General features: G+C 38.6%; 2 protein-coding genes across 4 annotated transcripts in view; both read left to right on the top strand.

Moving 5' to 3' along the window:
- The window catches only part of ROR1 (receptor tyrosine kinase like orphan receptor 1), a 394945-nt gene extending 376365 nt beyond the window's left edge, over positions 1-18580 (top strand). For all 3 annotated transcript variants that reach the window (XM_007127921.4, XM_055084564.1, XM_055084563.1), the window contains one exon: positions 14599-18580. In XM_007127921.4, coding sequence (XP_007127983.2) covers positions 14599-16026 — 1428 coding nt within the window. In that variant the 3' untranslated portion in view covers positions 16027-18580. The remainder of the gene's footprint in view (positions 1-14598) is intronic.
- Positions 18581-28396: 9816 nt separating this feature from the next.
- UBE2U (ubiquitin conjugating enzyme E2 U) lies at positions 28397-66764 on the top strand. Its single transcript, XM_024119638.1, has 8 exons — positions 28397-28462; positions 30002-30083; positions 31086-31178; positions 41177-41274; positions 46066-46186; positions 52635-52683; positions 58872-58960; positions 66679-66764. The coding sequence occupies exons 1-8, from the start codon at positions 28397-28399 to the stop codon at positions 66762-66764; spliced, it is 684 nt and encodes a 227-aa protein (XP_023975406.1).
- Positions 66765-72089: the final 5325 nt, after the last annotated feature.

The following is a 72089-nucleotide window of genomic DNA, read 5'->3' as shown; positions in this document are numbered from 1 at the left end:
GCAAGGAACCCAGGGTCACTGGCCATTTCCTTAAATGGAACACACACCACATCTTGAGGCTGAAATACAACAGAGGCTTTCTCTCCGGAAAGCCAGCACCCCAATCCCAGGCCTCTTGGGAAAGAGATTTCATTTAAATAATTTAGGATTCTTGCATCCACAGAAGCCTGCCTTTTCTTTGTGTTCCAACTCCATAGGAACATTCATTCAACAAATATTTATCTTCTCTGTGGGTTAGTGACCATATTATTCTTTTGTCTCTCATAAAGAGGAGATGCATCACTTTTTATACAATTTTAGGAAAAAAATTGCCTTCACACTCAAATCAATCCTTTTACCCAATAAGTAAAGTAGCATAATTGGGCCTGACACATAGTCCTCATTTGATTTTATTTTGCTTTGCTGTTGAATTTTTTTTTTAATTTAAAAAGTCTTAAAATATTTTTCTATTGCAAAGTCGTACTCATTGGTAAGGTTTTGGGGTTTCTTAAATGCTAAAATAAATCATTTTTTAAGTATTCTGTTCCAAGCAAAACCACTGTTCTCTCTCTTTTTTAAAAAAAATTTATTTATTTTATTCATTTATTTTTGGCTGTGTTGGGTCTTCGTTGCTGCGCGCGGGCTTTCTCTAATTGTGGCGAGCAGGGGCTACTCTTCGTTGCGGTGCACGGGCTTCTCATCGCGGTGGCTTCTCTTGTTGCGGAGCATGGGCTCTAGGCACACGGGCTTCAGTAGTTGTGGCTCACGGGCTCTGGAGCTCAGGCTGAGTAGTTGTGGCGCATGGGCTTCGTCGCTCCGCGGCATATGGGAACTTCCTGGACCAGGGCTCGAACCCGTGTCCCCTGCATTGGCAGGCGGATTCTTAACCAGAGTTCACTCGGTGGCTTGCGGAATGGGTGGTGGTGGAAGTTTAACTCGTGATATCATGATATCGTAGCTGCTAGCTAGCCAACTTACATACATTACAGCGTGTTACGCAATAGCACGGTTAATCCTTATAAATGTAATAGGAGAAAATAGAAGGGTTAACATTATAGCACATTCATGTAGTCACACCTAGTTGACCATTTACATATCCCATGACTTCAAACTTCTAGTGCAATAGTCTTTGTTCTGTGAGAATCTTTCTCTGTCATTTCTGTTATTAAATTCTGAGAAGCCTTACAAATGCTAGAGCTCTGGGTGGGAGAGAGGGCCAGATCAGTTTGGTTCTAGTAGTCACTGTGCAGCAGCCACCATCCTGGGGAGGTGGGCTCCTCGTTGCTGTGGCAGGAATTATAGGAAGAATCATTTCCATTCAGAAAAATTACCTGTGTTGTAGGTCAGCCTCAATCTGCAATTCAATTCCATTCTAAGTGGAGGATTATTTTGCAACACATGATGTCCAACGGGCATGGTGTTTTGGATTTATGTTGTCTTTCAAATAAAGATCTCAGAGGGCTCTGTGGCACAAATAGAGAAAACTAATATATACTGAATGATACACATTATCAGGAACTATTCCAGGAGCTTTTACATTCATTATCTCATTTAACCCTCATACCTATTATATAAGGTAGGTATCATTACCACTCTCATACAACCAGGGTGACTGAGACTCCAAACCAGTTAAGTAACTTGCCTAAGGTCAAAGAGCTAGTAATTGGAAGAGATAAAATGTGCATAGAGATCTTTCAGCTCTAGGGAAAGCCCTTGAACTTGCCCATGCCATGATAACTTTTTCACAGGACAAATCATGCTGGGAAGGGGGTATGGGGGCGGGCAAATAATTAAATATGACACTCCATTTGTCAGTCTGGGCTAAACACTAACCACAGGATTCACCTGGCTCTGACAGACCTCCTGAAGAGGCCTGGATAACAGTTGTAAGCTTGAGTTACATAGCCCCAGTCCTGCCAGGGACATGTGAAATTTGGCCAGAGCAACAATAGTCCTCCATCCTCCATGGTCATGGAAACAAATGTAAAATATACGGGAATAAATTTTTCCTAAGACTTGGTGAAGCAAAACATTGTTTTCATCATTTCTGGACCGTTTCCGAAATGTGCCTTGCGAAATCTCCCGGTGTCAAGATTTCTCCAACACAAGGCTTAGAGTTTAGCCTTAAACAGCTCACATGCAATTCTGAATCAGACTAGAAGCAGGGATGGCTCAAGAGTATGTGACTGGGTTGAGGAGGGGAAAGGAAACAACAAAAACAAATGCTAACTCTTCTTTTTCTTACTCTCCTAAGAAATTTGGCTCCAATCAAATTTGACTTATTCAGCTGTTTGTTTTGGTTCTTACTGAGTGCCTTTCCTGGAAAAAGCACAAAGAACTTTGTAGACCTTAAAGAAAATTCCCAAATGTAAACAGTCAATCTCTAAAACTGCTTTGAGAGGTCACTGACACATAAATATTACACGTACCTATAAAATCTAAAAGGAAGGGACACACATAAGAAAGAAAGAGAAAAAAAACAAAACAAAAAAAGTCTTGGAAAAAAAAAACACCCTACCCGAGTAAAATCAAAAGGATATTTGGAGGTTGGGATGAAAAAGGAATGAAGGGTAGAAGCTGGTCTGCCCTGGCCTCATTCTTATTTATCCAAATGAATGTGCCCTTCAGGGTTTAAACTATCTCTGTCCATCTCTCTCCACTTGCTGAGCTGATTTTACCCACCGTCCCCGCCCCCTGCTGCCCCACCAACCCCAAGTGTTTGTATTAAGAAGAGGCTCCTCTGGGAGATTAGAAATCCATACCCTTCAGAGGTGACAATAGGCAGCTGCAGACAGACTGGCTGACGGGATCTGGCTTCGGTCCCCAGAGAGGTGAACGGTACAGTTGGAAGTTAAAACTTTTGAGGAGGCATGAGTCTCCTGATCTGTGGGGAAAGGAAGCCAGTGGACCAGACAGGCATCTTACGTCTGAGCCTTGAATAGTCAGGAAATGGAGATGCTCCCCCGGCTCCACCTCTAACTGCCCTGTGACCCTGAGTAGCCACTTAGCCTCTCTGTGTCTCAGTTTCCTCGACTGTTCAGAGAAAGAGGTCGACTGTGTTCATGCAAAGGACGGTTTGTTTATTTTTCTTTTATTTCGCTCAGCAAAAGATTTCAAGCCATTCCGTTGGATTAGTTAATCTCCTATCTTTTCCATCTTTAAAATCTTCTGACAGTACTCTGGTGATGCAGGAACGAAGTAGGGTTTTTCTGTCTTGCATTACAAATTTTACAATCTGAGTAGCGGGTTATTTTTTAAAGTACTATGGAAAATGAACCTTCTCCAAGAAGCCTGGAAACTCTAACTTGCCATCTCTCCGATTTTTTCCCTCTGCCTCCCCCCACCCACACACACAAGCTGTCACATGGGAAACACTGAGCAGTCTCGCCGAGGGAAGGAAGCTGTGGAGCTTGCTTCCTGGGGACTTAGAAGGGGAGCAGAGCCTCTCCGTCAAGCACAGGGTGAGCCAGTTCTGTCCTTCCCTATGTGACCCACCTGTGTGGGATTGAGACCCTCAAAGAGGTTAAGGGTGGAGGAATTTGAGAATGAGAGGCAGGAAACCTAAATAAGCCTTTGGGTCAAACTCCTGTAGCTCCTGGCTGATGTAAGGAAGATTGGGGGGAAAGCAAAATTGGCCTATAGCTTTCTGAAACTGGTGGCTGTATTTTATTTCTCAACTAACCCTCATCTCTTGCCCGCTTCTCTGTTTCTCCACTTCCAGGCTATTCCTCTCTCCTTTTCCTTTCCAGCCAAGGTGTTCAGCCACTGCTGAATGCAGACACTTAATTATGTTCCCTGGGCCTGTCCCTTTTGCTAGCAACATGCTTCCATCTAAAAATCCCTGCTGTGGTCGAGCCCACCCCTTTGAAATCCCTGTTCTTATCCACTGTCACTACACTTAGTGCTAAAACGTCTCAATAACTTTTCCACTCACTCCTTAAAGCCATTGTCTGCAAGGCTTCTGAGCTCATCATTCATCACCAGTGATGTAATTTAATCCGATGGCCTTTGCCAAGTCTTCATCCTCTTTAATTTCTCTGGAGCATTTGATATTCTTTTTTTTTTTTTTTAGAAGATGTTGGGGGTAGGAGTTTATTAATTTATTTATTTATTTTTGCTGTGTTGGGTCTTCGTTTCTGTGCGAGGGCTTTCTCTAGTTGTGGCAAGCGGGGGCCACTCTTCATCGCGGTGCGCGGGCCTCTCTCCGTCACGGCCTCTCCCGTTGCGGAGCACAGGCTCCAGATGCGCAGGCTCAGTAGTTGTGGCTCACGGGCCCAGTTGCCCCGCGGCAGGTGGGATCCTCCCAGACCAGGGCTCGAACACATGTCCCCTGCATTAGCAGGCAGATTCTCAACGACTGTGCCACCAGGGAAGCCCCGCATTTGTTATTCTTAATCACCATCTTGAAACACTTTTTCTCTTGGCTCTCCTACTATCTCCTCCTCTTTTCTTCACTAGCTCTTCTTCTTTTTAACTCCCCAAATGGGAGCCTCCTCTGATGTTTGTCAGCTCTCTTTCCTCTTTCTCTCTCTCATGCTGATTTCATCCTCTGGCATTGCTTTAGCTCCCACTGACATAATGATTCCCCAATCTGGAAGGACCAAATCTCAAGTTATAAAATTCTTCCTCCCAGTACATAGGAGTCCACAGTCTCTGGGCCTAAGTTACCTTTCCAGCCACATTTGTTCTTAGTTTATTTCTAAGAGGTAGTATAATATACTTCAAAGATCAAGGATTTAGGGCTTCCCTGGTGGCGCAGTGGTTGAGAGTCCGCCTGCCGATGCAGGGGACACGGGTTCGTGCCCCGGTCCGGGAAGATCCCACATGCCGCGGAGCGGCTAGGCCTGTGAGCCATGGCCGCTGAGCCTGCGCGTCCGGAGCCTGTGCTCCGCGACGGGAGAGGCCGCAACAGTGAGAGGCCCGCATACCGCAAAAAAAAAAAAAGATCAAGGATTTAGAGGCAGAGAGAAATGATTACAAATCTTGCCTCCATTGTTTACTGGCCGTGAGATCTTTGTTTTCTCATTTATAAAACAAGGATACAAATAGTACTTAAAAGAGATTTTTAAATGTATTTTTATTGCAGTATAATTCACACACATTACATTAGTTTCAGGTGTATAACATAATGATTCAATATTTCTATATAGTGCAAAATGATCACCACAATAAGCCTAGCTAACATCTGCCATCATACATCGTTACAAAATTTTTTTTCTTGTGATGAGAAGGTTTAAGATTTATTCTCTTAACAACTTTCAAATATACAATCAGCAGTATGAACTATATTGGCCATGCTGCACATCCCCATAACTTACTTATTTTATAACTGGAAGTTCGTACCTTTTGATTCCTTTACCTATTTTGCCCACCCCTTCCCTCCCCACTCTCCGCCACTAGCAGCCATCAATCTATTCTAAACGAGCTGTTTCTGACACTTCAAGATAGCGTGTCTGGCACCTCACAGGTCCTCAACAGCTAGAAGTTACTATTATTTTTTTGTTACAGTGATGATATGAACAATCACAAACCTTTTAAATCAACCACCAAGTGCTGTGTACAGGATACTGTGGGCTGGGGAGGAAGCTATAGGATTCAGCAGCCCACAGCATTAACTGGGGTGAGGACAAGGCAATTAGAGCAAAGATTATAGAGGTAGCTCTTTAGATAGCTCTGGTATTCCTGTGCCCATCCAGTGAGTATAAATCCTCTGCCCCATACCCTGTTCACACCCTGGATAAAATCCCTTAGGGCAGAGAGGGTCTGATAGTGAGGTCTGGGGGACTGTCCAGTACAGAGATCAGCTTAAAACTATGTCTTTAGAAGTTTAACTTCTAGGGAGAATGAGTATTATGAATGGATATTCTGAATAAGCTGAAGTACTTCACATGCATTCTCTCAATACAGTCTTTACAGTAACCCTCTGAAGTTGGTACTAATTTGAGCCTGATTTTGGGCAGTGAGAAAACTGAAGCTTGAGATTAAGAGTCTGCCCAAAGTCACACAGTTAGTGAGTGGCAGAGCCAAAACCCAAACCCAGGTCTGTCCAGGTCCAGAGCCCAAGCGTTTCCTATTTCAGCAGTCCCCAACCTTTTTGGCTCCAGGGACCGGTTTCGTGGAAGACAATTTTTCCACGAACGGGGAGCGGGGGATGGTTCAGACGTTAATGTGAGCGATCGGAAGAGGCAGATGAAGCTTCGCTCACTTGCCCACCGCTCACCTCCTGCTGTGCGGCCCCATTCCTAACAGGCCACGGACCAGTACCCGTCCGCAGCCTGGTGGTTGGGGACCCCTGCCCTATTTCACTCTACTGCCTTAATTTTCAGGCTGACTGAAACACACAAGCCCAAGTTATGAGCACATGGTAGCTCACGCTGACATTAAAATTACTGGCATCTGTTCTGCCTGTTTCTAGGCAGAATAGAACATCTCCTGTTGACATTATAAAGTAACTCCACCACAGAATCAATCCTGGTCACCACCAAACATTCAGACTAACTATCAGAAAGTTAACATTATAGAGAAAAGAACTGTTTCTGAAGTTAAATCACTTCCAGAGAAGTGCAGCTGAACTCTGAACAAATATGGCAAACTATTGGTTGGAACTCCCTCTAGAATTTGATTGCATAAACCAGAAGGCACTTAGTTCAGCTGTAGTCTTTGAAAATGTCCATAATCTCCCAAAATCAAATGGTTGTGGCCTTTAAGCTTTTAGAATGTAATCATTTCCATTTATGAGTGGAGTCAGTTGTTTCACAATTCTAACACTGTTTACCTAAGAACCAGTAAAACGCACAGGAAAGGAAAATAGGCTTTAGAGTCAAGCAGATTCCTGTCAGCAGCCAAGGCCAGATACTAAAAAAACCTCAATTTCACATACTCTCCAGGGCTCTTGTGCCCAACTCAGGTAAAGCCTGCTGTTGAATGGTTTTGTTCACTTATCCCAGTCAACTAATGGGAGCAACAAAGGATCAGCCAGAGTAAGGTCTAGGTCATCAGAGACCGGAGAGTGATTACACCTTGACATTCCACTTTTATACCAGTGGGCCTCATGCTTTTAAAATTGTGGAGCCCTCTGAGGATCAAATGAAAACTACCTCTTCTTCCCAGAAAAGTGCTTCATCTTTGGAGCCAGACACAGCTGGAGCTGAATCTTGACATCACTACCTAATAGTTGTGCTTCCATAGGCAAGCTTCTTAACCATTGAAGGCCTTAATTTCTTGATCCATAAAGTGGGGAAATCATAGTATGAATCTCACGGATTTGTGATGAGGGTTAAATGAGTTGATGCATTGAACACTGAGAGACCCCACAAGGGAGTGGAGTGTAGTCATGAGGAAGACAGACCCTGGAGTCTGAATTTACAACCTACTAGTAGTGGGATCACTTAACCACTGTTCCTCAGGTTCTCCATCTGTAAAATGGGGATAATAGTCACAGTGACCAATTTCATAACGTTATTGTGAGGATGAAAAGAATTAATATGTATAAAGCACTTATAGCCTAACACATAAACAGCCCCCCCTCCCCAAATCGTAGCCATTATTATGATCTCAGTGTCTGGTACATGGCAAGTATTCAATACATGGTAGTTATGACTAAGCTCAGATTACAAACGTCTAGGATAGGAGTTGTGTCCTCTCTCCTCATGGTTCTTAAATGGTTTCTCATATACTATTCTGTGTGTATACTCTTTGGTGCATAGTATATATAGTTTCAATTGACTGACTGAGGTAACCAGCTATGAAAATATATCCCACACAATTGGCTGCACATGAAAATATAATAAACTGATGACATGGCCTAAGCTATAACGTGATTTCTATTTCAAAACCTTGAATCTCTCTGACAGTAGCCATGCAGAATATAACCCAGTGAAATACCAGTCGATGGCTCTTACATTTTTCTCTAGCTGGCATTTCCAAAGCATCTTCCGAAGCAGAGTGTATAGTCTCTCGTTGCGGAGCACAGGCTCCGGACGCGCAGGCTCAGCGGCCATGGCTCACGGGCCCAGCCGCTCCGCGGCATGTGGGATCCTCCCAGACCGGGGCGCGAACCCGATTCCCCTGCATCGGCAGGCGGACGCGCAACCACTGCGCCACCAGGGAAGCCCCAGTCAGAATCATTTAATCAGGTTCTACAGACACACTGTGGTCATTCATCATGCCGGGAGCAGGGACCAGACACTCAGTAACTGTCTGATCCAGAAAGTTGTATTCTTTTCTTTTTTTTTTTTTTTGAAAGTCATATTCATTTATTCCAGTGGTTCTCTCATTTATTCCAGTCCCAGAGTATCCTCATCCCCTGGCAACTTGTCAGAACTGCAGAATCTGACTTACAGAATTAGAAACTCTAGGAGTGAGGCCTAGCAATCTGTGTTTTAACAGGCCCTCTGGAGGATTCCAGTGCCTGCTGTGGTGTAGACTCTGCTGATCAACTTGAGATTCAGAGAGTAAGTCCACAAGGAATACAGTTCTCAAAGAAAACTGTGCTTTCAAAGAGAAACAGACCTGGTCATGTCCTCCTATTACCCAGAATTACCCCCTAACTTCAGTAGGGCCTGCTTCATTATTCCTCTAACAGGGTGAGGACACATGTCACTGTGTGGGACCCACTCTTCTCCTACAGATGCTTGTATACAGCTAGAATCGGCAAATGTGTATAGCAAAAGAAATTTGTAGAAGGGCAGCAGTCTTGGGACATGAGGGATGGGAAAGGAACAAGTATAGGGGCTGCAAGGACTATAGGAGGAGGTCTGGGTCCATTGTAGGAACATGAACTTCAGTCCTTTTCCAGCACCTGCTGCTGGAGCCACCTTCCTGTCCAAGAGCACCACCCTGAGCTCTGGTTCCCTCCACCCTCATGTGGCTCTGCTTTTCTTCTGTGTGTCTACTTCAAATTGGACTCAAAAGTAGAGCCACCAGTCATGCCCTGTTCAGGTTAGAGGTGAAAAGTCACAGAGCGGGATCCGTGCTGCACGCCAATGTTGATAGCCATCACAGAATACTCATCTCATTTCCTGTGGTAATCCCTTAGGAAAAGTGAGCAGGAAATGGCAGCTTAGTCGCAAGCAGTGTCCTCCAGAGGAGTCATTTCAAGTGTATTATCACCTAAGGTGTAACTTCCCAGAGGTGGGAAGAGAGAAAGTCACTGAGTCTGTCCGCCTTATCCATCTGCCATCTACATAATTACAATTTTTAAAAACCACCCATGGTTCATTGCTTTCATACCTAAAGTTAATGGATCTAAAAGGGGCACACGTCTCTCACTCAGGGGAGAGAAGCCACCAACATCCGCCTTGCCTCTCTAGCAGCTGTTTAGACAGGACTGCAATACTCACATCGACTCACATCTAAGGACTCACATCTAAAATGTTCTCCCTTCATTTTCCTCCAGTGAAGAGCTCATTTAAACCTGAATACAGTTGTTCTTCAAAAATTTCTAGGGGAAGAAACACAATTGGATTTTAGAATGATGTATCAACTTCTACATCAACTTTGATTTTTCTCCCCCCCAAAAAATTATATAATTTTTTAAACCGCACTGAGGCAGATGTGTGTTTACTTTGAGAAGTAAAAATGTTAACATTTAAACTGAAAGCCTGTTTCAGTTTTAAGGTACTTAATTGCCTTACAGCATATAATAAACGGAGCCCATCTTGTCATTCAACTAATGGAGGGAGTGATAAAGAGATAGGAGCCCAGGACCCTATTCATTCCAGTTTTCCTTTGTACTTGGTTTACTTTGGCATCGTGCCTCATGTGTATTTTACACTTCTTTACATTTTGTACATCCCTGTATGACAAATACTTGTCAAACAAAAACTAAACAGATTTATAACCCCTTAACTTGAAATGAGCCAAAATTGAACTGCCAAATCTTTATGACTTCATTTTCTTTCATAGTTTTCCACTACATTGGTTCAAGCAGACAAACCCCACTTGAGGTCAAGCAGAGGTCATTTCACTTTCATTACCAAAATATAATTTACAATATGCCAGACCTAAACAAGTTTAGCCTAAAGGGTCTGTATAATGTAAACCATCTGTTCCTCAACAATACAGCTAATTTCCTGCCGTCACCGTACAGTCTACTGACTGCTTCTTTAAGGGTTTTTATGATTTTTTAACTAAGTCAGGATTTATGTAAAATTTGAAAATGAGTCTATAGTTAAGACTCATTTGTACCAAATAACTTGAACATTTAAAAACTTCAAATCACTGTGTAAATTGTTCCCCTGAAACCAAGCTCTGAGCAGTTTTTTTCTGGGTATTTCTATGCTGGCTGCTGCACAGGTGTTCCAAGGAAAGGTTTTGTGAAATTGGTCATTTTGGTTACTTGCCGTGCTTTTTTTCCAAAGCAAATCCCCAAATTTGGTTCTGACTAGCTCTAGTGAACTATTCCTTCCTTCTGTCAGCTGGAGATGATTTGGGATTCTATGCCGTCTGGCCCACCAGGCATTGGTGAGCTATGACAAGACACTCTTTGGGTCAAAACATACTTTTTCATGTGACTGAACAGAGAGAAAGAAGAACAATTATCATTCCACAGAGTGACCACACACTGAAGGCTGACCTCACAGCCCTGCAAGGTGTCAGGCCCCAGGCTGAGCCTCCAGAGACATGCTGTGTCCAACTGGGGTTGCTGGCCAGCCAGCTTCTCTGGTTTCAAACAGAAGGCCTTGTACACACAAGGGCAGCAATTTTGGCTCTCCTAAAAATTCTTGATACTCTTCTAAGCCTCTTTCTCCATCTGTAAAATGGCAGGAGTAAGAGCTCTTCTTCCAAAGGTGAATACCAGAGAACTAATTTTCTTACCTCAGTGTATGGGAATGCAGCCGGCTTTCTTAGCCGTGAAGCCCCAGGGGCCATGTCAGGCCAGCGCCAAGGTCCCATCCACCTCCTCTTCTCTTCCAGTCCCCACCAGTTTGGCCTGCTTGCTTCCTTTCCCATCTGCCACCATCCACTCTTCCACGCGGGTCTTTGCTGCATCCCCACCTTCCAGAATCCTCAGAGGAGCAGACCACAGGCCACTCAAATTCTTACCCACCCTCGGGTTCCAAAACAGAGTCTCTGTCATTTTTAAAGAATCTCTTTAAAAACCAGCAACTACAGGAGAACAGAGAAATATTAACAAGGAGAAATTTAAACATTCGTTTTTTAAACATAGAATTATAGATGACTTTCTGGAGCTATTTAAGGCTGTAAATGGATCTAAATCATTTGCGTTGACTCCACTTTCTGGATTACTTCCCTAAGAAGGATAATAAAATTGATTTAAAGAGCACTTATTAGGTGGAAATTACTTTCATACATTGTTGCGTTTAATCCCTACTGTAATTATGGAAGCTAGATATTATTTTATTTTATAGATATGGAAATAGAGGTTCAAAAAAGTTAAGAAACTCACCCAAGTTCAGCCACCTGATATATAGGACTTATCCCACGGGGTTGTTATAGTACATGAGTTAATATTTGTCAAGTGCTCAGAACAGTGTCTGGCGCATAGTAAGTGCTATATAAATATTAACTATTAATAATAGAAAGCGGCAGGTCCAAGATGCAAATTCAGATTCGTATGAGTCCAAAGGTTGCATGGTTTGAATTACCCCAAACTGCCTATGGGTTAGCTTCAGCAGGGCAAGGGGGAAGAGTCCTATCACCTCATTAGATCAGTCTAATATTCCTTGGGTTTAGTTCCTCATTTCCACTTTCCCTCAAAAGTAGTTTATTACTCAGTCCCTTACCCTTCTCTATCACCAAAAGCATGGGGGATCCTGTTTAGGTCAAAAAGTAATACCTACCATGCCATTCAAGGGACTTTCACATAAATTGGATTCATCTACATCATTAGGTAAAGTTCTGATGGAAATCCCTATCGTAATGTCGTGTGGGAAAAATTCACTTTGGATTACTCTGGCCACAAAAGCACAATCAATCTGAGGGCTGCAAGAGTTAAACAGTAGGCTTGGTTACTCTTTCCATCACCTACATTCTGTTCTCCCAGAGGAACTCCATAGCAACCACAGAATCCTGACCCTAGAAGCAGAAGGAAAAATAGTGAAGGAATTATGATTGCAGAATAAATTTCCTGGATTCAATCAGATAGAAAGATGGGTCATATGTTTTTAAATTATTCACTTTTTTGAACTGATAATATATTCACCTGGTTCATAAATTCAAAAGTATAAAAAAGCATAAAGTGAAAAATCTCCCACCTCTGCCCCCCTCCTCCTAGTTCCTACCTCCATATCCTCCCAATAACCACTGCTTTTTCTTGAGTATCCTTTCAGAGTTTCTTTATGCCTGTGGGAAGAAATATGAATATATTTATTCTTTTTCTCCTCCTCTTTCACACAAAAGCAGCATACAGCACTCACTGTTCTTTTGCTTTTTATTTTTAACTTAGTAGTAGGATTTGGGATATCAGTACATAGAAAGTGTCCTCATTTGTTCTTACAACTGTATAATATTCTTACAAATGTATAATATTCTTTTTACTAGCTCCACCACAATTAATTTAATCAGTTTCCACTAAGTAGACATTTAGGTTATTTCTAATCTATTACAAACAATACTATAATTAATAGGACTGTATTAATAAGCTTTAATTGACTAAATGTTTAAAGCAAGAAGTTGCCATTACTTTCAGCAGAAGTAACTTTACTATAAGACATTTAGAAATACAAACCCCATAAAATCTGCTTTAACAAATTAGTGAGACCTATAGATAGATGATAAGAAATATTATTTGCTTGGAGGAATTAATGTTTCAGAATTCTCAGTTCTATTTTATCCTCTTAAGTGGGTATTTTGCTGCAAGTTTATTTACACTTATAATTAGGTTAATGGGCATTTTGCCCTGCAAAAATTAGCCTAGAACAGAGCTAATCATAATGAATTCTAGATTAGTAGAGTTTGGGTTAGAGAAAATTTTTAGTTAATTTTCTAAACTGTTGATTTAAACTGTGTACAGAGAGCTCTGAATTCCATGTATTTGCAAAATTATCAGCTTCAATTGGGATACTCACAGCAGTACTTTTTTCTAAAAAATAAGGATTTAAAGTGCATTTAAAGGGATTATTTAAAAAATCAGTTTAGGTACAAATGCATTGCTTTTATGACTTTTGCCCTAACAAATTAGATTAAACGTCAGGATAGATTGGAGGTGAATTTCAAAAAATAGTAAAAACACATGACATAATAGATGTTTACTGTCAAGATCAAATGTCACAATTTAATATTTATTTTCATTGTGAGCTAGATGCTTTCTCCTGTCTGTTTCCAGGTCAATCAGTAAATAACCCGCTTGTAAAGCCATAGAGATAATCAGTTGGTGGTTCGAAAGGCAATAGCTCCCTTCAAAAACCTGAAATCTGGAGGTTTTTGAAGGGACCTGGAGGTCCAGTGGTTAAGACTTCGCGCTCCCAATGCAGGGGGCACGGATTCAATCCCTGGTCGGGGAACTAAGATACCGCATGCCACACTGTGCGGCCAAAAACAAAAAAAAAACTTGAAATCTGATTGAGAGGACAAAATATATTCATAAAAAGAGCAGCAATAGCAAGGTAATAATAGCTAAAAGTTAAATAGCCCTTACCATGTGCCAGACATCATACTGAACACTTGACAAATGTTAACTTACTAAAAGTTCACAAGGACCCTATGAGATAAGTACGATTATCATCCCATTTTATAGATGAGGGAATTGAAGCACAGAGTGGTTAAATATTGTACCCAGGGTCACACAGCTGGTAAGTGGAGAGGGCAGGATTCCAGTGTGAACTGTGGCTGCGGAGGTCAGCGTGTAGCCAGTCACCTCACTGCATCCTGCACGTAGTGGCATTCAGACGGTAAAGCCAGGGGGACTCCAGAGGAGGCAAAGACCAGAGTGGTCAGGGAGAGTTTCACAGCAAGGATTCGATAAGTAGAGAGAAGCACATTCCAAACCTCCCCACCTCTACTATGAGCACCTCAGAACAGTCTTTTGTTTTGGTTTCTCTGGCTTTTAGCTCAATATATACCTTAGAAATAGGAGAGCATTGGAAGAACAAAGGTATTAGGCAAGAACATGCATGACATTTGCATGTGGACAATGAGGAGACCTATTCAACTAAAGTGATGCCATCATGTAGAGGTGTAGCAAGGGTAAGACCAGATCACAAACACTCTTAAGTGCCAGGCTGAGGATTAAGGCTGTATCCTCAGCAGCAGTGCTTCTCACACTCTAACATTCACCAAAATCACCTGGGGTCTTGTTAAATGCACATCCTGATTCCGTAGGTCCGAGGTGGGTCCAAGAGTCTGCATTTGTAGTGAGCTTCAAGTGACGCTGATGTTGCTCTTCCCAAGACCACTCTTTGAGTAGCAAGATTCTGGGTAACAGCAGGAAACCATTGTTGGAGCAGGGGGTGTGGATGGAGGGATAGGGGAGTGATGGACAAAAATCTGCCTATGCCTAAGTTGCAGCCAACAATGCTAAAGACTTCTAGATGTACAATGTTGTAATTACTTTGATGTACAGAACCTTTCTCAATATGCCTCACCCCTCCTTTCAAATGCCAGGATGTCTTGCCTTAGAAAATGTTTTAAACCACACTTTTCCTTTCTTGCATACAGAGCAAGGCTAAAGAGCTGCCTCTTTCTGCTGTACGTTTTATGGAAGAATTGGGTGAATGTGCCTTTGGAAAGATCTATAAGGGCCATCTCTATCTCCCAGGCATGGACCATGCTCAGTTAGTTGCTATAAAGACCTTGAAAGACTATAACAACCCCCAGCAATGGACAGAATTTCAACAGGAAGCCTCCCTGATGGCCGAACTACACCACCCCAATATTGTCTGCCTTCTAGGGGCTGTCACTCAGGAACAACCTGTGTGTATGCTTTTTGAGTATATGAATCAGGGGGATCTCCACGAGTTCCTCATCATGCGGTCCCCACATTCAGATGTTGGCTGTAGCAGTGATGAAGATGGGACTGTAAAATCCAGCCTGGATCATGGAGATTTTCTACACATTGCAATTCAGATTGCAGCCGGCATGGAATACCTGTCTAGCCACTTCTTTGTCCATAAGGACCTTGCAGCTCGCAATATTTTAATTGGAGAACAACTTCACGTAAAGATTTCAGACCTTGGGCTTTCCAGAGAAATATACTCCGCTGATTACTACAGGGTGCAGAGTAAGTCTTTGCTGCCCATTCGCTGGATGCCCCCTGAGGCCATCATGTATGGCAAATTCTCTTCTGATTCAGATATCTGGTCTTTTGGGGTTGTCTTGTGGGAGATTTTCAGTTTTGGACTCCAGCCCTATTATGGATTTAGTAACCAGGAAGTGATCGAAATGGTGAGAAAACGACAGCTGTTACCATGCTCCGAAGACTGCCCCCCAAGAATGTACAGCCTCATGACAGAGTGTTGGAATGAGATTCCTTCCAGGAGACCAAGATTTAAAGATATTCATGTCCGGCTTCGGTCCTGGGAGGGACTCTCAAGTCATACCAGCTCTACTACTCCTTCCGGAGGAAATGCCACCACGCAGACAACCTCCCTTAGTGCCAGCCCAGTGAGTAATCTCAGTAACCCCAGATATCCCAATTACATGTTCCCGAGCCAGGGTATTACACCACAGGGCCAGATTGCTGGTTTCATCAGCCCACCAATACCTCAGAACCAGCGATTTATCCCCATCAATGGATACCCAATACCTCCTGGATATGCAGCGTTTCCAGCAGCCCACTATCAGCCAACAGGTCCTCCCAGAGTGATTCAGCACTGCCCACCTCCCAAGAGCCGGTCCCCGAGCAGTGCCAGTGGGTCGACTAGTACTGGTCATGTGACCAGCCTGCCTTCATCAGGATCAAATCAGGAAGCAAATATTCCCTTACTACCACACATGTCGATTCCAAATCATCCCGGTGGAATGGGTATCACCGTTTTTGGCAACAAATCTCAAAAACCCTACAAAATAGACTCAAAGCAACCATCTTTGCTAGGAGACTCCAACATTCATGGACACACCGAATCTATGATTTCTGCAGAACTGTAAAATGCACAACTTTTGTAAATGTGGTATACAGGAAAAACTAGAAAGTCGTAGAAAAGATTTATATTCAAATGTTTTTATTAAAGTAAGGTTCTCATTTAGCAGACATTGCAACAAGTATCTTCTGTGAAGTTTAACTGTGTCTTACCAACCAGGGCAAACACCAGCCAGAAAAAAAACATTGTGGGATTAACACTCCATCAGGGTGTAGGCCATCCCACTGGGATTGGTGCATCTGGTTTCAAGTACTGAAAACTGCAAACCAGTGAAGAGGAAACGAACCTTATGACTAAGTATCAAACCAAAAAGGAAAGTCAAACGGTGCTTTGTGTATTCACCTTTGGCTGCCATGACTGTTCTCTCCCCAAAATGTATATACCATAGCATTTGTCTACCTGCTGTCTTTTCTTCAGGACAGATGTTCAGGAATTATGTTGATTCAGTTTAGACTCTATGCATGTTTGTATGGAAGTGATGTTCAGAATCAGTGAGGAAACTTTAGGCCAGATTTAAAATCCCAGATGGAAACGAGCCATAAGTGTAAGTTTCCCTGAAGCCTTCTACACAGTGGGGCTTCTTTGGGAACGTGAAAAGTGTGCCTCTTTGTGAGTCTCCTCTGTTGATCATGAAGGCTTTTTCCACAGTGTGTTTACACAAGCCCCTGAAATAACATAGGGCATCAGATCATAACAAGGCTAGATGTGGATGTTGAAATTGACCGCTGGTTGATAGTTCACTGTGTTGCATTAGAAATGAGGCACCAAAGGCAGCACAGTCAGGAAAATGGCCCCTTGGCCTAGATCAGCAACCATGGGAAAGGAACAAGGGTTCCCATGGGGACAGCCTCACAGGAGCTTCCCTGGACCAATAACACTGACGAATAGAGGTGTGGCTACAGACCAGCCCATCCATGCTTGCATCCTCCTGCTTATGAGCTGTCTAAGGTATGGGGGTGCATATGATCAGTGGACTCTGGGGAAGGAGGAAACTCACTGACACCAATATCTAGTTAATTTAAAGTTTCTCTCACTTTTTTTTTTTTTCTGATCTGGAAATGTTCACAGATTTTATTCTAGCACCAAGAGTTACGACAATGTATTCATAGTGTTAGTTGGAATCCAAAGACTATGAATTCTATTTGCAAAATATTACAGTATTTTTAAAAAACAAGTACTGAGTTCTCACTTCAAAGATTACCATGAACTGAAATTTTTAAGCTGGTAACTAGAAGCAACATGATCATTTTTGCCTTAGTTAGAGGAAGGAAGGTATCAAATGTGCATCTCATGCCTTACCTGCTAGCCATCTTCTGCCAAGTTTAGAATTCTTATGGGTTTCAAGTTCTATATAGAAAGGAATGTTATGATTGATTTTTCTCTTGTTAAAAGAATAACTCATTCTAAGAGCAATGTCTCGAAGTCTCATTTTTTTATTTTACAGCTGAAGAGACTTATAAAGAGACTTACAGGATATAAAGTAATTCCTGGAAATGATATTTGATGAGGAGAATGTAAGAGACTTAGAAGCACATTGACATTTCAGTTTTGTAAAACAAAAAATTCAATTAGGATGAGAAATCAAAGCAATATGTTTACCAAAATGTGTTGCAATTTTCCCAAACACTGAATCTTCAGACAACAAATGTGGACTTATAGGTACTGTGAACACAAAGAATTGGCTATATTCAGATTTATTCAGAAATAAATTAAGACATATTTTTATGGCATAAATAAGCTGATTCCAGAAGTTACATTTCTTAACTTTAGGTAGAGGAGAATATTTGTATCCTTTTGTTGCTATGCAACTGTTTAATGATGAAGATTCAAACCACAGTTTTGTATATCATAGGACAATCAATTGTTTTCCAAGAATATTTATTATTTTAAGTAAACACAATTTCAGTGAACCTGAGTTTTTCTAGGAGTCCCTTAAAGGGAAAGTAGCATTCCATGAGCCAGTAAGATATCTACTCTGGAAAAACATTACTATGGGTAAAAAATAAATTCAAATTAGTTTTTTATAAAGAACTATAACATTTATTTTAAACATTTTATAATTACTGAAGTCATTAAGGTGAGCAAACTAAATTTCAAAACCACTTGTAATAATGTATTTTATAATAGCACTGTGATACTACATAACACAGTCCCTTTTGTATTAAAATAGTATTTTTTTCACAGACTGAAAAATATCTTTTGCTTTGTGGACAATGTTTTGTAAGATGACTTTATTTTCAGATCTTTTCTCTTTTTTGCACAAAACTATGTTTATGGTTTGTATCACAGAAGTGAAATATATCTGCATTTTTATATCTGGTCTGTTTCCTTGTTTCCTTTGTTTGTTTTTAACTCGATATAGATTTTCTTCAAATATATAATGGCAGTATTCAGATATCTCGCCCTATCATATCTTTCCTTATTTTCACTGCATGCATTTAATCACTGTATTACTTAATGTTTGATTTGTTATTATGGGCATTTCAAATAGACAAGCATGGAATTGTAATGACAAGAAGCTTATTTTATATTGAGGATATATGCATTTGTATTTCACACACCAGAGATGATATTAAACACTGATTATTTTATGCTGCTGTTTATTAAAAATGTTTACCATAAAATATTATTTCCTGAATATTGCTATCATGGAGGTATTTGGGAACTTTAATATTATCTCTCCTAATGTTTGACATTTCATAGAAAGAGGAATCATAATTCCTATTTACTGCTATTTCATTGAAATGATTATTTTTAAGTAAGCTTTTAAAATAGACTTGGACATTCTTTTGCTAGTGACCATAGGTGGAAGGCAGAATCCCAATGACTTTATGACCATATATCACCCACCTATATATGGCAAGATTCTAATTTTTAAAGTCAAAATAATATATTGAATAATTACTTGACAATCAAATGTAATGTGAAAATTGGTTTTTAAAGTTGCATCTTTTTCTGCCTTGATGTTTCCATGTGAACTTAGACATCAAAAATCATCTTAGAATTCTGAAGAAGAAAAAGCTGTGTACATCTTACGTTCAACTTAGACTCCAACCATATTGCTAAAATAAAGGAAATGTGGCCATTTAATTGTCACAGCTTATCTTTATGACCTTATTTGCCCAAAAGAAAGAGCTCCCCATCTGGCGATTAATACACACTGTCAAGGAAAATGAGTATCATTATGAAAGTTCAAAGAACTTGTCCATTTCTGCTATTTAATACAGAAGGGGATACAATAAAACCTTCAGGGCCTTATCCATCTGTTTTAGGTACAGCTCTTGTCACCGCCTCAGCGATCAAACTCAATAAAGCAATCACTTCACATGGCAGTGAGATCGGTGTCAGGCTGGGTTTCTCCCTCTCATTTGAATTCCTCAATCTTCCCTTCACTCCCATTTCCTTCTTATGTCTCCAGGCTCTTCCCCTCCCACCATCCCCAATTCCTTCAACTCTGTGATTGGGGCCTTACCCTTAATTCCTTAACCACCAACATCTGCAGGCTCACAGCACCGCCTCGGATAATACCTCCTACAAACCACTCAATACTGATTAAAGATGGGCTCTATTATCTACACACCTTCAAAGATGGTTACCTATCTCAGGGGTTCTCAAAGTGTGGTCCTCAGACCAGCAGATTTGGAACTTGTTAGACATGCAGATTCTCAGGCCTCACTTCAAAGTACTGAATCAGAAATTCTGGGGTGGGAATCCAGCAATAAGTGAGAATTACAGGCCAGCCTAAAGGCCTGGGGGTGGAAGGTGGGAGGATGGTCGTTTACATCCTCAGCAATGTGTATATAAACATTTAAGAACATTTCAGCCATTTTAATCCCCTTAAAGGTAGTCAAGTTTTACTTCATCAAAAATTCAACACTAAAAACTTTTGCATTAACCATTTGGCAATTGGTTATATTTTCTGTAGTTGTTCACTTGGATAGAAAAGTAACAGCACCTAGATTTGCCAAGAATACACTCCTTGTCTAGTTCACTCAAGACCACATTCTTGGAAGGTGACCAAAAGCTTTTTCTTTCATATGGACAAGCTCAAAAGAGTTGGTCTCTTAGTTCACCTTTTTGTTTCGACTCCTTGCATTGCTGATTAACACAACTGAAGGAACTCTCCTCTGCTTTGCAACTTGAGGTCAAGGATAGGCTAGTCTTTCTTGGGAGGGGGGAAGGCCCAGCTCCCAGTAAGCATCAAGCAGAAGCAGCTGCAGAGGCTGCCCGCCTCCCCTGAGCTTCCTGTGACAACCTGAGCCAGTTGGCTGTGTGCGGTCACCTGTGGCTGGTCCCACTGTGTTCCTTTGCCAGCTGCAGTCTGTCAGTCCCCACCGGCTGGCCTTGAGTGCTCCTCTGCCGCGCTGTGCTCCCTTCTGCTTCTGGAGGGCGGAAAGCTCTGGGGGAGGTACGAGAGGTGAAGCTCAGACTCTTAATTTATAGAGCATTTTTTTCAACCGAGAGTTCAAATGCTAAGGAGGAAATACTGTATTAGAAGAGCAGAGGCGACGAGGGAGCACACACGTAAGAGGAAAAGTTTTGCAGCTACAAGATGACTGCGCCTGAAGTTTGTTACCGTAAATGCCCAGAGTATTAGGAAGCTGTTAACTCAGAGGAAGGAGAGCCTCACACACAAACCATCAAAGCACCCAAGGGCAGCGTAATCCTCTGGGAAATTAGGCTGGGGAGGCCTCAAACCATAGAGACGTACAGGGAGAAGGTCTGCTTCCATATTTATGACTACTTGAATTCTAGGCACCTATGAATTGCTTATTCACACAAGGACTATGACATTTGCTGACCAGGCCCGACATGACACTGATCCTCACCCAAGTGACCAGGCTAGTGGCTATTCTTATCCAAAAATGGTTAAATTAGGAGAAGGACTCCGAAGATCAGATAGGGCGTTACTGTACTTACATGTACTTACACTTGTTAAAAGGTCAATATCTCAAGAGGTCAGCATGCTGAAATAAGGGGATATTCAATTTGCAGGAAAGTGGTTCTAAAGGTCAATCTTTGTGGACCTATGTTCTTGAATGTAAATTCAAAGACACACACGAAACTACAGAACTGGCTGCACAAAGACATAGATTAATGCTCAAGCTCTCCATGGCCGTAGAGGCACATGTAATCTGCATCAGAAATAGGTGGAGATCAGGCTCCATTCTATGACAGGTGTTCCTCAGCCATTGCAGCCCTTGGGCATTAGGGATGTAACTCCAGTTATCATTGGGGTCCATCCTAACACAGTTCCCTGAAAGGTTTCTTTTGAGTCTCTGCCCCTTAGAATCACTTGAAAGGAGCTGAAACTCCCCAATGGCATGATCTAGGTAGTTTACTAAGAGTCAACCTGATAAGACTAAAACTAAGGCAAAATGACAGTTTAGGACTGAATTGTACTTCCAGAGTTCACTCTGGAAATGGAGTGTATTAGTCGTATTGGTCAGCCTGGCTGCAGTAATAACTGCAAAATCTCAGCAGCTTGCCTTGCAGGAGCCAATGTTCATTTCTCACTCATGTCAGTCAGCAGAGGTGGGTCAGCTGCTGTAGCTGCTCCCAGGACCCTGCAGGACACACTGTTCTCGTGGCACAGGGAAAAGAGCAAGAGGCAGAACTGAAACAGTCACTCATAAAACTTGCACTCAGACATGCTGTATATCACATCCACCTCTCACGTTCTCTTGGTCAACACAAATTCTGAGGCCAAAGCTGACCGTAGGACATGGATGAATCTTGACCTACTGAGAGGCACTGCAAGCCACACCGTCACAGTCAGGGGCAAGTAAGTAGAACCTTCTTCCAGGGAAGGAGATGAATAGTTGGGAACAATAACACAATCCCCAGCCCAGCGGAAGCCCTGAGTACATAGAGTCAGTATAGCAAACCCAGGGCACCAGCGTCCTTCTCTCTTGTGTTTGTGGCTAATCACTAACTGGTGCTCTTCCCAGCTGAGCTCAGATTTAGCCTTAACAGTTTCAACATACTGCTCTAGATAACCTAATCAGTCAACAATAGCACCAGGAATGAAACTTATTAGCCAGCCCTACAATAGGGCAACAGTTGCCAAACCCGGTCATTATCACAATTGTCTGGGGAGATTTTAAAAATTCTAAGTTCTCAAGACCACCCCAGAATGTGCCATAAAAATGACCATAAAATCTATAAATTCCTCAGACATAGCATCCGACACTATATGTCCACCACGTGCCCCCCCTTCATGGATCCTGGATGAGGAGAATGGCGCAGGCACATGTACTTTTCAACTGCTCCTGCACCGTGATCCGGATGACCCTGAGTAAGTAAAGCAATCTCTACTTCCTCATCTGTAAAATGGTATAAATGTAGCATAGAGGTTGAGAGTAAAGGTTCTAATGTCAGGCTGCCTGGGTTTAAATCTCCCCTTCACCTTTTGGTAACCGTGTGAATTTACACAAGTTACTGAACTGCTGTTTCTTCATCTGAAAATGTATCCACTTCATAGAATTGAAACTAAGTAATGTAAATGAGTTGCAGAGAAGAGTGCCTGACACAAAAGTCCTCAAAAACATAGTATATACAGTTTTATCAGTTTTCTCTAATACCTGTCTTTCAGAGTTGATATAAGCATTTAATGAGAACATATACAAGTATATGAGAAGTATCTGGCACGTAGGAGGTGCTCAAAAAGGGACAATGTTGCTATCATTATTCAATGTGTTTTAAACAATTTTTATAAAGCGATACATTATTTTCTAATGTGGTAAAATATTTAGAGCACAAATATCCTACTTAATTATTCATGCACATGCCATAACGTAGAACACTCCATACTGGTGCCAGTGAAGTGGGAGTGGGCTTAACCCATGAATGTTTCATCATCTCCCTTCAAACCACCCCTAATAAACACACACTAAGTAAAAACAGCTTCAAGACACATCGCTAAGCTCTCCGTAAACCATATGTCATCCCTTACACCCCCTCCAAGCTGATTGCCACCTCAAAGCTTCTCCCATGTTGAAATTCTGGAACTCCCCGGGGGGCAACTGAGAGCGCTATGCAAAGGTATATTAAAACCTTGGTCCGCCTTTGTAGATATATATGTGAAAGAAGCCTAGAATAATTATATCCTTTAATCAGTCCCCTGCCCCCAACACGCACACACACACACACACACACACACACACACACACACACACACCAGTCACAGTCATACTTAGATATTATGAAATGCAGTATCTCTCAGTGATTGGTGTTCCCATGTTGGGAACAGAGTGAAAGGAGACATGATTCTCCTAAAACACTTCAGTGCAAGTAAAGTACTCAAGCAGGCACTGCATTCCTTCATCACAGGCATCGCTAAAATCCTCTCCTGATGTCATTCTGGGCATGATGTTTCAGAACTATGATTACGAGGTCTGGGCACCAGCCTGCCATGAAAAACAAATAGACACAAACCTTTAAACACCAACTCCAAAAACAAACAGCTGTTACCAAATTGTCTATACAACTCCCACCCTAAAAAGGTTCTTGAAGCCCAAGCTAGGATAGCCAGTGGTGCCAGTTTACCAGGGATTATGCCAGTTTTAGCCCTGAAAGTCCTTTTTCCTATGAATTCCCCCAGTCCCAGGCAAACCTGGACTCTGGGTCGCCCTAGCTAAAGCAAAGAAGGTGAAATAAAAACCAGCATGTATTGATTTTGAGTCCCCCTCTGTTAGGTAGACACAAATATAGATATAAATAGTGATCAAGGGGCCCCTACATCTCAGGTACCTGACAGGGAGAGACCAAATTCGTTTACAGCTAACACAATTCTGAAATTTGGGGGAGCCTGCAACTTCAACTTCACAAAGGGGAACCAAGTGTTTCTTTGAGCCTAGACTTTTCTAAGCTAAAATAAAATTTTTAAATGAGAAATTTCAGGAATTCAAGTCACTGAACTATGCTGCCTACCTCTTTCTTTCTGTTTGATCTTTGAAGATTAGCATTCAGTATTTTTCATGACATTTATATTGAGGAAGGAATATAAGATTATTAAAAGCAGAGAAACTCAATATTGGGAACACACATCAAAAGGTCTTCAAGACAAAGAAGGGATCATATGATTTGAAACCAGAGTTACTAGAAGCATGTGTGCTGCACTTCATTTTCTAGTTAACAGTGTAACGTACGTCAAAATATGATTTAAAACGCTTCTCACAGCTGAGCTGACATTTGGCGATCCTCAGCCTTCTTTTGCTCTTGAGGATGGGGGTTCAAATCCAAATGAGGTTAACACTTTGTACTGGTACATATTCCTGGTGGATGAGAAAAACAGTCTTTTAGTTTAAGTAAAACGAAAACATCTGTTCCACTCCTGAGGGAAAGAATTGTTTTTAAAAAGAGGGGGAGGGGATTCTTGGTTGTTAAAGCTGGAGATGGCCTCAGTAACTTTGCAAGTGTTTAATAAAATAGACTGTCAGGTGCCTTGCTCACCAAGGATGATGAAAACTTGTGCATGAACCTTGGTTCACTTCATTTTTCAGGATGTCATACCCATGTTATCCCCTAACCCTGTCTAAAGCCATATGTTAATGTCTATCAACTGGTCTCCAGTTCTTTCCACACTAAATCAGGTAAATCCAGCTCAGTAAGTGACTGACCTTGTGCCACAAAGCTTGTCTTGGTCAGTAGCTGTGCACTCTGGGTAAGAAGTAGTATAAATTAGCTATTGCTGCATAACAAAATACCACAGACTTAATATCGTAAAACAATACCATTTATTAGCCCACAACTCTCTAGGTCAGATCTTGGTATGGCACGACTGAATTGTCTGCTCAGGGTCTCACAACTATTGGCCAGGTTATGTTCTAATTTGAAGTTCAGGTCCTCTTCCAAGCTCATGTGTTTGTCCCACAATTCAGTTGCTATGGTTGTAGGACTGGGGCCCCGATTCTCTTGCTGGCTGTCAGCCAGCAGCCACTCTCAGCTCCTAGAGGCTGCCCAAATTCCTTGCCTCCTGGCCCCTTCCATTTTCAAAAGTGTCAACAGAGAATCTCCCTCACGTGGAATCCCTCTCATGCTTTCAATTACTCGCCTTAGGAAGAGCCCAGTCCCATTTAAGGGCTCACCAGATTAGGTCAGGCTCACCCAGGATAATCTCCCTTTCTTAAAGTCAACTATGCCACGTAAGTCAACTTAATCACAGGAGAAAAATCTATCATATTCACAGTCCTGAGGATTATGCAGGGGGTGGAGCTCTTGGAGGTCATCTTAGAATTCTTCCTACCATAAGAAATATAATGCAATATTTCTCTTTTCAATCCTTTGTACTGTAGTGCATAGTTTCTTAAGCTTTTTACATCACAGGCTATTATTAAAATTAATTAATTCCATGGCCCCTGTTCTACCAAAAAAAAAAGTCTATATGCACACATATACACATAGATATACAGACACATACAAAGTTGTCCACAATTTCAGCCACCCTAACCACACCCTGAGAAGTCAATCCACATTAAAAACTCTGTAAATGGAGGCAGAATAAGCTGGAGAGATGAAGGGGATTCCTTGAAGTATTTTAAGCAGAGAATTACATGATCACATGTTTAGTTTAAAGAATTACTGTCAAGTTTTATGACAGGAAAGTGTGGAGACAGGGAATATAGTTTAAAGATGTTCTGTATTCTAGCAAGAGATCGCAAGGCTGTGCGCTTGGGCACTGGTGGTAAGGTGTGAGAAGAAGCTAGAAAAGCAGCAGGTCTTGGTAAGTGATTAAATGTAAGTCATGAGGAAGAGGAGGAGTCAGAGCAAACTTCAAGTTTCCAGCTTGAGAAACTGGGTAAAACAAACAGGATAGAAGGCTGCTTGAGGGGATGGAAGGTAATGAGTTTATTTTTGGATATTTTGAGTTTGAAATGTCCTTGAGACAGCCTGGTGAGAACCAGGCAGCTGGGTATACTAGTCTGAAGTCCCAAGGAGAGGGCAAGGCTAGCAATAGATTTGAGGGGTCGTAGGAGAATATACCAGCTTGATTTTCACTGCACTAAAGTACCATATGTATACCAATTTCTAAAACTTCAGAACAAAGAATGCTTTATCTTTCTCTCTCACTTTAACATAATTTTTCCTAGAGTAAAATTTTACACAGAAAACAAAGGAGTCTGCATTTATTATCACAGTTTTCCCCTATCAGAGTAGAAGGAAGGACCACAGGGCCACCACAGTATCATCAAGAAACCTAGTTAATATCCCCAAATTGGGTCCATTACTTTCTCACAGAAGCAGCCCTTTCTTCACTTTCACCATACATTGCCAGTCCTACATAAATCCAAGTGAAAATCTGATGGCATCTGAAGGAGAGCCACCCAAAATTCAATCTCAGGTCCTAGCTGATATTTTAATAGAAAAAAATCCTTTGTATTCAGTTCTATGAAACACAGAATCAAATCATTTTATTGTGCCAAATGTCAGTAAAGTTAAGATGTTGTTGGGAATTTCTAAGCTACCCTACCTGGACATGAAATTGAGCATGGGAGCCTTCTAAATGGTCTCCTGCACAATCCATTCTCCACAAGGCAGCCAGAGTAACTTTGTAAATGTAAAGCAGAGCATGACACTCTCATGCTTAAAGCCATTCAAAGATTCCCATTTCTATTCAAATAAAACCCAAACTTCGCACCGTGTAGGGCTCCATCCTAATTACATCTCCGCCATGTTCTCTCAGGCCCTCCCGGGTTCCCTTTTGAAGCCTAGCTTTTTCCTGACTGAGAACTACTGTGTTTTCCTCTTCCCAGAACTCTTTGCCCTCAACATTTCTTATAGCTGGCTCCTTCTCATCTTATCTTTCATGTATCACCTCAAAGTCCACTCCTGACCAAGGCCTTCCCTGACCACCATTTCTAAGTCTTAATTACCTACTCTCTATCACATTACTGTTTTATTGTCTATATACACTTGTGATCTGAAATTATGATTTTTGTTTTGTACATTTGTTTTGGTTTTGTATATTTACTTACTGAATACTGGAACCAAAAGGGCAGTCACTTCATCTTTATTGTTCCATAGCACATGAGAAGTGCTAAATAAATATTTGTGGAATGAATGAACTAATTGAACTGATGTCCTGTTTCCATAAAATTAGTAAATAGATAGTAAGAAAAAAAAAAGCACTCGGAGCAAGGATGCCAGTTTCTGTAGTTGACACCGTCAGATTAAAGCCTTTAAGTAGCTCACAGTGGGCTGGAGAATGCAATGGGCAATTGTGATACAGCCTGATAAATACTAACAGGGTCCTCTAGGATCACAAGAAATGAGCCTAATCTTGTCTTAGGGGATTCCATAAGGAATCATAGGCAAAGGTAAATCTGAACGATGAGTGAAGGAAAAATGTGGGGAGGAAGGATGGAAGGAACGTGGTAAATGTCTAGACAGAAGGGACAGCAGGTGCAAAACTCTCCGGCAAGAGATGGGAATCTGAGAAATTTTAAGAAGTTCCCTGTTGTGGAGCATTCTCCCAGAGTAACTGTAAGATTCGATGACACAATAAGGTATGCGAACATATCGTGAACGCTAACGTGCCATATAAGTTATTATAAATAAGCGCAGACCTGCACTACTGGTCACTTATTACCTGATGGTTTCTGATAGTCAAATAAAAAGAAAAGATTATTTCGGAGGTCTTCGAGTGAAGGTTTCTCTGACTTACGGACTTAAATGCTAGATCCTCTGACTTCACCCCTCCTCCCCCGCCACCCCAACTGGGTAGAGTCCAAAGTTGGTGGACCTCGCTGGCGCACGGGGCGCGGGGGTGGAGGGGGCCTCAACAACGGCTCTCATTGGCCTTTCAAACTGAACCTGTTGGACGATTGGCTGAGGAGGTTTCCAGAGGCCGCCCCACGTCGCTGATTGGATGAGGAGCGGCGAAGTTCCCACCTCCTTCACTCTAGTCCCCCTCGGTCCAGTTGCTTGGCAACCGATTGGCATCCTCCGGCCGAGCAGGCACCCAGTTACTTACACCTGTGAAGCGGAGACAACAACCGGCTACGACTGCCCTACGCTTACGCCTCTCACGCCCACTTCACGCACAAGCAACACGGGAGGTCCCAGAAGCTCATCCAAGTTTGCCTTCAGATGGGCTGTGGGCTGGCCCTGCAGTGACACACCGCAGTTGAGAAAGTGCTCAAGTCTTCCTTCTGAAGTCCTCCTTCAGAAGAGTCAGAGGAGAAAAAAAGTCACTGTTATATGTCCAACTTAGAGCCACTTATCTTGGGAGCACACAGCGTTCTGAGGCTCGGTCGAGAAAGCAAGTAACTTATGTCAGTTAACTAGGTGAGGGAAGGTGACCCATAACCTCAGACACCTGCCTCAGAGCGAACCCTAGAAGTGCGGGGACAAGTGCCAGACTCTGCTGCCTTATCATGTACAGCAGAGCCTACATCTTGCTGCAAAGAGAATTCCAAGAGTTGAAGAAAAACAATTATGAGGTGAGTACTGGAGACCTGGAGGGTGTGTTTCATTGGAGTACCAATTTTTAAAAGCAGTTTAAACTGTGTTTATTATATAAGGCATAATTTAGTTAAACATAATTTGCCACTACAGACTTGTTTAATGAACCTATTTCAGTATAATAATCTACTTCATAATAATAACAACTATTTGTACTTTATAATAATAGTTAACAGTATTGAGCACACTATTCTGAGTAATTTATGGGCATTTAAGCCCTGAATATCAGCGTCTATCAGGTAGTAAGTGACTAGTAGGTCCAGGGTTGCACTCATTAATTACAATAGTATAAAATAAGTTCGTAGTGTTTTGTTTTACCTACCAGAAACCTAAGCCTCAGAAAGGGTCAGTAAATATTTGGCCGCAGGATTCCCTCAGGGTTTTCTACTACTTCCTGTCTAGTGCACTTTTTGCCAACTTCTGCCACATATAACACAGAAGCGCCTTTCCCTTATAATTTTAACACAGAGGAAGGCTTTGCCCCGAATGCCACCAATGTGGTTTCAGTGTTCATAGGCTGTTCGGTGGTTGCCATAGGCTGTTTCATCACATACAATATGGAGAATTTAAAAATGGAAGGGGCGAGGGTGTACTTAGAAAGAATAGAAAGCCGTACATAGAAAGAGGGTGTAGCATGCTTACCAACAGCTGCATAGGGTGTAGTTCAATGGCATTGCTCTGTTTCCACTCGTGCCATAGAAGTATTGCCTTAACAGGAGATGTCGGGAACAATTATTGAGTTCAACAACAAACACCCGAGAGGTATGAAAGTAACATCTGATGTTGTTTCTGCTCCACCTGAATTTTGTGGCTTTCTGTTGAAAGAAAATCTGTTGAAGGGATTTTAGGTAGTTTTTTAGGATTTTAAGAAGAAGTGTTAGGTAAATATAGATAATGTAGATAATAGAGATGTAATGGTTATCCAGACTAGCACTTAACACACCTAATAACTATGTGGTTGCTCAGAAGTATTTATTGACTATATTTAAGTGTATTCCTCAGCATAACCAATAACCTTATTCTATGAAATACATTTTGTCCCTCCATTGGAATAATACCTCAAGTGTAGGAAAATTTTATTTTTATATATGAGCATAATTTTAGAGTTGTGTTTTTCTTAATGAAAATTTTCTTACTTCATGCCTTATATAGCATCCATATGGTTTTTAAAATCTTTGAAGAAATGCAAGCTTTCCAACTATTTCTTTCATTTTGAATTTGAGTCTTAAATTGTCTTTTGTCTTACATAAGCCACACATTCTAGTCTTGACCTTACTGTCCCACTTGTGATTTGCACACTACTGATTTATTTAAAATTTGCTATTGCATGTGTTTTCTGGAATCTATCTTAACTTCTCTGTAGTAAGGCGATATATAACACCTTCCCAAAATCAAAAAAAAAATTATCAGAAAAAGAAAACGTAGAGCTTTTGGAATTCATTGTAATCTAATGTCTGATTTTCCAAGCTGCAATAAATATTTAATCTTTTTTCTGCTTTAATTTTTCTTAATTAAAGGGTATTACTGGCTTTCCTGTAAGTGAAGATATGATGCAATGGGAAGTTGATATTGAAGGTCTACAGAATACAGTTTGGCATGGTTTGTGCTTTCAAAACCAATTTACTTTTTAAAAGTCTTTGTATTATTAGCCTATTTTCTTTAAGGTTACATTGTATAAATTTTCTAGAATTCCTAAAGTATTTACATGTTATTTTTTCATTATATGGCTTAATTTTTTGCCATTTGTCAACATGGATGGAAATTTCAGGTTTGAATTTTTCTTTATGCCCAATCTTAATGTTATCATGTTTTTAAGAAACACACACAGGAAAGCATATCAATTGAGAATATCATCTAACAGTCTTCCATGAAATCAGAGACTAGCTAACAAAATGCCTGTTGGCAGAAAAATCCTGCAATTATGTCTCATTTTTTTCCTCTATGATTTTCCCACAAATTTCCATAAATCAAATTCTCAAGCAAACTAGGCCACTATAAGCTTTAATGACCACGCACTCTTACAGTTGCGGATTAACAAGATATATTTGTTTAGTGAGGTCGGGGAGAAAAACATGTAAGTGGATAATTACAATAAAATATAACATGTTCTATTATGGATTTTGAATGGAATTCCGAGGAGGCAGTGATTAGTTAATTTTGCCTTGGAGAGTCAGGAACGGCTTCCCAAGGAAGTGACACTTGAGTTGGGTCCTAAGGAATGTGTGAGAATTCATCAGGTTTAGAATCAGAAGGAAATCCAGGCAGAGTAAACAGCCTGAGATGAGGTGACAAGAGAGAGTTCTGGAGCAGTGAGTTCAGTAAAGATGAGATACACAGTGAGGGGGCCGGGTGTTAGGGGGACAGGGTCAGTGGGTAGAAAGGACTGGTGGGAATGTGGCTGAAAACATGGAATTAGACTGTGAGGAGTCTATTACACCATCTAGACGAGTCTAGGCATCCTATAATCCAATTTACTTATTAAAATAATAAAACTCTAGGGACCTTGGGGAGGCTAAACTGTAGGAATAAACTTCAGTGTTAGGTTACAGTTAATCATTTCAACATGACACTTTAGTAAAAATGTTTCTTTTTGTATCACAGGATCATTCTTCCAACTGAGAATAAATTTTACATTGGAGTATAATTTTGTCCCTCCGGTTGTGAAATTTAGAACAATTCCTTTTCATCCAAATGGTAAGGAACAAATGAAATTTTTATCATCATGGGTTCTGTCCCCATTAACCTTGTTCTTTTTTTTTTTTTTTTTTTTTTTTTTTTGCGGTACGTGGGCCTCTCACTGTTGTGGCCTCTCCCGTTGCGGAGCACAGGCTCCGGACGCACAGGCTCAGCGGCCATGGCTCACGGGCCCAGCCACTCCGCGGCATGTGGGATCTTCCCGGACCGGGGCACGAACCCGCATCCCCTGCATCGGCAGGCGGACTCTCAACCACTGCGCCACCAGGGAAGCCCTAACCTTGTTCTTTGTTAGTGTTTAATAATGTTTCTTTTTAATCACTTTGTTACGATTATAAAAGTAAGCATGCTTATTGGGGAAAATATTAAAAGGCAGAAAAAATTATCACCTGAATCCTAATTCAGAGAGATACTATTCTCTATATTTAACCAAATTTATTTCCTTCTTCTATGTATGCATTTTATCTGCATAGTCGAGTTATTACACAAAGTTTTATATATTTTTACTTAAAATGACATAATACATTTATTTCTGCAGTGTTAAACATTCTTCAAAATATAATTTTTAATGACTGAATGATAAACTTAATTCCTGTATTGTTCAATATTTTAGTTGGATGTAATTTTTTAATATAAAAATAATGCACGGACAAATTAACATTTTAGAAAGAAATAAGTTAGATTGCTACTTCAAGTCATATGAGAAGTAAATTCTTGATTGATGACAAATGCAAAAAATTTTAATGCTAAAAAGAAAATCTAATAGAACTTTTATGGGTGTGGTGAGGAAGGCTTTTCTAAAAACAACAAATCCTAGAAACCATGAGAAAAGCATGACATTAAACTACATAAACTTTTTAAGACTTCTCTATAGCTAATGACATTATAAACAGAGATAAAAATACACTGACTTTTGCAAACTGAGGGAAAATATTTGCAATGCATAAGATAGAATATTTATAATATGTAAAGACCACTTGTGGATCAATAAGAAAAAACAGAAAGCAACAGAAAAATGGGCAAAGGTTATAAACAAGCACTTTTTTTTTTAGTGTAGTTTTTTTTTGTATTGAAGTATAGTTGATTTACAATGTTGTGTTAGTTTCAGGTGTACCGTAAAATGATTCTGTTATATATGTAGTCTTTTTCAGATTCTTTTCCCTTATGTTATTACAAAATATCGAGTATAGTTCTCTGCACTATATGGTAGGTCCTTGTTAGTTATCTGTTTTATATACAGTAGTATATGTATATGTTAATCCCAAATGCCTCATTTGTCCCTCCCCCTGCTTTCCCTTTTGGTAACTGTAGGTTTGTTTTCTATGTCTATAGGTCTATTTCTGTTTTGAATATAAGTTCATTTGTACCATTTTTTTTAAGGTTCCACATATAAGTGATATCATATGATATTTGTCTTTCTCTGTCTTGCTTACTTCACTTAGTATGATAATCTCTAGGTCCATCCATGTTGCTGCAAATGGCATTATTTCATTCTTTTTTAATGGCTGAGTAGTATTCTGTTGTATATGTATGCAACATCTTCTTTATCCATTCATCTCTTGATGGACATTTAGGTTACTTCCGTGTCTTGGCTGTTGTAAATAGTGCTGCAATGAACATTGGGGTGCATGTATCTTTTTGAATTATAGTTTTCTCTGGGTAGATGCCCAGGAGTGGGATTACAGGATCATATGGTAGCTCTATTTTTAGTTTTTTAAGGAAGCAACATATATTTCTCCATAGTTGCTGTACCAATGTACATTCCTAACAACAGTGTAGGAGGGTTCCTTTTTCTCCACACCTTCTCCAGCATTTATTGTTTGTACATTTTTTCATGCTGGTCATTCTGACTGGTGTGAGGTGATACCTCAACATAGCTTTGATTTGCATTTCTCTAATACTTAGCAATGTGGAGCAGTTTTCATGTGCGTGTTGGCCATATATAAGTCTTCTTTGGAGAACTGTCTATTTAGATCTCATGCCCATTTTTTGATTGGGTTGTTTGTTTTTTTGATGTTGAACTGTAGAGCTGTTTGTATACTTTTACGATTAATCCCTTTTTGCTCACATCATTTGCAAAATTTTCTCCCATTCTGTAGGTTCTCTTTTTGTTTTGCTTATGGTTTCCTTTGCTGTGCAAAAGCCTTTAAGTTTAATTAGGTCCCATTTGTTTATTTTTGTTTTTATTTCCATTACTCTAGAAGACAGATCCAAAAAGATAGTGCTGCGATTTATGTCAAAGAGTATTCTGCCTATGTTTTCCTCTAGGAGTTTTACAGTATCCAGTTTTACATTAGGTCTTTAATCCATTTTGACTTTATTTTTGTGTATGGTGTTAGAGAGTGTTCTAATTTGATTCTTTTACATGTAGCTGTCCAGTTTTCCAAGCACCACTTATTGAAGAGACTATCTTTTCTCCATTGTATATTCTTGACTCCTTTGTCATAGATCAATTGACCATATGTGTGTGGGTTTATTTCTGGGCTTTCTATCTTGTTCCACTGATCTGTATTTCTGTTTTTGTGCCAGTCTGATACTGTTTTGATGATTGTAGCTTTGTAGTATAGTCTGAAGTCAGGGAGCCTGATTCCTCCACCTCTGTTTTTCTTTCTCAAGATTGCTTTGGCTATTTTGGGTCTCTTGTGTTTCCATACAAATTTAAAAATTTTTTGTTCTAGTTCTGTGAAAAATGCCGTTAGTAATTCGATAGGGATTGCATTAAATCGGTAGACGGCCTTAGGTAGTATAGTCATTTTGACAGTATTGATTCTTCCAGTCCAAGCACACCTCTGTTTGTGTCATCTTCAATTTCTTTCATCAGCGTCTTAGAGTTTTCAGAGCACAGGTCTTTTGCCTCCTTAGGTAGTTTTATTCCTAGGTATTTTATCCTTTTTGATGTGATGGTAAATGGGATTATTTCCTTAGTTTCTCTCTGATATTTCATTGTTAGTGAATAGAAATGCAACATATTTCTGTGTATACATTTTGTGTCCTGCAACTTTACTGAATTCATTGATGAGCTCTAGTAGTTTTCTGGTAGTGTCTTTAGGATTTTTTATGTATAGCATCATGTCATCTGCAAATAGTGACAGTTTACTTCTTCTCTTCCAATCTGTATTCCTTTTATTTCTTTTTCTTCTCTGATTGTCATGGCTAGAACTTCCAAAACTATGTTGACTAAAAGTGGTGAGAGTGGACATCCTTGTCTTGTTCCTGATCTTAGAGGAAATGCTTTCAGCTTTTCACCACTGAGTATGATGTTAGCTGTGGGTTTGTTATATATGGCCATTATGTTGAGGTAGGTTCCCTCTGTGCCCACTTTATGCAGAGTTTTTATCATAATTCGATGTTGAATTTTATCAAAAGCTTTTTCTGCATCTATTGATATGATTATATGGTTTTTATTCTTCAATTTGTTGATGTGGTGTATCACACTGAATGATTTGTGGTTATTGAAAAATCCTTGCATCCCTGGGATAAATCCCACTTGATCTGGTGTATGATCTTTTTAATGTATTGTTGGATTCAGTTTGCCAGTGTTTTGTTAAGGGTTTTTGCGTCTAGGTTCATCAGTGATATTGGCCTGTAATTTTCTTTTTTTGTGAAATCTTTGCCTGGTTTTGGTGTCACAGTGATGGTGGCCTCATAGAATGAGTTTGGAAGTGTTCCTTCCTCTGCAATTTTTGGAATAGTTTCAAAAGGAAAGGTGTTAACTCTTCTGCAAGTGTTTAATAGACTTTGCCTGTGAAGCCATCTGGTCCTGGACTTTTGTTTGTTGGGAGTTTTTAAGTCACAGTTTCAATTTCAGTACTTGTAATTGGTCTGTTAATATTTTCTGTTTCTTCCTGGTTCAATCTTGGGAGATTGTACCTTTGTAAGATTTTTTCGTTTCTTCTAAGTTGTCCATTTTATTGGCATATTGTTGCTTGTAGTAGTCTCTTATGGTCCTTTGTATTGCTGTGGTGTCGGTTGTAACTTCTCATTTTTCATTTCTGATTTTATTGATTTGGGCCCTCTCCCTTTTTTGTTGATGATTCTGACTAAGGGTTTATCCATTTTGTTTATGTTTTCAAAGAACCAGATTTTAGTTTCATTGATCTTTTCTATTGTTTTCTTAGTTACTATTCCATTTATTTCTGCTCTGATCTTTATGATTTCTTTCCTTCTGCTAAATTCCGGTTTTGTTTGTTCTTCTTTCTTTAGTTGCTTTAGGTGTAAGGTTAGGTTGTTTATTTGAGATTTTTCTTGTTTCCTGAGCTCAAGTTGTATCACTGTAAATTTCCCTCTTAGAACTGTTTTTGCTACATTCCATAGGTTTTGGATCATTGTGTTTTCATTTTCATTTGTTTCTAGGTACCTTTTTGATTTTCTCTTTGAATTTTTCAGTGATCCATTGGTTGTTTAGTAGAATACTGTTTAGCCTCCACATGTTTATGTTTTTTTGAAGTTATTTGCTTGTAGTTAATTTTTAATCTCATAGTCTTGTGGTCGAAAAAGATGCTTGACATGATTTCAGTTTTCTTAAGTTTACCGAAACTTGCTTTGTGCCCAGCAAGTGATCTATCCTGGAGATAGTTCCATTTGTACTTGAAAAGACTGTGTATTCTGCTGCTTTCAGATGGAATGCTCTATAAATATCAATTAAGTCCATCCGGTCTAATGTGTCATTTAAGACCTGTGTTTCCTTATTGATTTTCTATCTGGGTGATCTGTCCATTTGTAAGTGGGGTGTTAAGCTCTCCCACTATTATTTTGTTACTGTCAAGTTCTCCTTTTATGTCTGTTAACATTTGCCTTATATATTGAGGTGCTCCTGTGTTGGATGCATATATATACATTCAATTGTTATATCTTCTTCTTGGATTGTTCCTTTGGTCATTATGTACTGTCCTTCTTTGCCTCTTATAACAGTCTTTATTTTAAAGTCTATTTTGTCTGATATAAGTATTGCAACTCCAGCTTTCTTTTGATTTCCATTTGCATGGAATACCTTTTTCCATCCCCTCATTTTCAGTCTGTATGAGTCTCTAGATCTGAAGTGAATCTCTTATAGACAGCATATATTTGAGTCTTGTTTTTGTACCCATTCAGCCAGTCTGTGTCTTTTAGCTGGAGCATTTAATCCTTTTACATTTAAGGTAATTATCAGTATGTATGTTTTTATTGTCATTTTGTTAATTGTTTTGCATTTGTTTTTATAGGTCTTCTTTCTTCCTTTCCTCTTTTTTTAAAATATTTTATTGAAGTATAGTTGATTTAAATGTTGTGTTAATTTCTGCTGTACAGCAAAGTTATTCAGTTATGCATTTATATATTCTTTTGCTTACTGTTTTCTATTATGGTTTATCACAGGATATTGAATATAGTTCCCAGTGCTATACAATAGGTCCTTGTTCTTTATTTTCTTTCGTCTTTTGTTCTCTTCCCTTGTGATTTGATTATCTTTAGTGTTATGTTTGGTTATCTTATTTTGTGTGTATATATATATATATATATATATATATATAATGGATTTCTGGTTTGTGGTTCCATGACATTTCAATATAGCATTCTATACATATACATGATTATTTTAAGTTGCTGATCTCCTAATTTCAAATGCATTTCAAATATCTTGCATTTGTACTCTTCTTCTCTCATGATTACTAGTTTAGATATCATATTTGTGTGTGGATGATTTCCTATCTTTACTGTATGTTTGCCTTTACATGTGAGCTTTCCCATTTTGTAATTTTCTTGTTTCTAGTTGTGGGCTTTTCTTTTCCACCTAGAGAAGTTTCTTTAGGATTTGTTTTAAACCTGGTTTGGTGGTACTGAATTCTTTTAGCTTTTGCTTGTCTCTAAAGCTTTTGATTTCTCAGTCAAATCTGAACAAGAGCCTTGCTGGGTAGAGTATTCTTCATTGTAGGTTTTACCCTTTCATCACTTTAAATATATTGTGCCACTCCCTTCTGGCCTGCAGAGTTTCTGCTGAAAAGTCAGCTCATAACCTTATGGGGATTCCCTTGTTGCTTTTAATATTTTCTCTTTATTTTTAATTTTGGTCAGTTTGATTACTATGTGTCTTGGTGTATTTCTCCTTGAGTTAATCCTGTATGGGCCTCTGCACTTCCTGGACTTGGGTGCTGTTTCCTTTCCCATATTAGGGACGTTTTCAGTTGTTATCTCTTCAAATATTTTCTCAGTCCCTTATTCTCTCTCTTCTTCTGGGACCCCTATAATGCAAATGTTGGTGCATTTGACATTGTCCTAGAGGTCTCTTAAACTGTCCTCATTTCTTTTCATTGTTTTTTCTTTATTCTCTTCTGCGGCAGTGATTTCCACCAGTCTGTCTTCCAGCTCACTTATCTGTTCTTCTGCCTCATTTATTCTGCTATTGACTCCTTCTAGTGTATTTTCCATTTCAGTTATTGTATTCTTCAATACAATATTGTATTCTTCTTGGTTGTTCTTTATATTTTCTAATTCTTTGTTAACACCTTCCTGTAACTTCTCACACTGTGCATCCATTCTTTTCCTGAGCTCTCTTCCTGAGCTCGTCTTTGTGATCATTACTCTGAACTCTTCCTTGTGTAGATTGCCTATCTCCATGTCACTTAATTCTTCTTCTGGGGTTTTACCTTTTGCTTTCATCTGGAACCTCTTCCTCTGCTGTTCATTTTGTCTAAATTTCTATTTCTATTTTTATGTATGTGGAAGGTTGGTTATGTTTCTCGACCTTGTAGAAGTGGCCCTCTGTAAGGGATGTCCTTTGTGTCCCAGAAGTACACTCCCCTCTTGTCTTCCAAGGGCCAGGGACCAGCTGGTCTCAGGGTAGTTTCTGACTTGCATTTGTGGACTTAGTGCCGCAGGCTGCCGGATCATTGTTTTCTTGTTTCTGGTGTCCACCCCCTGGTGGGTGAGGCTGTTGATGGACACTTGGATTGCTTCTGTATCTTGGCTATTGTAAATAGTGCTGCTGTGAATATTGAGGTGCATGTATCTTTTTGAATTATTGTTTTCATTTTTTCTGGATATATACCCAGGAGTAGAATTGCTGGATCATATGGTAGCTCTGTTTTTAGTTTTGTGACGAACCTTCATACTGTTTTCCATAGTGGCTGTACCAATTTACATTCCCACCAACAGTGTATAAGTGTTCCCTTTTCTCCACATCCTTGCCAACGTTTGTGATTTGTAGACTTGATGATAACCATTCTGACAGATGTGAGGTGATATCTTGTTGTTTTCATTTGCATTTCTCTAATAATTAGTGATTTGAACATCTTTTCATGTGCCTGTTAGCCATTTGTATGTCTTCTTTGAAAAGATGTCTATTCAGGTCTTCTGCCCATTTTTTGATTGGTTTGTTTGTTTTTGATATTGAACCGTGTGAACTGTTTGTATATTGTAGGTATTAACCCCTTGTTGGTAGCATCATTTGCAAATATTTTCTCTGATTCTGTAGATTGTCTTTTCATTTTGTCAGTGGTTTCCTTTGCTATGCAAAAGCTTTTAAGTTTAATTAGGTCCCATTTGTTTATTTTTGCTCTTATTTCTTTTGCCTTAGGAGACCGATCCAAGAAAATATTGCTATAATTTATTTCAAAGAGTATTCCACCTATGTTCTCTTCTAGGAGTTTTATGGTTTCTGGTCTTACATTTAGCTCTTTAAACCATCTTGAATTTAATTTGTATATGGTGTGAGGGAATGTTCTAATCTCATTGTTTTGCATGTGGCTACCCAGTTTTCCCAACACCACTTGTTGAAGAAACTGTCTTTTCTCCATTGTATATTCTTGCCTCCTTTGTTGTAGATGAATTGACCATAGTGCACGGATTTATTTTGGGGCTCTCTGTTCTGTTCCATTGATTTATGTGTCTGTTTTTGTGTCAGTACCATGATATTTTGATTACTGTAGCTTTCTAGTATAGTCTAAAGTCTGGGAGGGTTATACTTCCAGCTTTGTTCTTTTTTCTCAAGATTGCTTTTTGGCTCCATATGAATTTTAGGATTATTTGTTCTAGTTCTGTGAAAAATGTCCAGGGTATTTTGATAGGGATTGCATTAAATCTGTACATTGCTTTGGGTAGTATGGCCATTTTAACAATATTAATTCTTCCAATCCAAGGGCATGGGATATTGTTCCATTTCTTTGAATCGTCTTCATTTTCCTTCATCAGTGTTTCATAGTTTTCAGGGTATTAGTCCTTCACCTCTTTGGTTAAATTTATTTCTAGGGGTTTTTCTTGCTGCTATTTTAAATGGGTTTTTTTTTTCTTTTTTACTTTCTCTTTCTGATATTTCATCATCAGTGTATAGAAATGCAATAGATTTCTGTATATTAATCTTTTATCCTGCAACCTTGCCAAATTCATTTACTAGTTCTAACAGTTTTGGGGTGGAGACTTTAGGGATCTGTATAAAGAATATGCTTAATATTCTTATTAATATTTAATTAATAAAGATTTTGTTTCCAGTAACAATGTTGGAAATAAGGAAAAGAGAAATAACTCCAATGTCCATTAATATAGGAATTTTTAAGTAAAATATCTTACAGCTATATACATTGCTTTTAAACATAGCAAGGAAGATATATGAAGACTTTACCCTTTGGTCATTCTTACACCCTAGAATCTTCACTACCTGGCATATTGTTAGTGCTCAAATATTTTTTGAATAAACATGTCCAGAAATATGTTGACAATTTGCTATTAAATGAAAAAAATACTTTGAAGAATAAAATGTAAAGTATAATTCTATTTAATAAAAAAACCCAAAAACTACACACACACACACACACACACACACACACACACACACACACACGTGTGTGTGTGTGTGTGTGTGTGTGTGTGTGTGTGTGTATGTGTATTTTTTTCCAAATACTGACTTAGTTAATTAACTGTGTTAGGGCATAGGCCAACCTTTCATATATCTTTCCAATTTATATATTGATATAATGGAACAAAGCTGGCAGGGAGGTTTTGCCATCCCCAATGTGTGGGTTCCATTTCTGGACCTAAGACATTTACTCTGTCACTATTTCCAGCCAGTGGTAAAGGGAGAGAAAAAGAGAAGAGGGCAGAGCAGCTTCCTTAAGAAAATATGATCCAGAAGGTGCACACTTTACTTCTGCCGATGTCTCATGATTAAGACTTAGTCACACGGCCACATCTTGTTAGAGGAAAGGCTGGGAAAATGTGGGCAACTATGTATTCATCTAAAACCGCATGGGGGAATGGGGATGGGGCAGGCATCAAGTTTCTTATTATAGAGAGAAGAAATGGAGGAAAGGAAGAGCAAATACTGGAGGACCATGAAGAGTGTGCACAAAACTTTTTATACCATCATCTTTTCTTTCACCATTGAGTCATAATTTCACTTGTAACTTACAACAGTTTTAATACCAGCTAGGATTTGTTTCTAAATTCTTTTATCGCATTGTTCACTCAAATCTTGTGTCCATTGCGCCATTACTATTATTGTAGTTTACAATACAATGTACCAAATCAAACATCCCTCTTTTCACCTTTTCAAAATTTTCTTCCCAGGTCTTACCTTTTTATTGCAAGATTTTTCTATTGGAATATAAATGTTTTTCTTATTCCTTTACAAAAATTATTTATACATTAATAAAAGTAATATTAATAATGATAGCTATCATTTTTTGAGGATCCACTCTGTGCCAGGTACTCTATTAAGGGCTTTATTTTTAAATTTCTTTTCAGTGAAAGTAGGTACTTCAATCATATCCCCATTTCATATACTAAGGAAGTGAGACCTAGAGAGGTAAAGTTAATTGCTCAACGTCACACAGCTGATAAGTGGAGGGGTCAACTGTCAAATCTGTGTGTCTGACACCAAAGTCCATGCTCTAACAGCTGCTCTGTATTAAAGTGTCTGTCACATTCAATGCAAATAATTTTCCTGCTTTGTCATTTGCTTTCTAACTTTGCTATGACCTGTTGATGTTCATAAGTTTTAAATAATAATTTTATGTATTATTTTAATACAGTAGACCCACATACTGGCCGTCCCTGTATAGATTTTTTGGACAACACTCATAAGTGGAATAGAAGCTATACATTGAGCAGCATCTTACTTACCCTCCAGGTAAGAACAGATTAATATAAAGCTGTCTTTAATACTTTTAATTACCCCAATTACTCAAAGTATGACGAATAAAATGTACAATGCATAGTTAAATGTTTAAAGGATTTGAGTAAGCTTATATAAATCAATAACATTTCTACATCAAGACTGTAAAGTGGAACTTGAATTATAAAAACTATTATTTTTAAAGTGAAATCGATAGATTAGGCCCTTCCCAACCAAAGAATTTGTATTTTATAAAAGAAGAAAAGAACTGTTTGGATGGTTTCAACTCTGGAAATACAGTCTTAGGTTTGCTTTTGGCTCCTAACTTCACTTTATAATGTTGAACAGGCCTTTTGGATCTTTCCACATTCATGAACCTTGCCTTCCTCCGAGAGGTGAATCAAGTGACTACAACGTAAAAATGTTCAGCTTTATCCTTTGTTTCTGACAGTACTAGAGACCTGCTTTTATAAGCTTTCATATCAAACCCAGTGAACAATTAAACCAGGAATTTCCTCCTCTCCTCAGTAGATGCCTGTTTCTAGAATGCACCCTTCACCTCCTAGATCCATGGTCTTTAGAAGCATGCCTCAGTGTTGTGTTATTCCCGACCCTCAAAGAGCCTCCCTTCTCATCCTGAAATGCTAAGACAAATGATTTGAGTGGCACTTGCTTTGACCACTTACATCTGGCTCAGTGAAATTCTATCCACTAGATTCTGTCCACGATATTCTATCTATTTATCATTGATAATATATGGAGATAAACTATTAAATTTTGATCATCTGGAATACCTGGAGAGTAAAGTATTCTGGCTTAATTGAATTTTCTCTGTAACATAGAATTATAACACAAATTTCATCTCTCCCATTTCTTGTTTTTGAAAATAAAATAAAACTAATCATTAACTTTCTGTCTAGTCATCTTAGTATGCTGAGTAAAATTTAATATTTTTAAAAATTCAATGTTCAATTTATTTATTCATTCATTCTACAAATATATGTTGAGCATATATAGCAGTGCCAGGCCATGTTCTGGGAGAGAGAATGGAGCAAAAACTTTGAGGAAGTAAGTGAGCATGTTGTGCAGAGATTTGTGGTTATCTTTTGGATTCCTTCAAACTGAGTCATCCTATCTCTTCCATCTAAATAGGATTGACCTTAAAAATAGTAAAAATGAATGTTCTCAGGAATGTAATGAGTGAGGGCAAACCAGAATGAAATGGTGAAAATTTTTAATAGCAGAATAATTCAGTAAAAGGTACATTGGGAGCTGTAAGTTTAGATAGCTTGGCTTCACATCTTGGTTCTGCCACTTAATACCTTTGCACTGTTGGACAAGTTTCTTCACTTCTCATTGCCTCAGTTTCTTCATCAGTAAAATGGGTCTGTTAGTAGGTACCTCATATAACTTGTGAGGACTAAATGAATAAATACATGTAAAGTACTTAGAACCATGAGTTGTCCAAAATAAGAATTCAATAAAATGTAGTTAATATTTTGATTGTTCTTAGTTTTAACCTGTAATACAAAATGACAACAAAGTGTTGCCAAATATATCATGGAAAGCCAATAGATTACACAGTTGTTTTTATTTTTCAAATAGATTTATGAAACAAATATGCCCACATTAGAGAAGATCTTTAAGATAGTGGAAAGGAAAAGAAAATCACTGGTAATCATAAAGAAAATTCCTTACCCTATTGTTATTAGCATTTTCTTCTAATTTTGTCTCCTGTGTTTCAGTTTTAAATCTTCAGTTCCACATTTCCTGCAGGGTCAAGCCCAAATTCTGTTGCCTGACAAATGATGATCTACCTCTCACACCTCGGCTTTAACTCTCCCAAACACACTGTGGGATCCCGCTCCTATTGATTTCTTTCTTTTTTTTTTTTTTTTTCCACTCACAGTGCTTGGTTCAATTCAGGTTAAAAAGCACTTATAGAGTCCTAAACTCTAAAGTTACAAACCCAAGTCAGTCTTGCACTTTAAAAAGTGCTCAGTCCAGTTCCCCATCTGACTAGCAACCCATTGTATTCCCTCTTTCTCAGTCTGTTCAGCAAGCAGCTGCTCACATTGTTAAGAGTCGGGTCAAAAGAGCCCTCCTCTGCAATGCCTTTCCTGATTTCCTTTCCTAGGTGAAATTGATGGCTTTGGTTTTGGGGGGAAGGAGGTTTTCTTTGCAAAGTGGTACCCTAAGCAAATCTCTGTGAGAGCACTATAATGCTCTAATGCATATACTGTTTCCTTATCTGTCTACCCCTATTGGACTGTAATCTCCCTGAGGTCAGGAAACAAGTCTAATTTGTGTGATAGGTACTAAGTAACATGATTGAAGCAACAAATCTGAATTTTTACATCGTTACCATGATGGTATATATGTTCAAATTATATAGCCTATTTCTTTTTCACTTAACATTTTATCTCAAGTAATTTCCAGATTGCTACAATTAATATTTTAATGGCTATTTAATAGTACTTTGAAGGTCAGTGCTGCCCAATAGAACTTTCCGTGCTTACGGAAATGTTCAATATCTGTGCTGTCCGATATAGTAGCCTCTAGTCTCATGTTCTACTGAGCACTTGAAATGTGGCTACTGTAACTGAGGAACTGAGTTTTTCATTTTATTTAAGTAATTTAAATTTAGATTACTTTCTGACTACTACCTTTTGAACAACAGGTGAGACATTTATAATTATCACATTGTTATACAAGGGGGTGGTACTTGAAATGGTGTTTAAAATATTTTAAAGTCTAAATATGCTAATCATCTCCTCCTAAAATTTTTATAATCTTGATTTCTTTGAAAACTTGTACTTCCATGTACAATGCAAAAGTAAGTACCAACACTCATCCACAGAAGAAATTCCAAGTTCATGGGCTATAACTAATTGGATATTACAAAATGTACCCACTGGTACAGTTGTTTATTGATGCTTCGGATTTTTGTATTTATCCTCCAGATGGCTTTTTATATTATTTCATACTATCACATGGTGACTTTAAAAGTTGGACTGTTATTTTATTTTTTTACTATTTTAGCAAGGTGTCTGGTTTGTATATTTTAATTATTCCTTACATTCTAGTTCTTAAAAAATCATTAAATATACTTAATAGCTTGTGTATATATTATATGAAAAGGTCTTAGGCACAGTGGTCAATGCAAAGACTATTGAATAAACTTTACCAGATGTGCCTCTCTGAGTAAGATTATCTCTCCAGCCAAAGAGCAAAAGCTTGCTCTTGAAGAAAAGTTTCACCTGCTTCCCACCCACTTTGAAAGATATAGTGCAATCCTATTTAAGCAATTATAATATTCTGGAAAATATAGCCCAATGTGTTTTCCAAATAGGGAAAAAAAAAAAAAACAGCAGAAAATTCTTGTTGGTTTTGAAATATCAGATGTCAGATTACTGCTTTTATTAGTGAAAGATTGCCATCATTTCCATGACTCTTAAGCCACCGTAATCCACACTGACCTGTATCTACACTTAAGACATTCTGGTAGTTATTCTTTTGGCTATATTTTATTATCTAATTTGTATGTTATAATGTAAGATTCAACATACTGAATTATTGAATAAATTTTTCAAATTTGGGCTAATATTAATTTTGAGATGCCAGATAAACAAGATCATGGTCTAGCAGAACTATTAAGTTTTGGTTACTACTGGTCACCTATTTTGTCCAGATGTGCAAATACTATTGTAGGCAGAATTTTGAAGATGTCCTCCAAGACTCCCATTCTCTGTTACTCAATCAAACACTAATCTCTAGGTGTGAAGGAACTTTGCAGATGGAACTATGGTTACTAATCAGCTCACCTTAAAATAGAAAGGTTATTCCTGAAATATGCAGGGGGCCCAAAGTAATCACATGAGCTCTTAACAACAGAAAAGGAAGACAGAAGAGTCACTCAGAGAAATGCAGTAAAGACGGAGAAAGGATATGACAGGAGGGGAGCAAACATCAGAAGGATTTTTCACACCTTTGCCTCTGACACGTAGGGGTCCAAGTGTAAGGACTGGCGAGAGACATCTCAGGGTTGAGGGTAGCCCCCGGTTAATCACCAGGAAAGAAACGGGAAACTCAGTCCTACAAATACTGAATTCAGGACCTGAATTCAGCTAACAGACAGCCTGAATGAGTTGGGAGGCATGTTCTTCCCAGAGCCTCTGGTAAGAGCCCAGCCAACCGACGACTTGATTTCAGTCTTGTTCAGTCTGGAAAAGAAAAAACAGCCCAATCAACCCCGACTTCCTACTTGTAGAAATGTGAGATAATAAATTTGTGTTGATTTAGTTGCTAAATTTGTGGTAATTTGTTATAGCAGCCATAGAAAACTACTACAGATACCAAGTTAAGCGTTCAGTGATCTGGAGGGATATTGAATTGCATGCAAGTTTTTAATACATGTGTTTGTTTATTCACGATCTAAATATGATCTCATGTTAAAATGTAATGTATTTTTTAATAGAAATGTTTCAATGTTTTCTAATGTTTACTTCCCTTTACACAAAAAATCAATTTAAATTTATGTGACAGGAAGAAATAGGTTACAGGAAGGAACTTGTAACTTGCTTTGGTCCTAATGTTTGGCTCATGAATGTACAGTGTAAAACCAAGATAGATCAAGTGTTTCTTGAGAGTAGGGACCATGTCTCTTTTGTCTTTGTCTCTATCTCCAGGTGGATATATTGTAGGCATTTAATGAACGCTTCTTGAATGTTGTATGTATTGGTTTGTCTTTTTGCTCTAAGAAAAAAGTTACTTTAAAAACTCTATGTTCTATATGTTTTCCTATAGGTTATGCTTTCTAATCCAGTGCTAGAAAATCCAGTGAATTTGGAAGCAGCCCATATACTGATTAAAGATGAAACTCTGTACAGGCAAATAATTCTAAGACTTTTCCACCAGCCATTACAATGTAAGAAGTGCCTACTTATTGTTATTTGCCAGTTATTAATTATTTATAGCAAGTAAATGATCTAGCAAGTAACTTGTATATGGCAATATTTTCTGTATCCATTTTCAGTAATGAAATCATACTAAGATCTCTCCTACTGTACCTCTTTTTCAAATCCATCAGTGTGATCCCTTTTTTTTTCCTAATTGAAGAATAGTTGATTTACAATGTTGTGTTAGTTTCAGGTGTACAGCAAAGTGATTCAGTTATACACACATATACATCTATTTTATATATCTATTTTTTCAGATTCTTTTCCCTTGTAGGTTATTACAAAATATTGAGTAGAGTTCCCTGTGCTATACAGTAGGTCCTTGTTGTCTATTTTATATATAGTAGTGTGTACATGTTAATCCCAAACTCCTAATTTACCCCCGCCCGCCCCCTTTCCCCTTTGGTAACCATAAGTTTGTTTTCTATGTCTGTGAAAAAAAAAGGTCTCCACTACAGTGCTGCAAGAATCAGCTTTCATATACATTTAATATATTAACAAAGAGGTCTGGAAAATGCAAAGGGGAAATTATCCCATTTTTGGATAACACAAAAGTGGAACAGATATTTACTTGTATACATGAGAAACTCAAGAGGCAGGTAATTGTATCATATCCGTAGGCATTAATTTTAGGCTACAGCAATATCCTCAGTGCCCAGGTAGCAGTCTCTGGCTATAGTATTGAATAAAAATTTGTAGATTGAATGAATGAAAAAATACACATAAATTTAGATCCTGATTTTACTTCATAGTTTACAAAATGCTTTCACATACATTTATTCATCTGATCCTTAGCCTCTTCCCCTGAGGCAGCTGAGGATCAGTGATGAAGGGATTAGCCCAAGGCCACACAGAGCAAGCTGCAGGGCCAGAGATCCACCCTGGGCATTCCCCCTGACCCTGGGGCCTCCAATTTAATGAGGTGAACATAAAGTCATTCATTTGGGATCAAAGAATTAAAATTTCCAAGTACAGAAGAGAAGAGACCTGACTTCATAGCAGACCTTTAGTCTATGAAAAATTCTTGGGAAGCTATTTGAACACAAGCTTAATGTGAAAAGCAAGTGCCCTTCTACCAAGCATGTGCAAAATGATAACTTGCCCGACTCTGGTTTGGTGGGCCCTTCTCTGGAATACCAGCCTTTTCCTTGGCATGTTGACAAGATTGCACAAACTCTGAGTTCAAACCCGATTGGTGGGGACTTCCCTAGTGGCACAGTGGTTAAGAATCCACCAGCCAATTCAGGGGACCTGGGTTCGATCCCTGGTCCGGGAAGATCCCACATGCGGCAGAGCAACTAAGCCCGTGCGCCACAACTACTGAGCCTGCGCTCTAGAGCCCGCGAGCCACAACTACTGAGCCCACGTGCCACAACTACTGAAGCCCACACTCCTAGAGCCCATGCTCCACAACAAGAGAAGCCACCGCAATGAGAAGCCCATGCACCGCAACAAAGAATAAGCCCCTGCTCACCACAACTAGAGGAACCCCATGTGCAGCAGTGAAGACCCAACACAGCCAAAAAAATAAAAAAAACACAATTGCTGGAAGTCCTGATGACCTTCCCATGTCCTGCAAGCCTCTTCTCCTTGTGGCCTGGACCCTGACTCCCTTACTTATAGTTTGGGTGCTCACACATACCAGACTGCCTGGGACAGTCCTGGTATAATTATTTCCCTTTCATTCTGTGTTCCAGTTTGGACAATAAATTATATAGTCAGTTGGGGTAACTGATCTTTTCTAGAAGCAAATGCCACTGTAGTTGCAGCATCACTAAGGTAAAGTCCATCGAGGTCCCAGCTGACCAAACATGAGAAAGGATTTTCCAACAAATCAAGTCGCTTAAGAATGGGCAAGGCCACATTGGCAGGTGGTAAACACCCTATCACTAAAGGTGTGCTTTCATAACTAGGGTTCATTTGGCAGAGCTTAATGACCTGTTCAGGGATGTTGTCAAAGAACTTTTTGCCCAGTGTTGGGAGTTGGACAAGGGGATCTTTCAAGTGCCTTCCAAGTTATACTTCAATCTGTTTATGAAAACTTGGAGGTCTGGGAGGAGACAGTGCATAACAACTGTTTTGCCTCCTAAATTCTGAGTATTGCTACTTCCTAATTTGTTACAAAGGGATTTCATGTACCCTCTTAACTGCAATTTTACTTTCCAAGTTTTCAGTTACTTGTGATCAACCATGGTCTGAAAGCATTAAGTGGAAAATTCCAGAAATAAACAATTCACGAGTTTTACGTTGTGCACCATTCTGTGTAGTGTGGTAGAATCTCTTGCCATCCAGCTTCATCCTGCCCGGCATGTGAATCATCTCTTTGTCCAGCATCTCCTGCTTGTTAGTCACTTAGTAGCCATCTGGGTTATCAAATAAACTGTCTGATATCTGAAGTATTGCAGTGCTTATGTTCAAGTGACCCTTATCTTACTTAATCATGACCCCAAAGCACAAGAGTGGTGCCACTTGGCCATTCAGATACGCCAATGAGAAGCCACAAGTTCTTCCTTTAAGTGAAAAGGTGAAAGTTCTCAACTAAATAAGGAAAGAAAAAAATCATATCTGAGGTTGTAAGAATGAATCTTCTATCCATGAAACTGTGAAGGAAGAAAAAGAAATCTGTGCTAGTTTTGCTTTTGTACCTCAAACTGCAAAAGATATGGCCACAATGCATAAGAGCTTAGTTAAGATGGAAAAGGCATTGAATTTGTACAAGATATTTTGAGAAAGAGACCACATTCCCATAACTTTTATGACAGTATGTTGTTAAAATTGTTCTATTTTATTATTAGTTATTGTTGTTAATCTCTTAGCTGTGCCTAAGTTACAAATTAAACTTCATCATAGGTATGTACGTATAGGAAAAAAAACATAGTATATATAGGGTTTGGTACTCTATGTGGTTTTAGGCACCGACTGGGAGGCTGGGGGAACTACTGTAAACTCATACATCTTTTCTTATTTCCAGTTTGTCCTAGTGAATTTTTATTTCTATATGGCTATATGGTCAAATTATATTATTTTCTGTTTATCATGTTTGTTTTGATTTTTAAAACATAGGGTTCACATGATTTTAAAAGCTTTGGTTGAAAGAAAATACAAGACTATAAAAATAATGAAACTGAATAATGGTAGCCAAGCCTAAGATAATAATTTTTCTCTTAGCCATGTGTATATTCCTATAGCTTTTGTTAAAGGAGAATCATTCTACTAAGTTTCAGATTCTTACATAAATAAAACTATAATATAATTACTGACAGATATTATGACAGTCAAAATACAAGAATAGAGAAGAATTATAAAAATGTTAGGGAGATTATACAACTAATTCACATTAGGTACTTTAAAAAAAACCCTGATGATTGTGCAAATCCATCCCATCCTGCTTGCAATTAGGGAGATGTTGTGTTAAGCATTTGATTCTTCTTCAATTTAAGTTCTCAATTTGTTCACTTTTTTTTTTTAAGTTCTCTTAACAATAGAACAATTTTAGAGGAACTTGTTTCTACAATTGAAGCAGGTGATGTCTCGTAGGATTTCAGATGTTGGGTTTTTTTTCTCTTAAAGGGAGTACTGGTTGTTAGGTATAGGAATACCCTTTCCTTTAGAAAATATTCTTTCTTGATGTCAGGAGAAAGAGAAATTTAGTCCAGTAGCTTCTCATTAAAGAACATGAGCTTTAGCACCATCATTCAGAGCCAGTTTTGTTGTTGATGATTACAGTATTACTCCAGATATTCTGCTGTCTACAGATGTCAGGAGATGTGGAAAACCTGACTTTAACAGGATGACCTGTATGGATCTGTTTGCTGGAGTTACAGATCTCTTTTGTCCTTTTTTGTATTTCATTGCACCAGATGTTCCAGGAACTTTTCAGCAAAGTCTCTAAGTTGTTTTAACTAAAGATGTTAAGTATTTATTTTCTATCAAAGAAATATTTGTGCATAGCTTTAAAGGACAGATAACACCAATCGGTTTTTAAGGAAATAGAGCAGACCTTGGAAGCCACACCTTCCATGGCTGAGAGCCGTCCCCACCCTGGCAAGGTACCAACAGCTTTCAACACGTTTATCTGTTTCTTTTGGAATTCACCACTGTATTTCTAAGTTTATTCTGTACTAAATTTCTGGGGTTTTCACTTTAGATATTACTTATGGGCTTCTTCTGAAAGATAAAGATTTAGCTTTTATGTGCCATTTCCACTGTTTTCTCTCCCCCATTCTCCTAGTATTGTTCGTTTACATTGATATGACTTAGTGAATATTCGTCATAGGTGAGCCACGAATGATTATTTTTCTTGTACAAATGGCCTGTTTTTTCATTCCCTTGTTTTTGTTTTTTGGATTTTTATTTGCTTGTTTGTTTTTAAAGAAGATGTTGGGAGTAGGAGTTAATTAATTAATTAATTTAGTTTTGCTGTGTTGGGTCTTTGTTTCTGTGCGAGGGCTTTCTCTAGTTGTGGCAAGCGGGGGCCACTCTTCATCGCGGTGCGCAGGCCTCTCACTATCGCGGCCTCTCCCGTTGCGGAGCACAGGCTCCAGACACGCAGGCTCAGTAGTTGTGGCTCACGGGCCTAGTTGCTCCGTGGCATGTGGGATCCTCCCAGACCAGGGCTCGAATCCGTGTCCCCTGCATTAGCAGGCAGATTCTCAACCACTGCACCACCAGGGAAGCCCTATTTGTTTTTTTAAAAAATATCTACCATTTATTTTTCCCCTAAACTTTCTGACAAAGCTGTAAAGACAAACCAACAAAACACACACACCAGTTGGTCAGTCAGTTTTATTTTTTCCCCCAAGACCTCTTTGTTGAGGCACTCATGCCCCTCCTCCTTTTCTATTTTGTTTTTGTTTTTCGCGGTACGCGGACCGCTCACTGTTGTGGCCTCTCCCGTTGCGGAGCACAGGCTCAGGACGCGCAGGCTCAGCGGCCATGGCTCACGGGCCCAGCCGCTCCGCGGCATGTGGGATCTTCCTGGACGGGGGCACGAACCTGTGTCCTCTGCATCGGCAGGCGGACTCTCAACCACTGCGCCACCAGGGAAGCCGGTTCCTCCTTTTCTGAATTGGCAGTTCTCTCGTAGGGATCCTGGGGTGACCTTGTGGTCTGCCCCTTGGATTGGAGCTCTTGCTTGATCCCTCCTTTTCCTCTTGGTTGGTTTGTTCCTTCATTTTGTTGGAACACTTCCTCCAGGAGCTTCCAAGTACATGAGAGTTAAATCTTTTATTACTTCACATGCCTAAAAATGTATTTTTTCCACTCTCATATGTTCATAATTTGGTTAAACTTTAGTCTGAAAATTTTTTTTCTCCTCGTTCATCATGTAGGGCATTTCATAGGCTATTTAAATCTCAAACTCTAATTCTTTAGTTCTGGACTTTTTTCTTATATGATTTCTTTTATAATACCTGTCCCCTCCAATTTCCCTGTTCTCTCTTCTAAATCTCCAAAGATTTAGACGTGGGATCTACTGATCTGTTACTCTGATTTTTTAAAATCTATTTTCTCCTATTATCCATCTCTTTATTTTTTTGTTCTGTATTCTGGAAAATGTCCAGAAAAGTATGTTCCTAGTTCCTATTTTCTTCCTGCTTATTTGTTTTGGTTGTCATCATTCATGATAATGACTTTACTCAGAGATCTACTGATCTTTGACTATGCATCTGTATGATGGACACATGATGAATGAAAATCATTCATTGAAAAGGTTGGAAATTTTGGATGCAGATTGGACTTGTTGATGGTTTTGTTTCATTATAGGGTTATTCAGTGGGAACCTGACCTTACCTTTAGCTAGGCTTGACTATTTTTTCTGAGACGAATCCTCCAGTCTTATGCCTGAAGAAAGAGATGTTAACTACTTACACTCTAGGAGCTGGACAAAGAGAGAGAATAAGGAATCTTTCTTATCAATATGATTTATGTGATTTATTCCCTGCCTTCAGTCCCTTACCATACTCTTGTTCTGCTATCTCCTGAATCTCTCTGGTTCAGTTTCTCCAGAATTAGATATACTCCCTCCTGCCTGGGCAGTGGTGGTCTTCTGGTTGCATAGGATGAAGGCTATGTCTTTGGTATCCATGCTATACTTGTCAGTTTTCAGAGGTATCTGATACCTCCAATTCCTGAGTGTTTCTCAAGTTCTGAAGTGTAAATCTGCTTGCTTTTTATTGGCCTCCCCTCATCAGGTCGTTAGGTTTCAAATTTCTATGGCCTGTTAAGATAGTTACCGCTTGACATCTGCTTTCCATCCTGAAAATTTTTCTTGCCATCTTTCTTTTGCTCTCCTTGAGGTTTTATACCTTATTTTTATTCCTTTCTTACCATCTTATTGAGGCTTTGGAAAGAATGCACATAAGGCCATATATTCAGTCTTCCGAGTAAACCAGAATCTTTTCATATTTTTCTTTACAGCAAAAGATGACAGTTCTGAGTCACCTAAAGAGCCAGATAAATTTAACAGGTAAGTTTTTCTTTATATAATTTTTTGCCAATTTATACACTAAAAGAACTATTGATTTAAACTGTGTTTTCTATCATAATTGTATTTTCATTTTTTTAACTTAGAAAAATTCTTTCATTTAAATATATTTTCCCTTCCAATACCTTTTAAAAATGATGTTTTCAGGAGGAATATGGAGAATCTTGAATTCTTTCTAGTCTATTAAATTAAAATTGATGTAACTATGTTAGTTGCCTATTCTTTTAGTTTTTATTTCTGAAAAGGAAAAAAAATGTTGTCTACATTATAGATCCAACCTTTATAGATCACAAAAATCCAAGCAATTTAGGAGAAGATAAAGTCCTAGAGGAAAATGGTGAGAGTTAGGGCTAAAGCCATTGTACACTTGGGAGACCACCTGACAATGTGACATCAGTTCAGCCTTGAACACCTGGACAAGGTGTAGGTTCTGCAGCATTCAGCTTCTCTGGCATTTCCATCAGCTTTATTTTGATAGTTAATCAGAAGCAGAAAACAGCCAGCTTAACTAGTGTTGACACAATACTTGATCTATCTTGGTTTTATACTATACAAGGATAAGGATCCTCTTAGTGGATTAATAATAGTAAAATGTTCCCAAAGGACTGAAATCAAAAGGAACCCTCAGATCGGGGCTCTGTCCCAGAATGTGAGATAATGTTATGTCAAGGGGCTCTGTGCCTGGAAGTGTTAGAAACTCAGAATTAGAAGACCCAGAAAAACCGACAGAATGATTAATTGGGACCTGACAGGAAGAACGTTGACCTTGTCTGTCCCCTAGCACTCAGATGAAGACCAGCCAGTAGCAGTGGTGGGGTCTTTCTCAGGCAGGAGCAGGAAGAAGGGCAAACGCCATTACAGGGAGAAAACTTTGGCCCTTTGGTTCTTTGTCTGGGGCAATGAGTCCCTCATCAGACAGGCAGCAAGGTAACCAGACGGCACCATGAGGATCCAGCACTGATCACGGGACTATAAAATCTGGGGTCTGGGAGAAAGACTTCAACTATACCTTTAGTCAGAAACAACTCGAGAGCCATGGTGAGATAAACTTGTACATGGTGTTATCTTGAAAAATCAAGATTCGTGACAATGAAAGGAAAAAAGGGGGGGGTGAAAAGTTGGGAGAGAGTGATGTCTTAACAAGTACAGTGAGATTCTGGGTAGAGGGAGAAACTAGGGTATTGATCCTAAACTGGATGTGAGAGTGGTGTGTTAGAGGCTCGGAAAGAAGGCCACTGCAGCTGGAACACAGCAAGGGGGAAGGGAGATGGGTAGGAGATAGAGTAAGAGATGTAGACAGGGCCAGATCACTTAGACCTTTATAGGGCTTTCCTGGTGGCGCAGTGGTTGAAAGTCCGCCTGCCGATGCAGGGGACACGGGTTCGTGCCCCTGTCCGGGAAGATCCCACATGCCGCGGAGCGGCTGGGCCCGTGAGCCATGGCCGCTGAGCCTGCGCGTCCTGAGCCTGTGCTCCGCAACGGGAGAGGCCACAGCAGTGAGAGGCCTGCGTACCGGAAAAAAAAAAAAAAATTTCCGTATTTCAATAAAAGGAGTCTATAGAAATCCAACAGCTAACCTTACACTTAAATATGAAATGTTGAGTGCTTTTCTCCTGAGTTTAGGAACAATACAAATATGCCCATTATCACCATTTCTATCCGACATTGTACTGGAGTCCTAGCCAGTGCAATGAGGGAAGGAAAAAAACCAAGTTATAAAATGTGGAAAGGGTAAAGTAAACCATCTTTATTCACACACAACACAACTATATACATAGTAAAATCCAAATGAATATACAAAGCTTGAAAGTTTGAAAATTAATAAGTAAATTTAGCAAGGATCCTTGATACAAGATGAATATTTAAAAATCAACTATATTTTTATATACTAGCAACACATAGAAAATGAAATTTTTTTTTTTTGTATGCGGGCCTCCCTGTGTTGTGGCCTCTCCTGTTGCGGAGCACAGGCTCCGGACGCGCAGGCTCAGCGGCCATGGCTCACGGGCCCAGCCGCTCCGCGGCATGTGGGATCCTCCCGGACCGGGGCGCGAACCCGGTTCCCCTGCATCGGCAGGCGGACGCGCAACCACTGCGCCACCAGGGAAGCCCAGAAAATGAAATTTTAAAAATACCATTACAACAGCATCAAAATGTGACAAAAGATGAATAAGGCATCCATACTGAAAAATCGCAAAATATATCAGAGAAATTTTAAAAGACATAAAGAAATAGAGATATACAAAGTTTGTTGCTTGGGAAAGACTTGATATTCTTACACTGTCAACTCTTCCCAAATTATAGATTCAATTCAGTCTCAGTCAAAATCTCAGCAGCCTTATTTTTTTTTCTGAAAACTGACAAGGTGGTCTAAAATGTATCTAGAAATGCAAAGGGTTTAGAATAACAAGGCAATCTTGAAGAAGAACAAAGAGGATCAACACTCTCAGAGATCAAGATGTAGAAAGCTAGAATAAGTTTCACTCTGATTGGAGCTATTTAGGTCAGATTCCTGTCCCTAAACTAGTTATCACTCAGCTGACTTAGAGCCAGGGGTGGGGTCAGTCCCATCAGACCACAGGGCATATACAGAATGGGAGAAGAATGGAACAGCTATCGGGGAGGCAACCACAATATCCACTGTGACAACCTTCATGTCTGTATTATTTTTATTGTACCTGAACCTTAATAAGGAAGACTTTGACAGGCACAGAGGGCAAAAGACTCTCTAATAGAACTGCTTGCACAGACATGGAAATGTAATATTGTGGTACACTCAGGATCACCAGGAAGTTCCATGTGACGGAGCCTCTGGATGTGGAGATGAATGACGGAAGAAAAGGTTGGAAATGGCCAGATGATGAAGAACCTCAAGTTCTATTTAAAAGTTGTTTATATGTCATCCTGTAGAAGTATTTACCAACTGTGGCTTTCAAGCAGAGGCATGATAACCTGGAATAGGGAGAGACTGAGGTAGATGAACAATTAGGAAGCTGTTTAGAGTTTACAGGAGAAAAATGATGAGGTACTTATCCAAGGCAGTTGAGAAGACCAGCTGACAGTGCTGAGGGATGCTAAACCCTTCCTTGGCTGTTTTTATGCATGTTCACAACCACCACTGGAGAAAGTTCTATCTCTGGAAACATGGAGAGGTTAGGCTACTTGCCCGGAGTTACACAGCTAATAAGAAATGGTGCCAGAGTGTTTTAACCCAGGCCAGCTGATTCCAGAGCCTGTGCTCTTAGTCATGATACTGTTGAATACGTGACTAAATATCCAGAGATATTTAAGAATTTAGTCATTAGGCTTTGGCGATGGTTGGGATGTTGCTTCCATGAAATAGCGCTGCCATGATTCTCTTCTTCCCTTAATGATCCTTTTGGTTTCTTTCACAGGCCCCCCCTAAACTGTGAATTGGTTTCTGCTCACTCTTTTCTAAACACTTACTTACTCTTTTGGAGTTTGTTTTCCCTAATGGCGTCATCTATCAACCTTTGTGTTGATTTGACCTAAATTTCTTATTTCCAGTCCCAATTTCTCAGTCACACTCCTAAAGGTCATCACCTACAACCCATGTTTAAAATTAAACTCATATTTTACTTCGGTTTCTCTAGACGCTTTCTATTAATAGCAAAACTAAGTGGTCTTCTGGGTTTTAGGAGAATATTTGACCCTCAAATTCCTTCACTTTTCACACCCTATCAGGCAACTGGTTCAGTCAATTCTTTAGCATTCTCGTAGATTCATCTCCTCCCCTTCCTGATCTTTGCTCCCACCCTAGTATTAGCTCTCAGAATCTCTTGCCTGCGTTACTGAATTTATTTCCTAACTGGTCCCCCTACATTTAATCTCTCATATAATCCTCTCTACATGCTAATGCCAGAGAAAACTCTTACTCAATCACTGATTTCATAGTTTACTTGCCTTATTTGAGAACTTCTGATTACTGTCTATCACCTAATAAATCAAGGTTACTGAATCGACTCTAATCCATTCTCTGCCTAAATTTGAAGACCCAGCATTGCCTCGTTTCACCTATTTTTATCAAATTCCAATTCCTCTGAAATTGGAACTCTCTACTCTAGTCAATTATCTTGTTACTCTCACCTCTTCCCCCAACATCCTCTGTATGTAGGCATGCACACACCATGCTCCTTGCCATCTAAGCTATTGCTAATACTGCTTCCCTTCCTTGGCCTAAAATGCCTCCTTCCTTAGTCCCAGGTCCATATCCAAGTGACTCTTTCCCTAATGGCTCCAAAACAAAGTTATACCTCCCTCCTCCAAATTGTTTTTGCTTATTGCCACTGCCAAAGAAGTATCTGTCACTGTAATCTCCAAATGTCTATGTTAAATGATGTAACAGTTTATTATGTTAATATATCAAGCTATTCTATTTACTAGTTCAGATATATATCTTATTTTCCCAAGAGGATAATAATAAGCTGTAATGTTCAGTTTAAAATTATGTCTTCTACTTTTTCATATTCATAATGCCAACAATAATACACCATAAATTCCTGTTATTGGTTGAAACTATAAACACATGTATTTTTTTATGCTGTATACATCCCTTCATAGTTTATCTGAATAATAGTAAATAGTTACTGTTCTTTTATTTTAAGAGGCTATTTCCTTTATAGAATTGAAAGTGCAGATATTCCCAAATGTTTGAGGCATTCTGTTATGTATATTCAAACTATACTAAAGTTATACCTTTTAGGGTAATATTTTTAATTATTCTAGGGGAAAAAAAGAAAGCCCCTGAAGGCTAACAGCTTGAAATTGAACAGGACACCGTTGGGAAGGGAGAGGGTCATGGGTCGTCGTCAAACAGACAAAAAACAATGGAGACGATTGTGCCTGAAGATGGTGTATTTTTTTTTCACGAGACAGTATGTTGACAGTTTCCTTCCTCTTGGGTCATTGTTGTCTGCTAAATGATCTGTGACAGCAAATTGATCACAAGCTTTTTCATGCAGGAGATATAATGCAGCCTTTCATTTTGTTACCTCCGTTGCCAAATGCTGAAACATTTCATTGGCAAATTAATGTTAGTTTAGTATATCATTTAGTAGTATAAAGCACCGCTTGTAGCTCTGGAAGCAATAATAGTAGTGATTAATTTATCTTTACCAAGTTTCAGATTTCTACTTGTGTGATTACAAAAGCAATAACACACTTGAAAAATGTTAGTCTTAAAATTAGGTGTCTGTAATTATCATTTAAATAAATGAATGCATTAACACATTTAGATATGCCCCCATTAATTTCAAAATTGAGTCAAATATTAAGGCACCTATGATTTACCTATAAAAATTAATGCTAATAACCTGTTATAACTGAAAATTTGCTTCTTCCTCCAAAGAGCTAGGAATTTAAAATTAAAATAGACATAAAGTCTTTTACATTTGATGTTTAAGCATCTGTTTAAGTCAGTTAATAGATGATTTCACATGTCTGAAAAATATCTGAAAGTAATGTTTTGTTTGTGGAGTGTTGAGAATCTCTGCATTCAAGAAGATTGTAAGAAAAAAATTGGAAATGCAGTTATTTAAGAGTAAGAGACTGTTTCATAGGTCCCATTTAATACTTTGTAACAGTCTTTGCTCTCCCATTAGGATTTGGTAATATTAGCACAGGGAAGGAAATGTGCTGGCAGTAATATTAGAAAAGAGTTGTTTATTTTCCCTCATTGAAAGTGGCCAGATTCTGTGTAAAAATTAAACTAATCTCAATTCTGGTGTTTCATTTCTCCTCATAATAAAAAGAAAATAAAGATGATTTTACTAAAATTTGGCATAGAAATTTAAGAAAGTTTATCGTAGAAAGAGAAAATGTACAGCTATGATGTTTTATTTAAAGTTCTTTTCAATGTTAGTCACGAAAGGCACAGTTATCTTAAACCTATATTTTTCTTTTTATAATATATACATGGATGCACATTTACACTTATTATAGAAAACTCGTTTGGATGGACCTTTTTTGTGATTTGCATGTATTAGTGGAAAATTATGTTAGATTCATTTGTTAGAAATAACTATGTGAGAATTTGCAGATCAGCCTAATGTCTTGTGACAAGGTATCTGAAAGAGTCCACTCTGATAAAAATAATTTTAAAAAGCCAACTTTCATGCTACTCACTGTCTGATCTTATTTTGTATTTTCAGATCAATTAAATCAGTCTCATTTAATGATTACTACAAGACATGGTCTGGAATAGCCACATCAAAAGCCACAGAATATTACAGAACTCCATGTAAGGTGATCTAACCTTGTCTTATTTTTGTGGGGAGGGGGGTGGTATATTAATCTCAACATTCTCAGCTTGTCTTGCTTTCAAAGACTAATTGACGCATATTTGGAATCGGAGGGTGATAAACTTCTTTGTTGGCTCTATATACTAATCATTCAACAACTGTTCATTTAGTCCCTCTTTTGTAAAGAGTCCTGGACTGAAGTCTGATTAAAAGCCCAAAGGAAAGATAGGCAATTGGAGGAATAAAAGACAAAGTTCTCGGTCTTTCGAGGTTTACTTTATGCCCTTTACCCCAGAAGGAAACCTTCATAGCAGGAGGAAACTTTCTGGTTCTAAACACAATTATCCCCAAAGCCAGAGACATTATTAAGTAGAAAGACAGAAAGAAAACCTGGGGTTGCTCAATTTTATCAGTCGAAGGAAAAATCATCTGTTACCATCATACATTAAGAGCTAGAAAGATGGAATAGGAGAGCTGGACAACTTTTTGGTCCCATTTAATCTAATCTTTAGAGTACTGTTTCATTATTTGTATCAAAGTAGGTTACCCAGTCTGCACACATTTACTGAAATACGACTTTGCTTCAGCTATCCTGCAAAATGGTACATTCTGAAGTTATCAGTGACTTTCGAATTCCCAGATTCAGTGATTACATTTTTTAGTCCTTATCTTACTTGAAATCCTATTGGCTATGCTCTCCTTGAGTTAGAAGACACCATGTATCCATGGTTTTCCTCTTACCTTCCTAAGCGCTCCTCTGCCTCTTTCCTTACCAATAACTTCTTCATTCAGTATTCTCTGCCCAGCTCTCTTTGAGAGACTTCATCTGTCACTATGGTTTTCATTAGCCCACATGCCAGTATTTCCTAAAGCCTCATCTCTAGCCAGGCTCTCTTCTGAATTCTGAATGCATATTTACAACTGTGTAATAAGGCACCTCATACCCAGGATGTCCCAAAGTGAATTCATTATGTTGCTCCAAAACCTATTCTCCCTCCTTCATTACCTTTCTTGATTAGCGGTAGATCACCATTCTTTCATTTACTTGCCAAGCCAGAATCATAGACATTTCCTAGTCCTCTTTATCTCCCTTGTTAAGCCTTATTGATTTTATCTCCTGCAACATTACAAATGTTTCCCCTCTACTCCACCTCCATGACCACTGCCTTAATTTGTGGTCTCATCGTGTTTCATCTCATCATTGTGATAGTCTACTAATTGGTTTTAAGAGAACAAAATATCACCCAGAAAAAAAAATCATATCTAGTTTTAAGACACAAATTAGAGCAAAAAGGAGTACTAAGCTTAATAAATATAAAAATGTGAGGTCAATAATTTCTAAGAAATTACTTGTTCTTTCAGGATGTTGGTTATTAGTTATTTTGTGATTACACATTATCTTCCTCACTGACTCATAGATTAGTGATTAAGAAAAATAACTTGTTCAAGGTGCTTTAAGAAGTAGTCTTTAACAACACTATCAGTGTGAAAGAGTTTTATTGATTTTGATACCAGATTACATGAATGTTTACTTCATTTAAAAGATTTTGATTGAGTGCTTCTTAGTCAATTCAGCAAACACATCTTGAGTACTTGCTATGTAAGAGGCTCTGAGGAGCTCAGATGGGTTCCAGGAGGTGATAACCCTTAACAGATGTGGTGTCAAGAGGCAGTTGGCATGCTCCAGGGAATGATTCAGCGTCCAACTCCTTCAACCAAAAAACAAACAGATTGTTATAGGATGGTGCTTTATGGAATAACGTGTAAATATATGAAGGCTCTTGGAAACTCCAAACTGCTAGGAAAAAAACAGAAGCACATGCCCAAACAAAGAAATTTAGAAATGATTGTCTTATAATAAAGAATAATTTTAAAATGGAAGTAATAATGAAGTATCACTGGCTGCAATTTCTTCTTCAAAAGAGTTTGACACCAAAATATTTAAGTTGGTTCTTGTTTCTACATCTGTCACTAACCTAGTATGTAATTCATTTCTCTTTGTGAAGGCAATAGCTGGTAATGGTTACCTCTAGCCCAGAAGAATTTCTGAGACTTTGATTCTAGCCCTTGGCGCAAGATTTCACAATCACTCTGCCTCTCTTTCCTACAGAGATTTGTTATAAGAATGTTTCAAAAGCTTTCCTTCAATAATAACCAGCACTTAATTTAAAAAAATAAATGTAAACCTTACATGTGCTGCTGACCATTTTGTCTTTGGATAGTTCAGCTGGATGAGATCCAATACTATCTTTAATGGCTTAATTTCCTGGCAATAAGAAAGATGAAGCTGTTAGATTATAGAATGCTTCTTTAACTACTCAGAAATAAAGGGGGAACTTCCAATAACTTCATTTTCTACAGTTATATTTTTATCACTGGAAAGATTATTAAACTCTTGTGCATATTTTTAAAAGCCTTTTATTTTACGAATAGTGATGAGTAAGGTTATATTATGATTTTGAGTATTAACTCTGTTGCATATCTTTGTGCCACAAATCTATACATAGTCATATATGCCATAATACTAGTAAGTTTATTCTTGTATAACACAGTTTACAGAGTATACTCTGTATTGTTTTTCTTGTTTATTTTTAATTGAGGTATAGTTGATGTAAAATCTTATGTTTCAGGCATACAACATAGTGATTCACAGTTCTTAAAGGTTATGGTCCATTTATAGTTATTATAAAATATTGGCTATATTCCCTGTGTTGTACAATATATCCTTGTAGCTTATTTATTTTATGCATAGTAGTTTGTACCTCCTAATCTGTATTTTTTTAATCATCCCAATCTTACTGTCCTTTTATTCACTTATCAACCAATATTTATTGAACACCTAGTATATGTCATGCAGAGTTGTATATCAACCCAATGAGCTTGGCATTATTATTACTCTGTTTTACACATGAGAAAACCAAGACCAAGGGAAGCTAAGTAATTTACCTAAGGTCACACATGGAATATCATATATTGGTAAGAGTGTAAATTCTGGATGCATATTGCCAGGGTTTAATCCTGGCTCTGCAATTTACTAGCTGTGTGACCTTGGATAAGTTTCTTAACCTCTCTATGTCCCACTTCTCTCATCTGTAAAATGAGAATAATCACAACATACTTCATAACGCTGAAGCACTATAATAGTACCCAGTGCATAGTGAGTGCTCAGTAAATGTGGCTAATATTTATTAGTTCAAGTGGGCTGTGGCCCAAAGACTTGAACCAAGTCCTCTGACTCTATATTTGTTCTTTCCTTTATATTATATTGCCTCCATAATATGATATAAAATTGTAATTTCTGTATAACTTGAGATTTAAATTCAAACTCTGAAGTATATGCAGTACATTTTCAGTAATTACAATTATTTGCTCATAATCATAGACAATCATATGGGAAAATGTACTGATGATCCACTATTCTCTGTCCATCACTATAGAATGGCAAATTAAAAGTTTGGCAGAGAACAAACCAATACATCTGGCTGTGGGCAACAGCACCTTAATGACAGAATATGATCCCCATAAGGAAATGTTTATGTTATACGAAAAGAATTCTTTCAGACCAGTGTACCCTGTAATAGTGAGCGGAGGCTTCCTGATGTTTGTTTGCTGTCATCAGCACAGACCAAATAGCCTGAAGCATCATGGGAATGCTTGCTTTCACCTTAGGATACTTTCATTCCTTGAATCTTTGAGCCAGCAGTGAGGGCAAGTGTCTCCAAAAATGCATTTAGGTGCAAGAAGCAGTATCATCGACTTCTAATGCAGTGGTCTCAGTCTTGACTGCTCCTTAGAACCACTAGAGGAGCTCGTAAAAGTTCCCATGTAAAGGGTGCACCCCCAGACCAATTATAGTAGGATCTTTGGGAGCAGGACCAGGGGGTAGTAGTTTTTGCAGCTGCCCAGGTGGTTACAATGCGCAAGCCAATGGAAAAGCCCTAGTGGGAAGAACCTGATATCAGAAATTAGAGGCTCCTAGCCTTATACTAGTTTTGCAGACACAGTTAAGTGAATTTAGGTTAGTCATTTAACCTAATTTAGGTTAGTCTTTGTACCTCATTTTTCATTTCTATTCATTGACAAAAATTTTCTACTCTATTTTAAGTTCCTCTATGGTTAGCATAAGATAGTATGTGTGAAAGTAAAACATGCCAAGGTAAGTTATGCTTATATATTTCTTTGGATACGACAGTCTCAGAGTGGAAAAAAAATTTTTTCAGATCAACCTATACAGTTGTTGGACAATAGGTGTGTCATAGAAAAAGCAGAGTAGAAGCTATGTCCAGTAATCCTCAGAAGGAAAGGAAGGAAGAAATATACTATGGAGGCAGTAGAGGATGCTTTTCTACACAGATTACAAAACTGCCACAAGGGCAAGGTATGATAGTGATGGGGGGATTTTAACTTCAAGAAGTTCTGACAAAATTTCACTGGTCCTCATTTCTTCATTATTTCTCTCCCATCAACATTATCCACTGAACATCTTCTATGTCTGTCAATGGGCTTTGTTGAAGACAAGAACATAAGTATTATGATAAGCTTTTTGAGGCATTTACAGTCAGATGGTAGGAGAGAGATGAGTGAAAAAATTATGGGGATAAAATAGGAAGTGTTAAAAGTTTGTACAGATACTGTGGCATCTTTCCTCTCTTGGGTAATAGAGAAAGTGTTGGAGAAAATGAGTCAATGATATAAGAGAAATGAGAATAGAGTAAGTCCCCTACATACGAACGAGTTCCGTTCCGAGAGTGTGTTCATAAGTCCAATTTGTTCATAAATCCAACAAAGTTTGTTTGTAATAGAAAAACAACTTCCCTTTGATTAATGGAAGATTCTTAATGGATTCAGCTATTTATTAATTTCCAGCAAGGACAATGTTGTTTTCCTAAAAGAAATTAAATCAAAGCAGCTGTAAAAGCTAGGATTTGGGGAGTTCTAGAAAAAATTTTTCTCTTTTAATTTAAAATAAGAATTACACATCTATAATGTCCCAAAAGAGTCTCAGAAAGAAACAACTGCTATAAGTCCCCTACATACGAATGAGTTCCATGCCAAGAGTGCGTTCGTAAGTCCAATTTGTTCATAAATCCAACAAAGTTAGCCTAGGTACCCAACTAACAATCAGCTACATACTGCTGCTTTTATGCTTGCCTCCAGACATTCTGGGCTTGAAATAAAGATACTGTATTACTGTACTCTACACCAAAAGTACACAAAAAAGTACACAAAAGCACAACCACTTGTAGAGTATGCATGCATGTGACAGTGTACACCAGACACATGAACTAACTTACGTGATTGGACATGCGAACGCATGTTCGCATCTTTGAAAGTTCCCAACTTGAAGGTTCGTATATAAGGGACTTACTGTATTCAGGAAAGATAATGATGCCATTTGGGGTTTCATAATATATAAGGAAGAGACTGCCATACATATTCAAATAGAAAATGTAGGAAAGGCAATTCCAAAAAATTAAGGAAAGACATGGATTATCCTTGAATAGAAACATCGAGTAAATTTCAGGAGTTCCCTGGTGGCCTAGTGGTTAGGATTTGGCTCTTTCACTGCTATGGCCTGGGTTCAATACCTGGTCAGGGAACTTAACATCAAATAAATTTTAAATTTTGTTTAGGTAGTAATGAATAGTACATGTTAGAAGACATTACTCAACCTTTCTGTGTCTGTCCATCTGTGAAGTGGGTATTATAATGGTAAGCACTGCGTTATCTACTTTACAAGTACCCCCATATATAGTAAGAATTCTATTAATATTAATTATTATAATCATCTAAAGGAAATAATGAATCCTGCTAAGAACTCTGGGGAGTAAAGATTTGCTTCCTTAAAGGAAGGAAGGAATATATTCCAAATAACAATAAAGAATATTAATGAAGTCTATAAGAATATGTATGTATGTGTGTTTGTGTGTGTGTGAAGAAGGTAAAGAATAGATTGGAACATTGCTGGTGAAAATCATGTAATATTAATAGAAGAAAAGGAGAATTATTCAGTTTAAATGTTTTTTCTATCAATGACAAATTTCATCAAGCTGGAAGGGGTTAATTAATCATTGTTAAGAAGTGAGCTCCAGATAAGGAAGGACAAGACTGGTGGGGAGCTTCTGGTTGGTTAAATAGATCAGGACTATAAACCCAGGACAATTAGAAGGAGAAGAGAGAGCGAGAAAGAGAGAGAGAAAGCACACAAGCGAGCAGGGGGAGGGAGCAGGGAGAAAAAGAAGGATATATATGTGCGTGTGTGAATGATCTGGATTAATAGTATTTTGTGTAAAAACTACCAGTGCTTAAGCATAGTAGGTTTTCCATAAATTTTATGTGAATTTGATTGAAGGCATAAGGCTTATAATTAACCACAAACATATGAGCCAGTGGTATAATGTGATTTCCAGAAAATACTAATGCATATCTGAGCTAAATTGAGAGAAGTCCAGCACACAGATCGAGGGAGGTAGCAATCCCACCTGCATCTTGCTACTGATATGAAATCAAGATTCTGAGCCAGTTCTGGATGAAAACCTTAATAAGAATATCAACAAAGTTCACCACCAGGATGAGGATGGTTAGGTCTCTAGAAAATCATGACTTAGGGGCTTCCCTGGTGGCGCAGTGGCTGAGAGTCCGCCTGCCGATGCAGGGGACACGGGTTCGTGCCCCGGTCCGGGAAGAGCCCACGTGCCGCGGAGCGGCTGGGCCCATGAGCCATGGCCGCTGGGCCTGCGCGTCCAGAGCCTGTGCTCCGCAACGGGAAAGGCCACAACAGTGAGAGGCCCGCGTACCACAAAAAAAAAAAAAAAGAAAAAAAAAAGAAAAAAGAAAATCATGACTTAAGAAAAAGTTGAAGGAACTGAGGCTGCCCTGAGAGCTATCTTCAAATATTAGAGGGATCCTTTCCCTAGGGGAGGGATAAATTTACTCAGAATTGCTGAGGAGGTCAGAAGGAGGAGTAGTGGAAACTCACAGCCCTTAGATTAAGGAAGGACATTGTGACCTCGGTAACTGTCAATGAAACGGGCAGTCTCCCAATAACAAAGAGACAAGGGGTTCATTTAGAGGCTGGATGATCATCTGTTGCAGATTCTTGCTTTGCAGAAGATCAAGATCTGTAATGCCACTTTCAAACTCCACAATTTTATTTTTTCACTTGAAGTGCTGCGTTAGAATTTTTTTAAACTATGGTATCAGTTTCTGTATGAGTTATTTTAAAACTATCCTCGTTTCTATAAATGATATACAAACAAATATCATTATCATGATAAGTTACAAAGTCACAATCTGTTTCAAACAATATCCAGTATCACAAAGTTTAAATAAAAAGAAGAAATTTGGGGCTTCCCTGGTGGCGCAGTGGTTGCGCGTCCGCCTGCCGATGCAGGGGAGCCGGGTTCGCGCACCGGTCTGGGAGGATCCCACATGCCGCGGAGCGGCTGGGCCCGTGAGCCATGGCCGCTGAGCCTGCGCGTCCGGAGCCTGTGCTCCGCAACGGGAGAGGCCACAACAAAGGAAGGCCCGCATACCACAAAAAAAAAAAAAAAAAAAAAAGAAATTTGGAGAGTGTCTCAGGATCGTAATGTGACTTGAAAGATAATAGTACGTGTTATTGCCACATACTAACTTAAGGAGAAATAAATTATTGTAAACTTTAAACTATTATTAAAGAATGTATGCATAGCTCCTCTTTAAAATATTCTAATTTCAGTGCTTGAAGATCCAAATTTCATTGGAAAGTATTACAAATGGAAGAAAAATGAGCTAAGACGACCTAAAGAATGGGGTTTAAAGTAAGTAATTTTAACTGTCTAGAATATTATCCTGTGAACTTGAAATATCTATTACTCACTTTCTACTAACTGAACTATCAGAAGAAACCCATTGGATTTCTTTTAAACATAAGAAAAACAATAAGTATCATTTTGTCCTTTCACATGAACCCAGGTGGGAAACAGCTTTGCTATCTATCGGCTGCCAAAGGTGGGGATAGAACATGAGCCACAGTGAAGGAATCCCACAATACCTTTCCTATTAATCTTCTTATTTCCATTCTTAACCTTATCAAAATAGAACTTAGAAACAGGAAAAAAGAAAAACCAACCTGTTTACATATCACCGGTTAGTATTTCATTCTTCTCATGGTTCCAAACACCTTTTCCTCTTTAACAGATGGCTTTCTCACTCAGGAACCAAATATATTAAATCTAGTAAGGAAGTCTGTAATTAAATATAAAGATAAATTATTACAATGTCTTTTGGAATGATTGACTCTTGGACCACATTAAGGAAGGGACCTTAATCTCATCTTCAGTCTCTTGACTCCTAAAGGCAGTTTTTCTGCTTCATCATGTTAGAGCACAGATTCCATCTCAGCTCTGTGGTACTGGCTGTGTTGTAGTGGTCATTTATTCTCGAGTGCTTATTGCAAAGCATTCAGTGAATGTGCTACCACAAAGCTAGGGGAATTAAAGTTCCTATTTTTTGTACTTACATCATCTTTATTAGCTCCTTGTTAGCATTGTGACCTCTTTTCTAGATGAAAATAATAGGATTAATAAAAACAATGTGCTGTATTTTGAATCTGTGTAGAAATCAAGGCTCTTAAAATAGACTTTCCTATCCTTTAATATCATAGTTCAGATGGGGTTTTTTGGTTAGATATTCTTTTTTTCAGTTGATTTCTGCAGCAACTTTCCTTCAAGCCAAAGGGGAGGAAAGCTTTTGCATTAGATACTTTTCTGCTTTCAGAGTAAATTATAAGCAGTAGAAAAGTTTTTATGAAGCAGAAGTTGAAGAAGTGTCAGCATGGTTTTTTTCTTAAATGCGTGTTTCAAGTTTCGTTTAAAGAAACCTACTTAGAATATAAGGTTAATTTTGCTGTGACATGACTTCCTTTTTGATTTCCTTTAACAGAACTGCTTTGTTTTATTTGTTTGATTATTGATTCATTATGTAAGGCCAGCATCCCACAGAACCCCAAAATGTAGAAAAAGTAGGACCATGTCATTTTCAACTTATCCACCCACTTCTCCATATGGCTGAAATAATTGTGAGCTGTTTGAATGCTAGAACATTTTGCTAAATACATTATTTTGAAGTTGTAGGTCAAATTATCATGTGCGTGGTGACCCTGTCAGAATAAAACTCTCACACCTTATGCCATCTGGTGGTTGATGAGAATATATTTAGATCAGATGATAACAAAACATTAATTTAAACATTATTTAAATAAAGTGTCTAAAAGATATTACATTTATCTACATAATTTTATTACAGCATAAATATTTGAGCATGCAAAAATATAAAGTATGGTGGAATCAACTTCTTTTTAAATAATTATGAAAAGTCTCATGTTCATCAAAATACATGAGGTATAGCAAAGTGGTCAATTCAGAGTTTCAAGTAGGAAATGTTTGGGAATCTATGCAAGTGAGTAATTGGTCTATGTGTACATGCAGTATAATACCTTTTGCATCTCTCTGTTTTTAATATTTGAAAACAGAGAAAGCTTTCCTCGCGCTGAAATGTCCCCTTTAAAAAAAACCCAGAAAATGCAAATTGAGAGCCTTTCATCTGCAGAGCCTTCAGGAAAAAGAGAGACGTATCTCTCCTGCCTCATACCCCTCCTCCTACTGTCCTCCCATCCCCTCATCAATCAAGACCCGATTCTTAAGCTACCCTAAATTCTTTTTTTCTTTCTGCCCACTATTGTTTGGGAACATAAGATCTTCTCACCACTTTGTGCTTTCTGTCTGGGATATCTTTCCCAGCAGGGTCTCAAGTTAGGATTCAGTCTGAGTTAAAAGGTGGAACATGGGGCGCTTAAATGCAGGGACACAGGAGCCAGACTCTTTGCATCTGAATCCTGACTCTGCCAATTACCAACTCTGTGACCTCGGGCATGTTATCTGACTGCTTTGTCCCTCGGTTTCCTTATCTGTTAAATGGCAGTAATAACTCTACACACCTCCCAAGGAGATTGTGAGGATTAAATACACTAATACATACACATAAATTGCTTCAAACAGTATCTGGTACATAGGAAGTACTCGAGGTTCGCTATTATTCATGCTTTTCCTACTGTGGCCCTAGTTCAGTTCTTACATGGAAAATCTTTCTTTGGAGGCAGCATGGGAAAGGGCATGGGCTGTAGTGTCAGATAGATCTTGGAGAAATTCTTACCCTCTCTGAGCTTGTCTCCTTATCTGTTCAAAGGAGATATTACCTACCTTGCAAAGCTTGTTTTGCATTTGATCTCTTGAATGAGATCATATATGTATATAAACCACATAGTGTTGGCACATGGACATTCAATAAATATTAGTTCCCAAGGAGAGGGGGTGACAAAAGCCCATGTCCCCCAACGTTTTCAGAGAATAAAAATAGAAATGTAAAAATTGTGAAATTTTCTCAGTCTAGAAACCAGAAAACAACACCTATCAAAACCACATTTATTTTAGCCCCATTATGCCCTTGGTTCTTTTCCCTTCTCCGTCCTGTCATCTTTTCAGCCTGGCAAAGTGCTCTACAAGGATGGCATGAAGATCCAGCTCCATTGTGTTTTGTGGAATGGTCCATGATTCAGGCTCCCATGTCCCCCCATCCTCTCCTTCTGTAGCAGTCTGTTCCTGTCTCTTTCAGCGCCTGTGGTGGGGAGATTCATCTGTTCATGCAGAGTGACCAGGGCAGGACTGTTCTTGTAGCTTTGTATTCTCTGCACTTAGCCTGGTACCTGGCACTCAATTAGTGTTTCCTGAATGATGCATACTTACCCAGTTTCCCCACTTAATAGGAGGGTTAAATGTGAAGGCAGTTACTTTTAGGAAAAGTAAAATGAAGGTGCCCATTCTAATGTAGAGATTATGGTTAAATTTTGGGTATTCTAAGGGTATAGTCATAGAACAGTGATTGAAAACTGGAAATATAAATGACCGTCATGAATATTTTATGCAAATTCTTAAGTTTTACACATGTTTTTAGTTAGTATTAGTAGGAACTCATTGGCATTTTAAGCAACTCATAAATATTCATGTACTGATCATTTGGTTTGGCGTTCATTTCTAAGGCCTTTTTTTCTTTCCTATTGCCTTGCCGGTCTTTTGGCTATTCATGCAAATACTTTATTTCTACCAAGACATGGGAGAGAATATGAATCTAGAATCTAATCAATAGTTCATATTTATTTTCTCAGGAGAAAGTGAAAGATACAAAGTCAGAAAGCAGTGGAAGCTATTCTTTTGACTATCCTTACTTAAGCGCATATAACACTACTTTTACTTCATACTCTATACCCAGTGATTGCTCGTATGGTCATGGAAAGAACTATGCCAGTCGTCTAAGCTTTGTCAGGCAGCAAGTTATCTAAATAAAAGTTATCAATTCTGGAGAAGTTTTACATTCTATGTAGCTTCAGGAAAGAATATTGCCCTTGTCCCTACTTTGAAGTATCTATACAAAGGAAACCAGAACTAATATGGCAAAGCACCTACTGTGTGCCAGGCATTCTCCCTTCATTTCTTAATGTAATGCTGGCCACACTGTGGAGTGGACAGTTATACTTCTAAGTGTAAGCACACACCTCTAAGTGCAACCCATGAGACTATCTATCAGCCTCCTTCAAAGACACAACAAATCAACCTACACTCCAAGTCAGACCACTTCCCTTATTATACAGACATAGCTGCAAGAGAAGGTTCCTAGCCTCCCTCTTCAACTGGATTGTCACCGCGAGTTTTCTGTACAGAAATTGTGGAAAACTAGAGGTAGCTCTATCTGTAGTTTACTAATGAGAGAAACATGAGGCACAAAGAGATTAACCAACTTGCCGAGTTATTGATAAACACATATTGTTTTTGAAAACTAAAACTTTATTTCCTATCTGCCATTAATATGTGCTTATTAAAAGCTTAAGTTTTTCAGGTAAATGTAAAAATATTGCCTACCCAGTTGCTAGCACAAAGTCTGCTTTTGTGGAAAAGTTTTGCAGTTTTTCAGTCAATCTTAAATTCTATTATTAAACAATGTTAGTTCCTTTTTCCTTCTATATAAAATAATTAGCATGTGTTATATTAAATACCAACATAAAACTTTCTTATATTTATAAAATAAACTCTTAGTTGTATTGTGTTTTAAATTAAGGAGTTAATATATATTATTTCTAAGTTCCTGTAGTGTCTGAATTTTGAGTGTGTGTTTTAACTCACAAAAAATATGTGATCTTCCTCTAGCATAGCTATGTTTGATTCCAATTTCTCCAATTATATAGAAAATATTTATGCTGAGTACATTAACTTAATGTATGTTTATGCTATCCTTTCAGGGCTATTGAGGTTAAACATTGTTTTTGTAGGTTTACATAATTATATATTTAATGCATTTTTAAGGAGAAATGCTAGTTTTTTATTCCCCAAAGATTAAACCTTGAATGCCATCTAGTGGTTAAAGAGAGAATTTGCATTAGAATGAGCATGGGAAATGTCCCTTTTAAAATAAAGACATGCATACAGAGTGAAGTAAGTCAGAAAGAGAAAAACAAATACCGTATGCTAACACATATATATGGAATCTAAAAAAAAAAAAACAAGGTTCAGAAGAACCTAGGGGCAGGACAGGAATAAAGACGCAGACGTAGAGAATGGAATTGAGGACACAGGGAGTGGGAAGGGTAAGCTGGGATGAAGTGAGAGTGGCATGGACCTATATACACTACCAAATGTAAAATAGATAGCTCGTGGGAAGCAGCCACATAGCACAGGGAAATCAGCTCGGTGCTTTGTGACCACCTAGAAGGGTGGGATAGGGAGGGTGGGAGAGAGACGCAAGAGGGAGGAGATATGGGGATATATGTATATGTATAACTGATTCACTTTGTTCTAAAGCAGAAACTAACACACCATTGTAAAGCAATTATACTCAAAGATGTTAATAAAATAAAGACATGGAAAAAATTAGACAAAGAAGAAAATTCCTTTTAAAAAATAATTTTGCTTAATCTCTGCTTAGATGTTTTTAGAGACAGGAAGCTCAGTACTTCAGGAACATTCTAATCTTCCTTATTTCTAGCTTAAATCTAGCACCTTGTGATATTCAACCATTCCAGATTTCTTTCATTCATTTAAC

The sequence above is a fragment of the Physeter macrocephalus genome, chromosome 4, assembly GCF_002837175.3.
Source record: "Physeter macrocephalus isolate SW-GA chromosome 4, ASM283717v5, whole genome shotgun sequence".
NCBI classification, from domain to species: domain Eukaryota; kingdom Metazoa; phylum Chordata; class Mammalia; order Artiodactyla; family Physeteridae; genus Physeter; species Physeter macrocephalus.
Note: the sequence above shows the minus strand (reverse complement) of the source record. Positions and strands in the feature narration are given on the sequence as shown.

Excerpts from the sequence above, each read along its gene's own strand:
- UBE2U (XM_024119638.1), top strand. The coding sequence starts at position 28,397 with ATGTACAGCAGAGCCTACATCTTGCTGCAAAGAGAATTCCAAGAGTTG. Across the intron at positions 28,463-30,001 it reads TGAAGAAAAACAATTATGAG|GGTATTACTGGCTTTCCTGT; the intron begins GTGAGTACTGGA and ends TCTTAATTAAAG. Across the intron at positions 30,084-31,085 it reads ACAGAATACAGTTTGGCATG|GATCATTCTTCCAACTGAGA; the intron begins GTTTGTGCTTTC and ends TTTGTATCACAG.